General features: G+C 44.5%; 1 protein-coding gene, 1 long non-coding RNA gene and 1 pseudogene across 4 annotated transcripts; all 3 read left to right on the top strand.

The window, feature by feature from the left end:
- The first annotated feature begins 31,019 nt into the window (after window positions 1-31,019).
- Window positions 31,020-33,358, top strand: LOC123056649 (deoxyhypusine synthase-like; annotated as a pseudogene).
- A 1,374-nt stretch (window positions 33,359-34,732) lies between these two features.
- LOC123059922 (deoxyhypusine synthase) lies at window positions 34,733-44,909 on the top strand. Its single transcript, XM_044482476.1, has 8 exons — window positions 34,733-35,043; window positions 35,144-35,404; window positions 35,816-35,983; window positions 36,129-36,347; window positions 37,050-37,133; window positions 43,535-43,640; window positions 43,706-43,941; window positions 44,455-44,909. Exons 1-8 carry the CDS (start codon window positions 35,008-35,010, stop codon window positions 44,539-44,541), a joined length of 1,197 nt encoding a protein of 398 aa, XP_044338411.1. The 5' UTR covers window positions 34,733-35,007; the 3' UTR covers window positions 44,542-44,909.
- Window positions 44,910-55,551: 10,642 nt separating this feature from the next.
- Window positions 55,552-60,362, top strand: LOC123059921 (uncharacterized). 3 transcript variants are annotated; one of them, XR_006427651.1, is made up of 4 exons: window positions 55,552-55,837; window positions 57,203-57,428; window positions 57,507-57,739; window positions 58,054-60,360. It is a non-coding gene; the product is annotated as an uncharacterized lncRNA (long non-coding RNA). The 3 variants fall into 3 exon arrangements; XR_006427650.1 differs by having other exon boundaries at window positions 55,558-56,520; XR_006427649.1 differs by having other exon boundaries at window positions 55,559-57,428; window positions 58,054-60,362.
- The last annotated feature ends 11,727 nt before the right edge of the window (window positions 60,363-72,089 follow it).

Below are 72,089 nucleotides of genomic sequence, written 5' to 3'. Positions count from 1 at the left end.
TTTTGGTGAGGAATAAGGCACGGCTTGTAGCTCAAGGCTACACACAGGTTGAAGGAATTGATTTTGATGAAACTTTTGCACCTGTTGCTAGGCTTGAGGCTATTCGCATATTACTTGCTTATGCTAACCATCATGATATCACTTTATATCAAATGGATGTGAAAAGTGCATTCCTCAATGTTAAGCTTGAGGAAGAAGTATATGTTGCTCAACCCCCAGGTTTTGAAGATCCAAAGAATCCCGACAAAGTCTTCAGACTCAACAAGGCCCTTTATGGCCTCAAGCAGGCCCCACGGGCGTGGTATGATACTTTGAAGAAATTCCTGATGATGAAAGGCTTCAAACCCGGTTTACTCGACCCTACTCTTTTCACTAAATCTTATGATGGTGAATTGTTTATGTGCCAAATATATGTTGATGATATTATCTTTGGCTGTACTGACCAACGTTATAGTGATGAATTTGCCTATATGATGAGTGAAGAATATCAAATGTCTATGATGGGAGAGTTGAAATTCTTCTTAGGTCTTCAAATTCGTCAACAACGCAATGGCATATTCATATCTTAGGAGAAATACCTCAAGGATGTACTGAGGAAATTCGGCATGCAAGATTGCAAAGGCGTCAAAATTCCTATGCCCACAAATGGCCATCTGTGCACTGATGAAAATGGTATTGACTTCGATCAAAAGGTATACCGCTCCATGATTGGTTCTTTATTGTACTTATGTGCATCTAGGCCAGATATAATGCTTAGTGTTTGCATGTGTGCCTGATTTCAAGCTGCACTGAAGGAATCACACCATAAGGTTGTGAAACATATTCTTCGATATCTAGCTCACACACCCACACTTGGATTATGGTACCCCAAGGGCTCGGCTCTTGATCTTATTGGATATTCTAACTTTGACTATGTTGGTGATCGTGTGGACCGCAAGTCAACATCTGGTACATGTCATTTCCTCGGACGATCTTTGGTCTATTGGTCCTCAAAGAAACAAAAATGCGTATCACTATCTACTGCTGAAGCTGAGTACATTGCCGCTGGTTCTTGCTGTGCTCAATTGCTATGGATGAAGCAAACTCTTAAGGACTACGACGTCAACATGAAGAATGTGCCTCTCTTCTGTGACAATGAGAGTGCTATCAAGATTGCTCACAACCCAGTTCAGCACTCGAAGACAAAGCACATTCAGATTCGTCATCGTTTTCTTCATGATCATGTGTTGAAGGGCGACATTTCTATTGAGCATGTGAAGACTGAAGAACAGCTAGCCGATATCTTCACAAAGCCCTTGGATGAGAAGAGATTTAGCGAATGTTCTATGAAAAAGGACACTCATCCTAACACTTATGCAAAATTGATGACTTAGATGTGCAACACATGAAGAAACATTTTTCTTCAATCAATGACGAATAACACTCTTAGTGTGAAGAAATTAATGAAGAATTTGATTCTCAGAACCCTACGATAATTGTACGTGGTGTCTGAAATCATCATTCTTATACGGTGGGTCACGCCACCACCAAAGGTTGAAATTCCTCAATTATTCATATTCTTCAACTTTACATTGTCTTCACTGTTTTCCTCGTTTTTCTTCATTGGCTATATATATATATATATATATATATATATATATATATATATATATATATATATATATATATATATATATAAGTTTATGTCCTCTACAACATTCACTTATTGCTAATTCTTCAAGTTGGTTCTTCTGCTAAGTGAATGTGATCGGACCCTTCCCCCTCTATGCTATACTCAATCTAATCTATTCACAAATTCTTCATGTGTGTTCTATTTGAAACTCGTTTAAAATCTTCACGGTGTCCTTGTCAGCTGAAGAAATTGCGAAAGGAACTTTAAAATCTATCTTATTGAAATTTTCGGATTTGCCGCTCAAACCGTTCCGCATCCCACGTTACACTTATCCACTCACCCACGATCGCACACGATCTCCACCTCTCAGTATGTGGGTGGCACATGTCAAGCGAATGAGAAGAGTCAGGGGCACGTTCGTCCAATTTCTTCGGGCGAGCAGTTTTTCACCGTGGCTATAAATACCCCTCCTTCCCTTCCTCACTTCTTTTACTCCGCTCGATCTCTCTCTCAAGCTCGAGCTTCTCAAACCCTAGCGCCGCCGCTACTTCATCGCCACCGGTGAGGAAGAGCTTCACTGCCTCGACCTCGTCGCCGACATACTCACGCCGACCGCAGAAATCTTCACACCGCCGTCGTCGTAGCCGTCTTCCTCCGCCAAGTTAGGGCGTGGAAGATCTGCGCAGACGAACTTCACATCTCCTTACTCCAGTTCGTCGTGTTCTTCGTCCAGGGTAATTAAAAGTTACTTTTACTACCCTCGTTGATTCGAATGATTATCTTCAAAATCTTCAAAGGTGTTTTTCTTCATAGTTTCACACACTAAATACCTCACAAGTCATCTGTTCTTGATTCGTTTCTCTAAGCATCATTTTTCTTCAAGATTCCTCAATTGTGTGGATCTTCGATCTATACAACTCTGGAACCTAAGACAAAGAACGCTTAGTGAAATTCTTCAAGACTCATCTGGTCAAATTCCTCAAACTTGTTCTTTTGAAAAACCCTCTGAGAACGCATATGACCTCTCCAAATTCCTCGCAACTATACTCTGTTCACAGGTACACATGTCAACTGCTGAATCACTAGGTTCTCATCAACTTAACTCATTTGCAGCGTTCCTCGAAGAAAAGTTGCATACTTCTTTAGAGAATTCAATTGTTCAAATTCCTCAACTGAAGAAAATGGCTGACGGTAAGAAGCCACAGAAGGGAGGAAAGATGCCTGAGGTAAATACAGCATTTGAGATCCCTGATGAAATATATGCTGGGTACTGCACACCTACTGAGGAAATCAAGAATGAGCGCAAAGTGCGCATTCAGAAGATAGAGAGGAGATGGGCAAGAGAATGGAGGGAGTACAGATATGTCACTCCTAAGTATATGAAGAAATTCGCACTCAATCCTCCATGCCCAAGAGCTCCATTGGCACCTGGCCAAATCACTGATCCCACCAGGCTCAAGCGCGATGAGGACTATCCTGATGAATGGGCCAAGCGCCAAGCCAAGTTGGCTAAGCAAGCCAAAGAAGAAGTGATGAAATTCAATGAAGACTCTGCTGCTGCTGCTGCCTCTGCTGAGGCCTTTGCTGTCAAGCCAAAGAAGGCTATGTCAAAGAGGCCTGCGGGCAAGCCAAGTGCTTCACCAACGATGCCCTCAAGGCCAAGTTCCTCAGCAATGCCCTCACGGCCAGAATCCTCAAAGCCCTCACGACCAATTCCTCATGCTGCTCCTGTTCCTCCAAAGTCCTCAGCTCCTCCGCCTAAGCCCTCAGTTGTTCCAACTAAATTCTCAGCACCTGTGCATCTCGCCTCATGCCAAAGGACTGCAGGCATCTCCATTGCCTCAGGTGTCTCATCTAGTTCCTCAGCTGCACCAAGTTCCTCAGCTGGCCCCTCACTGCTGAAGACAAAGGCCACTGCTGGACGAGGTCCTCGCCCAAGTCCTCAAAAGAAACAAGTCGCTTTCCAAGTACGGTCTGAAGAAGACAAAGCTGATGATGATGAACTTGCAGAAATCATCAGATACAGGCAAGTCAGGGCCGCTAGAGCCAAAGGATCAGAGGTGCCACTGCTTTTGGATCCCAAGTTGATCCTTGACTACATTGATGTCTGGCACAAGGACCCCAACACTCCCATGCCTGACTTCAAGCTGACTCCTGGCCAATTTCCAATGCTGACCCACTTCATTCAAGAAGAAAAGTGGAAATTTGAGAAGGCCAGGCAGATCAAGAAATCGCAGTACAAGAAAGAGCGCTATCTGAAGAAAAACATTGTCTCTATGACAACTGAAGAACTTGTCACTATCCAGACTGAGATCAAGAAACTCAGTGATGACTTTGACGCATATCGCGCTGATTGGCTTGGAGCCAAGGTTCGTTTTGTGAAACTTGCGGATAACTTCACTTCCAATGTTGCAGCCCCAACGCAACAGGAAATTCCTCAGGCTGAAGCATCTGCTCAGCCTACTGAAAAAAATGCCAGCACCACTGACGACAATCAGGCTGCTGAAGAAAATGTGAGTTCCAGGGCTGATGACTGCATTCCAGCCGCTGAAGAAATTGCTAGGGCACTCACTAGTGGTGCGCCTGAAGAAAATGAAGAACTCAGGGCAACTGCATCAGTTGTGCCTGAAGAAAATCAACCAGATTCCTCAGCTGCTCCTGCACCAACTTCAACTCAAATCCTTCCATCTGCATCAGATGTGAAGAAGACCAAGGCTGCAGAGCGTGCTGCAGTGAAGAAAAGGAAAGCATCAGTTGCTTCAGATTCTTCAGCTCCGAAGAAAATGAAGCCTATGACAAGTTCATTTGCAAATCCGATTGATGTTGTTCCCATCTCAACCAGGCCATCAAAGGACCTTGTTCCTTTTGATGAAGAATATGTGATCCCCAGCGGATCTGATGAAGAAACTCCTTCTGCTGCTTCGTCTGAACCGTTGGATGAAGAAATTGAAGTGGATGCGATCCCTTCAACACCTATCATCTCCTCGCCTATGCCTCAGTTCACAGCTGAAGAGGCTGGCGTTGAAGAAATGGAAGATGAAGATGTGGACGTTGGCTGCTCCACACCCGTAATCAGTGATGAATTCTGGGAAAGTCAGCATCCAAACTCTCCAATGTTCACCCCTCTACAGCAAATTCCTCAGTCCCCCACACAAACTGTACAAATGGGCTCTGAAGAAACTCATCCCACTGCATCTGTCCATGAGGAAATTCCAGCCACTAGCGCTGAAGAAACTGCTGCTGCTGAACAACCAACGACGCAGACTGCCACTGAGGAGGAACCAGAAATTCCTCAGCCTGAAGAACCTGCGATTGAGATTCCTGAGGTCGTGATGCAACTCACTGACACTCCTCTGCCGAAGCCAAAGGATCCATTCTCACGCAAGCAAAAGTTCAAGGCTGATGATTTCTTCGGCGAGCACGTATTCTTCGAAGATTACAACCCATATAACTCTGCTCGCATTAGGAAGAGGCGTTTCTGGACTGCTAGTCAAGCCAATTTCTATTCCTCAGTGTGTTCAACAAGGAGAAGATCTTCTACCATGAGCATATTCCTCACGTGGATATGGAATCTCTGTCGTGCTTCGCACCAGTCCTCAGTGTTCTTCACGACGCTGGACTGCTAAACTTTTGCTCTGACATCTGCGATTGGAATGAAGAACTGATTCTTCAATTCTATGCAACGCTGCACATCACCGGAGATGCTGAAGATGTGAATTCATGGGTGCTGGACTGGATGTCTGAAAACACTCACTACACTGCACCAGCCTCTGAATTGCTTCGTGCTCTACCACTCAGTCCTCCCCTTGAAGAAGCTCGCTGCATCTACAGTGAACCTGAGCTCACACATCATTACATGCAGGTGCTGATGAAACCTTTGAAGCCAGGTCAAGCACCAAGAACCAAATTCCTCGTGAAGGAATTGCTGTACGTGCCCAGAACTGTCTATCGTATTCTTACGAGGACAATCAGTCCTATCAAAGGCCACGACTCATCTGATGAGGAAATTGTTGGCATCATGAAGAATCTGGTATTCAACATCGTTCATGGCATTCCTGTCAATTATCACGATTTCTTCATGAGGACTATGGCAAATGTTGCACTGTCTCCGTTTGAGCTGAAGCCTTATGCACCTTGGATTATGAGATTCCTCAGGACAAGGTCTTCACTCAACTACAAAGCTGATTTCCAGAATCACCTCAGCTACTTGCCCCCAATTGAAGTCCTCAAGCAGACATATTCCTCAGTTGATGGAAAGGGCAAGGCACCAGCTGTAATAGATGAAGGCATTCGTCCATTGGATGGTCAGTTTCGCAAAGCTGCATCTTATTCCACCAATGATGACTCTGCCACACATGACTCTGCCAATGCACCCAAGTCCACTCCTCAAGCCACTGCTCCGCGCGTGATGACTGACCGTGAACTTCTGCTTAGTCTTCACCAGAAGGTGGATCGAAATCACAAATGGGTTAAGCGTCAGTTTGGTTCACTTCTTCACAACATGACTGCCACACACAATGCAGTGAAGAAAAACCACTACTACCTCCATCAAGTCTTCGGTCGCACCTGGGCAATCCTGTCACATCTGTATGGTGAAGAAGATCTGAAGAAAATGGGTCTCAAAGAAGATTTTGACTGGTCTGCACCTCCACCGAAGAAATTCAAGAAGGTCAAGGTTCCTTCTCTGGTGGCCAGCTCATATTCTTCATCGCGCGACACTGATGAAATGAAGACTTGGACGACACTGCGGCAGGCCCTACTACAACAAACGACCCCAACAACACTGGCGCTCCTTCATCAACTTGATATTCTTCAGGGGCGTTAGTCCTCATATTCGATCCTTTTGGTCATTTGATGACAAAGGGGGAGAATTTTGAGTTAGTCTTCAAGCGGGTCTTTCTATATGGGCGTTTTTTTGTTAAGTTACAACTCTCGTTCTTCTGAGACTTTATTGGATCGAGTTGTAAACTTAAACCCGATGGTGCTCTGATACTTTTGATATGTTTTTCTGCATGCTTATTCCTCATATATGCTAATGCACGCATGCTGAATTACATCAGTCACCATATTTCATCATGCATTTCAAATTCTTCATTGTTATATGTCAAATGCGTGTATGAATTACAAGATATAGGGGGAGATCTCCATGATTCAACTCTTCAAGTGTGCATTGCTTCAAAAGCAAATTCCTCACTATGCACATCTTCAGGGGGAGTTCTTCTATATCTTGCAATCAAATTCCTCAATATCAGTATTTACACTTCATATGTTTATCCCCGTTGAAAACTTAACCTATATTGTCATCAATCACCAAAAAGGGGGAGATTGTAAGTGCATCTAGTGCCCCTTAGTGATTTTGGTGTATTGAAGACTTATAGGTTAAGGGACTAATGCGTTTGTGAGTGTACACAGGTCTATAAGTCTATGAGGAGTTTGATATTTACAGAGAAAGTCGACCCCTAAAAATGAAGTTCTTCGACTGAAGACTTTGGATCCTGAAGACTTTCTGAAGACTTTGAAAGTGAAGAAATTGGTGTGACCTTGAAGACTTGGTATTCATTCGAGGAACATGAAGCGTGAAGACTTTTGTTTTCGTAGTTTCATTTTCTCTTTCTTGAGTCATAGGAAACACCGTACTGTTAAAGGGGGTCGAGGAAATACTAAGGAAAATTTCCATGTGATGCTCAACTCAAAATCCTACACCTACCAATCCCTTCGAGTGAAGCCATTGGAAATCTCATACAGTTCAGTCAATTTCTTCAGTGACAGAGACGAAGTTCTTCTGGTCTCTGAGGAATTTGTTCTGACTGAGGAGTTAGGAATTCGCCAGTGCAGATTTCCTATAGAGTGAGGAACATGATAGCCCCGAGGATTTTGCTACTCAAAATTCCGACCGTTGCTGTGCTATGCGCCAGCTGTCCCAAAATATCTATCCACCTAACGGTCATATCATTGAAGGGCATTTATGTCTTATCATGTCGGGCTGCTCCCTAGGCTATAAATAGCCGCCCCCTACAACCACTAGCTGGTTGGCTGCTCCGAGAGAAACTGACACTTGTCATTTGAGAGCAACCCATCCTCCGAGGACTTTGAGCGAAAATCATCGAGTGAGGAAAAACCCAAAACCCAAACACCTACAAACCCCAAGTGATTGAGCATCACTGAAGATATTGATCCTTCATGGATCCGATGCTTGTTACCTTTGAAGACTGTGCTTCTTCCAGACGGTTAGGCGTCATGGTCTAGAGCATCCAAGAGGAATTGTGGATCACCGAGTGACCAAGTATATGAAGGTTTGGAACTCGCCTGAAGACTTGCCACGAGTGATTGGACGAGGTCTGTGTGACCTTAGTTCAAGGAGAATACGGTGAGGACTGGGTGTCCTGAGCTGCGTGTTCAGGACTGGGTGTCCGGGACTGTGTGTCCTGAGTTTAAATACTCAGCCGCTCCAACCAGACGTACAACTGAGACAGCAGTTGGAACTGGTCTACCAAATCATTGTCTTCACCAAGCTTACTGGTTCTATTTCCTCAACTCTTCCATTTCCTCATAACTGTGTTGTGTGCTTGTTCATATCTGTGCTTGAAGACTTTGACTGAAGACTTTCTCAATTTCCTCAGTTCAATTTCTTCAGTCTGTTTGTCTTCATCCTGTGTTATCCTGTGCTTACGCTTCTGTACTGTGTGCCTGTCTTCATTTCATCATGATGACTATGCTTGTATTCTATTATGTTTACTTTTGAGTACTCATTCCGCTACTAGTAGTTCTTCGCTAAGGAATTTCCTCACCGGCAAATTCTTCGGTGAAGAATTTCATAAAAATCGCCTATTCACCCCCCCCCCCTCTAGTCGATATAACGCACTTTCAGAAAGCGCAATACAAAAAGAAGCGCTATCTGAAGAAAAACGTTGTGTCTATGACAACTGAAGAACTTGTCACTACTCAATCTGAAATCAAGAAACTCAGTGATGAATTTGACGCATACCATGCTGACTGGCTTGGAGCCAAGGTTCGTTTTGTGAAACTTGCGGATAACTTCACTTCCAATGTTGCTCCCCCAACGCAACAGGAAGTTCCTCAGGCTGAAGCATCCGCTCAGCCGACTGAAGAACATGCCAGCACCGCTGATGAAAATCAGGCTGCTGAAGAAAATGTGAGTTCCAGGGCTGATAACTGCATTCCAGCCGCTGAAGAAATTGCCAGGGCATCCACTAATGGTGCACCTGAAGAAACTGAAGAAATCAGGGCAACTGCATCAGTTGTGCCTGAAGAAAATCAACCAAATTCCTCTGCTCCTCCTGCGCCAACACCAACTCCGATTCTTCCATCTGCATCAGATGTGAAGAAGACCAAGGCTGCAGAGCGTGTAGCAGTGAAGAAAAGGAAAGCATCATCTACTTCAGATTCTTCAGCTCCGAAGAAGATGAAGCCTTTGACCAGTTCATTTGCTAATCCCATTGATGTTGTTCCAATCTCAACCATGCCATCAAAGGACATTGTTCCTTTTGGTGAAGAATATGAGATCCCTAGCGGATCTGATGAAGAAAATCATTCTGCTGCTTCGTCAGAGCAGATTGATGAAGAAATTGAAGTGGATACGATCCCTTCAACACCTCTCATCTCCTCGCCCATGCCTCAATTCACAGCTGAAGAGGCTGGCGTTGAAGAAATGGAAGATGAAGATGTGGACGTTGGCTGCTCCACACCCGTAATAAGTGATGAATTCTGGTGAAGTCAGCATCCAAACTCTCCAATGTTCACACCGTTGCAGCAAATACCTCAGTTCCCCGCACAAACTGTTCAAATGGGCTCTGAAGAAACTCACCCCACTTCATATGTACATGAGGAAATTCCAGCCACTAGTGCTGAAGAAACTGTTGCTGCTGAACATCTGAAGACGCAGACTGCCACTGAGGAGGAACCAAAAATTCCTCAGCCTGAAGAACCTGAGATTGCGATTCCTGAGGTCGTGATGCAACTCACTGACATTCCTCTGCCCAAGCCAAAGGATCCATTCTCACGCAAGCAAAAGTTCAAGGCTGATGATTTCTTCGGCGAGCATGTATTCTTCGAAGACTACAAGCCTTATAACTCTGCTCGCATTAGGAAGAGGCGTTTCTGGACTGCTAGTCAAGCCAATTTCTATTTCTCAGTGTTGTTCAACAAAGAGAAAATCTTCTACCATGAGCATATTCCTCACGTGGATATGGAATCTCTGTCGTGCTTTGCACCAGTCCTCAGTGTTCTTCACGATGCTGGACTGTTAAACTTTTGCTCTGACATCTGCGATTGGAATGAAGAACTGATTCTTCAATTTTATGCAACGCTACACATCATAGGAGATTCTGAAGATGTGAATTCATGGGTGCTGGACTGGATGTCTGAAAACACTCACTACACTGCACCAGCTTCTGAATTGCTTCGTGCCTTACCACTCAGTCCTCCCCTTGAAGAAGCTCGTTGCATCTACAGTGAACCTGAGCTTACAAATCACTACACGCAGGTTCTGATGAAACCTTTGAAGCCAGGACAGGCCCCACGAACCAAATTCCTCGTGAAGGAATTACTTTATGTGCCTAGAACTGTCTATTGTATTCTTACGAGGACAATAAGTCCTATCAAAGGCCATGACTCATCTGATGAGGAAATTATTGACATCATGAAGAATCTGGTATTCAACATCGTTCATGGCATTCCTGTCAATTATCACGATTTCTTCATGAGGACTCTGGCAAATGTTGCACTATCTCTGTTTGAGCTGAAGCCTTATGCACCTTGGATTATGAGATTACTCAGGACAAGGTCTTCACTCAACTACAAAGCTGATTTTCAGAATCACCTCAGCTACTTGCCCCCGATTGAAGTTCTCAAGCAGACCTATTCCTTAGTTGATGAAAAGGGCAAGGCACCAGCTGTTATAGATGAAGGCATTCGTCCATTGGATGGACAGTTTCGCAAAGCTACCTCTTATTCCACCAATGATGACTCTGCCACACATGACTCTGCCAATGCACCCAAGTCTACTCCTCAAGCCACAGATCCTTGTGTGATGACTGATCGTGAGCTTCTACTTAGTCTTCACCAGAAGGTGGATCGAAATCATAAATGGGTTAAGAGTCAGTTTGGTTCATTTCTTCACAACATGACTGCTCCACACAATGCAGTGAAGAAAAACCATTACTACCTCCATGAAGTGTTCGGTCGCACCTGGGCCATTCTGTCACATCTGTATGGTGAAGACGATCTGAAGAAAATGGATCTCAAGGAAGATTTTGACTGGTCTGCACCTCCACTGAAGAAATTCAAGAAGGTCAAGGTTCCTTCCTTAATGGCCAGCTCATATTCTTCATCGTGCGACACTGATGAAAATGAAGACTTGGACGACACTGCGGCAGGCCCTACTACGACAAACGACCCCAACAACGCTGGCGCTCCTTCATCCACTTGATATTCTTCAGGGGCGTTAGTCCTCATATTCGATCCTTTTGATCATTTGATGACAAAGGGGGAGAATTTTTGAGTTAGTCTTCAAGCGGGTCTTTCTATATGGGCAATTTTTTTCAAGTTACAACTCTCGTTCTTCTGAGACTTTATTGGATCGAGTTATAAACTTAAACCCGATGGTGCACTGATACTTTTAATATGTTTAACTGCATGCTTATTCCTCATATATGCTAATGCACGCATGCTGAATTATATCAGTCACCATATTTCATCATGCATTTCAAATTCTTCATTGTTATATGTAAAATGCGTGTATAAATTACAAGATATAGGGGGAGATCTTCATGACTTAACTCTTCAAGTGTGCATTGCTTCAAAAGCATACTCCTCACTATGCACATCTTCAGGGGGAGTTCTTCTATATCTTGCACTCAAATTCCTCAATATCAGTATTTACACTTCATATGTTTATCCCCGTTGAAAAATTAACCTATATTGTCATCAATCACCAAAAAGGGGGGGATTGTAAGTGCATCTAGTGCCCTTTAGTGATTTTGGTGCATTGAAGACTTATAGGTTAAGGGACTAATGCGTTTGTGAGTGTACACAGGTCTATAAGTCTATGAGGAGTTTGATATTTACAGAGAAAGTCGACCCCTAAAACTGAAGTTCTTCGACTGAAGATTTTAAGTCTCTGAAGACTTTCTGAAGACTTTGAAAGTGAAGAAATTGGTGTGACCTTGAAGACTTGGTATTAATTCGAGGAACATGAAGCGTGAAGACTTTTATTTTCGTAGTTTCATTTTCTATTACTTGAGTCATAGGAAACACCGTACTGTTAAAGGGGATCGAGGAAATACTAAGGAAATATTTCCATGTGATGCTCAACTCAAAATCCTACACCTACTAATCCCTTCGAGTGAAGCCATTGGAAATCTCATACAGTCCAGTCATATTCTTCAGCGACAGAGACGAAGTTCTTCTGGTCTCTGATGAATTTGTTCTGACTGAGGAGTTAGGAATTCGCCAGTGCGGATTGCCTACACAGTGAGGAACATGATAGCCCTGAGGACTTTGCTCCTCAAAATTCCGACCGTTGTTGTGCTATGCGCCAGCTATCCCAAAATATATATCCATCTAACGGTCATATCATTGAAGGGTATTTATGTCTTATCATGTCGGACTGCTTCATAGGCTATAAATAGCCGTCCCCTACAACCACTAGCTGGTTGGCTGCTCCGAGAGAAACTGACACTTGTCATTTGAGAGCAACCCATCCTCCGAGGACTTTGAGCAAAAATCATCAAGTGAGGAAAAACCCAAAACCCAAACACCTACAAACCCCAAGTGATTGAGCATCACTGAAGAGATTGATCCTGCGTGGATCCGACGCTTGTTACCTTTGAAGACTGTGCTTCTTCCAGACGGTTAGGCGTCATGGTCTAGGGCATCCAAGAGGAATTGTGGATCGCCGAGTGACCAAGTTTGTGAAGGTTCGGAAGTCACCTGAAGACTCACCACGAGTGATTGGACGAGGTCTGCGTGACCTTAGTTCAAGGAGAATACGGTGAGGGCTGGGTGTCCTGAGCTGCATGTTCAGGACTGGGTGTCCGGGACTGTGTGTCCTCGAGTTTAAATACTCAACCGCTCCAACCAGACGTATAACTGAGACAGCAGTTGGAACTGGTCTACCAAATCATTGTCTTCACCAAGCTTACTGGTTCTATTCCCTCAATTCGTTCATTTCCTCATAAATGTGTTATGTGTTTGTTCATATTTGTGTTTGAAGACTTTGACTGAAGACTTTCTTAGTTTAATTTCTTCATGTGTTATCCTGAGCTTACGCTTCCTGTACTCTGTGCCTGTCATCATTTCATCATGATGACTATGCTTGTATTCTGTTGTGTTTACTTTTGAGTACTTATTCCGCTGCTAGTAGTTCTTCGCTAAGGAATTTCCTCACCGGCAAATTCCTCAGTGAAGAATTTCATAAAAATCGCCTATTCATCCCCCTCTAGTCAATATAACGCACTTTCAATGTCGAGCTCTGGTAGCCACTTGGGCTCCAACCTCAACGCCGAGGAGGAGCTGGCCTTCCGTAGTGTGCTGGAGCGGTCCAAGGTAGACATCGGGGCAGCTTCGGATCTGCACTGTCGCGGCTCCTGCGCTGACGTAGGGTGTCGCTGGTTGCCAGCGGAGCCCGACTAGGACGAGCGGCTCCTCACTTGAGTCTATCGCCGGTCGCTGATGACGACAGAGAGGAAGCTCACCAGCTACAGGAGAAGAACGCCAAGGCGCTCCGGCTTGTCATTGAGCAGCCGGAGCACGAGGCGGCGGAGGCAGTGGCGGAGGCGAATTGAGTGGCCAAGCTCAAGTGGGAACAGGACATGGCCGTCCAGCAGATGAAGGGGCTCATCGTCCTCTTCGAATGCTTGTCCGACGACGGTGGCGACCACGGCTCCACCTCCAACGACTCCGATGATCCACCCCCTGTTGCACACGCCTACAGTTGCACCGGCGACTGGAAAGGCAAAGGCCCAGGAAGGAAGCTAGCGACGAAGACCCGCCGTGTCCACCTTTAATTTCAATTTTTTTTAGTAAAGAAGTTTAAACTTGTCGTCGTTTATTTGGATTATCTGAACTTTGGTGATCTTTTTGGTGATCGAAATGTGCATTTCTATGTCTGATTCTATGTCTCTTTAATGATCCTCATAGTTTTATTCATGTTGCATGCTTTAATATAAATATAGGTATTGGATATAAGATACACGGATGTCGACGACGCTTTTTGAGAACTGGCCGGTCAATGCCCCAAACACACCGAACATGTATGCGGACGTTTGAATGGTCGAATTTACGAATCCGGCTGTAGATACCCGAAATGGCAAAAGGGCTACATCCGGCACCTTTGGGCCAAAATACACGCGTCAACTTCTCCTCAAAAGGCTATATTTATGCGACACGTTTGATGATCCGCCATGAAGGAAGGATATCAAATATGGAAGCTCATAGTCATAGCCTAGTTCGTTTTTCCTCTTGGTTCATGCGACTTGATGATTTTTATATGCCTGTAAACATTGCTACGTAAATAAATACAAACCAGCGAGTTCTCAACAATAATAATCTATTCGACCACTTCACTTGCTCTACCGAAATTCTAAGAAAACAAAACTTGCTGTACCAGGAGCGGCACACGGCGGGGGGGCGAGTGTGGGCGAGGTAGGACGGCACGCGGGAGAGCATGAGCCCCAGCAGCTCCGGCGGGAGGTCCGATTTTCGCAATCGTCGCCTTTGGATCTACTATCTCTAAGCCTAGTACAATGCTAATTGTTTAGAAAGACGCTTAAAAAAATAAATCAGTTTTTTCTAAAAAAGAGATGCCTAATTAAATGTCTGTTATGTACGAATAAGCACGAATACTTAAGATTTCATTGTAATTCTTAGTTGTAGAGGTTACTTTGTATTTTTTGGATCTTAGATTCAAATTAGTGTACATGTAACTGTTATGGGTATGAAATGAAATATGTCCCGCTTCGGTACAACCCCCTAGAAAACATATAAAGGGCATTATAGTCTTTTCACAAGGTATGTATGATGCCCACTTGAATATACGCCCTACGTACCCCCTGACTGGGCCGGCCCATGAAGGTTTCCGCAGTATGCAATAGTATGACAGCGATCTAATATCAGACAGGAATGAAAAGAGACCTCACAAAGATTCGAACTCCGCACCTCTAGCCCACAAAGGAAAGTTGCAGACCAATTAACCTGAGAAGCTTTGGTGACAAAATCTGAGCGCGCCCATTAAAGAGCTACTACGCAGAATATGAAAACACGAGCATTTCTGAAACAAAAAATAAAAAATCAAACATTTTTAGAAGTCGTGAATATTTACTTTTTAAAAAATAAAAGGAATTCTGAAATTTCTGAGTTTTGTAAAAACGTGAATGTTTTTAGAGTTCTGAGAAAAATCCAACATGGCATCGTTTTTTAACAATCATAACAAGTTTTAGAGAACAGGGTATTTTTGGAAAACCCTGTACATTTTTAAAATACTAAAGAACTTTTTAAAATGTGAATATTGTTTTGAAATTTCCGAAAAAAGTCACAAACATTTTTAAACGGAAAAAATAAATATGACAATAACAATTAAAAAAAGAAAAAACTAAAACAATGATAAAGAAACACAAAGCAAACTAAAAGGAAAAAAAATAAAACTGGAAACACAGTAAAATAAAAGTAAAAAACTAGAAGGTTCCCAAGTTGGGGTGGGGGTAGTTCGTACGCTATCTGCAGAAATGGCTGACCCAAACTCGTCTCTCGGCCGCTTGCCTTATGCGAAACAGTGGCAATCTGAAGTATTTTGCTGCTTTTCTCAAAGAAAAAACTTTTTTCTTCTCTTCTTTTTTCTACTTTTTTGTTTTCATTCTATTTCTTCATCAATTCTTTTCTATTTTTTACTTTATTATTATTTTTGAAATCTTTATTTTTAAAAAATTGTTTGCAATACCAAAATAGTCATACAACGATGAAATGCATTCAAACCTTGCATGCATGTTTTCCATGGGCATTCCCACCTTGTTGAAAAAGTTGGGTCATTTTAAGATGTTCAAAAACAGACGATATTCAACGGAGGGTGTTCGGGTAAGGCTAGAAGGGTCCATTTGAAAGCACGTTTTTTTTTCGACGTCCCTCAAATGGTCCAAATGCTTTCCACCAGCTTCTGTGACCAGCAATGCATCATGCCAAGTTGTTTGGATTTTTGACAAGTTTTGCATCTTCTGGAGTTTTCTTGGTGACAAGAGCCGATAAAAAGCGTCGCAATGTGTAAACACGTCATAACTTATTAATACCTGACATGAATGTCTCATATGTCTGTAGTATGCCGCTTCAAGAAGTTGGGGTCATTTATCCATAATCCTAAAAAACACCATTTGAAAAGTGTGTGTCACACAAGGCCTCACTGAGCATGTTGCTTTTCCTAATTGATTGCTTTTGTTAATTGCGATTTTGCCATTATCAATCAATATGAACATTTTCCTATGTCCTAACAATTTATTGAAATTGCTCGACAATTTTGAAATTTCAAATTGTGTATGAAAAATTTACAAACTTGATTTTTTTTTCCCAAAAGTGTAACAAAATCTCAACAATTGACGAAAATTGTAAGGCATGCACTTTTTAACAATTCATCATTTTTTTATTAAACGCAAACATTTCTAAATTTGTGAACTAAAAATTCAAAATGCGATATGTTATGAAATTCCAGAGCATTTTTAATTGTAAACCATATATAAAAAAGATCTAGTATTCTAAACAAAATTTCGAATTATTGAACAAGTTCCTAAAAGAAGAATAAAGTTCAAGAAAGAGCAAAATGAATTAACGAAAAAGAGAAGAAAACCCCAAAAAATATAGAACAAAAAATTGCTTATGCCCTACAAAATGAAAACATGTATTCAAAAAATATTCTTAATTTTGGAAAAAAGTTTGTGTTTTCAATGCTCGAAAATTTGAAATAATGTCTGTGTTTGTCAGTACGCGACACATCTTCCATGGACTTGCTGGGATTGAGTCCTTGCGGTCCGAATATCCAATTCTAAGTCTAGGCTCATCTGCACCCTATCAAGAAATAATTCAAAAAAAATCAAATTTTTTTGCACATGGTAGATAATTTGGTTCGTGAGGTGCGCTTCAAATTTTAGAGCATTTGGACATTTGAGTCGCTCTCAGCAAAAAAGACAAATTGGGTCAGAACAGTATACGGACAATACACTATTTAACAGACCCCAAATTTGTCTTTTTTGCCGAGAGCTACTCAGATGTCCAAATGATTTGAAATTCGGACCGGACATCACGCACCAAATTATCTACCATGCCAAAAAAATTGGATTTTTTGAATTTTTTAGTATTTGTTTTGATTTTTTTTATTCAGCGCAGGTGCAGATGCTTCTAGAAGCCAAAACGCCTCACTCCTTGCCGTCCCCTATTTCAACGCGAATAGCCCACCGGACAAAATAAATCACTAAAAAGGAAAGTGGGAGCTCCATCCCTATCACTCCCGGCCTTTACCGGCACAAACAACCAGTACGCCAAATCATCTGACCAACAATAATTTGCATCTGCGCTGTCTCTAGCCGCTGGTCGACCACCGAGGATGATGGAGAGCGCGGGATCGCAGCGTAGGAAGGGAAGAGAGACGGCGGAAGAACTGCTGGCAAGGCTCACTTTGTAGGAAGAGGAGGAGGAGGATTTCGTCTGGGAGGAAGAGCTGCCTGACAGTTTGGAACCTGCGAAGTGGTTGGCGATTGCCCGCGTCCACACGCTGAAATCATTCAGTCCTAATGCCCTCTACGGGGATATGCGGGCGGCCTGGAACCCGGCTAGACCGGTGGTGTGGAGAAAGATCAAGGAAAATCTCTTCACAGCGCAATTTGGATGCCTTGGTGACTGGAATAAGGCCATGCTTGAGGGGCCTTGGTTGTTTAGGGATCAGGCGGTGATCATGGAGGAATATGACGGATTTAGAAACCCTGATTCTTTTAAACTCGACAGGCTGGTTGTTTGGGCTCAGATCCACCGGCTTCCTAATAATTTTCTGATCGAACCAGCAGTGAAAGGGCTAGCCTCCAGAATCGGCGAAGTGGAAGAAGTACAATTGAAGCTGCCTGCAGGTTACTTTGGGGAATTTGTCGGGGTGAAGATAAATATAGATATTAATGCCAAGATCAAGCGTTTCGTCACTGGAAAAAAGGGAGATGAGAGGATCAAATATCAAATTAAGTATGAAAAGTTGCCTATCTTCTGCTACAATTGTGGGGAGTTTGGTCATTGGCATGAGGAGTGCGGAGATGGAGTGCATGATGAGATGTCTTTCGAGTGGGGCGATTTTCTCTTTGCTGATAATGTTCGCTTCAGGCCCTCTGGCCGGGGGAACCCTGCTCCTCAGCGTGGCAGAGGTGGCCCGGGGATGGGCGGTCATGGGAGAGGCCGTGAACAGTATAACCCAGAGCGAAGCTGGCGTTTTAATGCTCAACAGCAGCAGAACCGGGGGACGGCAGGGAACACAGAGGAGGAGAAAGTTGGGACTGAGGATGGAGCGACCCAGGGGTTGATGAGTACGGGGCAGGAGCAGTGTCAGAACTCAAATAAACGCATCTCTGTGGACAACATGGCTAGTATATCAACGAGCGACAGTGTGGAGGGGTCCCAGGATGACACTTTAGCGCTGATTCCTGTTCAGCCTAAAGTTCCCCCTCTCCCACCAGTTTATGTGTCACCAAGGAAGGAAAGGAAAAGGCCAAAGAAAGGGATGGATGAGTCAGGATTGACGGTGGAGACAGGCGAAGCCACCAATATCAATGAAGCACAATCGGTGGGCTCCTTCAAGGGGTACCGCCGGGCGCAATGAGTATCCTGAGTTGGAACTATCGTGGCGCGGGCAACGCTGCGACGATTCGAGAACTTCGCGATTTCGTGAAGGATTTTGCCCCTACCCTGTTATGCATTGTTGAGACACAGATTGAGAGATCTAGGGTAGAAAACTTAGTTGGTGCGATCGGTTATGATAATGGCTATGCTGTAAGTAGTCAAGGTAGAAGTGGTGGACTTGGTATTTTCTGAAATAATCCAATAAAGATTGAGATTCTTGGTTACTCTGTTTACCACATTGATTGCTCTGTGGAAGAACCAGGGAGTGATCGATGGAGAATGATGTTGTTCTATGGGGAAGCTCAAACATCTCTAAGGTTCCAAACGTGGGATATATTAAAAGGGATCAGTTCTTTGAGTGATCTGCCCTGGGTGTGTTTAGGCGATTTTAACGAGGTGCTTCGTCCGGACGAACATGAAGGAGTTGGGGAACGAAGCAATGCACAAATACAAGGCTTCCGTGAGACGGTTGATGTTTGCATGTTAATGGATGTTGGCTATCAGGGGCACTTCTGGACTTATGAGAAGAAAGTGGTGGGAGGAAGTTATACCCGGGTGCGGCTGGATCACGCCTTAGCCTCGGCGGAGTGGAATGAAAGGTTTACAGATGCTCACGTACGGCACCTCACAGCAGCAAATTCAGACCATTGCCCTATTCTGTTGAACTTGCATGCGACGGGACCACGAAGGAGGAAGAGAGAGTTCAAGTATGAATTAATGTGGGAGACACATGAGACATGGGAAAATACGATTACGTCGTGCTGGACTATGGGAGATCCAACGGAGCACATGGAGGAGCTGCGAGCAAAGCTAAGTCGAATCTCTGGTGAGATAGACTCGTGGAACAAGAACACTTTTGGTTCTGTGAGGAAGGAGATAAAAAACTTAAAGACCGAATTAGAACGCCTTCGCAGCGATCCAGCGAGAACGGCTCCGTCTCACATTGAACTGAAAATCAATGAGAAACTTGTGGAGATGTATCACAGGGAGGAGTTGATGTGGAGATAACGCTCCCAGTTGGAGTGGCTTTCGGCTGGGGATAGAAACACACGTTTCTTTCACCTTTGGGCTAGCCAGCGTCGCAAGAGAAACATGATCAAAGCTCTTGCTAACTCATTGGGTGTTCTAACGGAGGATCAAGGTGATTTGAAGGCACTAGTTAATGAGTTTTATCAGAATTTATATACATCGGAAGGTGTTGCAGGTGTAGAGGAGGTACTAGCAAACGTGCCTGTCAAAGTTACTGACCAAATGAATTCTATTCTTCTTGAGCCCTACACCAAAGAGGAAGTTAAAAAGGCGTTATTCCAAATGGGCCCAACTAAGGCACCGGGTGCGGATGGTTTTCCTGCTCATTTCTATCAGCGACACTGGGACATCTGTGGAGATGAAGTAACAAAAGCGGTCCTGAGAATTGTCAGAGGAGAGGAGGATGCTCAGTGTGTGAATGATACAGTCTTGGTGCTTATTCCAAAGGTCCTTAATCCAACTCAACTCTCTCAGTTCCACCCTATAAGCTTATGTAATGTTATCTATAAAATTGCATCCAAGGTTGTTGCTAATAGGCTGAAGATGATTCTACCGGACATTATATCTGAGGAGCAGTCAGCTTTCGTCCCAGGTAGATTAATCACAGATAACATAATATGTGCATATGAGTGCATGCATTTTATGAAGAGGAACAGAGCAAAGAGGAATAATTTTTGTGCGTTGAAGTTGGATATGATGAAAGCCTATGATAGGCTAGAGTGGCCTTATCTTCGAGCTATAATGGAAAAATTGGGTTTTGCACACTCTTGGGTCCAAACAGTTATGGATATGGTGCAATCTGTATCGTTCTCGGTATTATTCAATGGTGAGAAGCTGGAGCAATTTACACCGACTAGAGGTATCCGATAGGGAGATCCAATCTATCCTTATCTTTTCTTAATTGCAGCAGAGGGCCTTTCGTGCCTCTTGAAAACTAGTTCTCAGTCGTCTGTTCTGGAAGGAATCAAGGTGGCCTCGACGGCTCCGTCTGTTAACCACCTCCTTTTTGCTGACGATAGCCTGTTGCTTTTTAAGTCAAGTGTTGAGGGGGCTATGATGGTTTCAAACCTATTGGACAAATATTGCAGTGCTTCGGGTCAGAAGATCAATAATGCTAAATCTTCTATTTTCTTTAGTAGAGGGTGCCCTCAAGGGGTCAGAGAAAGCATCAAACAATGTCTTAATGTGCACAATGAATCCTTGTCTGATAGATATTTGGGTATGCCCAAGATGTTGGACAATCCAAGATGGGTACGTTTAAGTACTTGAGAGACAGGGTGTGGAAAAAAATCAGAGGATGGATGGAGAAGCTTCTGTCAGCATCTGGAAAAGAGGTTCTCATCAAGTTAGTTGCTCAGGCTATACCAGTATATTCAATGGCTTGTTTCAGATTGCCTCGGGGTCTGTGTGAGAACATTACCTCCATAATCAGGCAATTTTGGTGGGGCAGTAAACAAGGTCGAAGGAAACCAGCTTGGGTCTCTTGGGATGTAATGACGAAGCCAAAGTACCTTGGTGGGATGGGTTTCAGAGGCATTGAGATTTTTAACCTATCTCTGCTTGCCCGTCAAGCAGGGAGGCTCCTCGAGTCACCACAATCGTTGAGTGCAAGAATTCTAAAAGCGGTGTACTTTCCAAATGCTGATTTTTTGGAGGCAGAATTGGGTACCCAACCTTCGCAGATATGGCGAGCTATATTGGATGGTAGGGACATACTGAAACAGGGCATCATTAGGAGGATTGGGAATGGTCAAGGAACGAATATATGGGAGACAAACTGGCTCCCCAGGATAGGCCCTCTGCGACCGATTGTCTCACTTTCAGCGAACCCTCCCACGCTGGTAGCTGAACTAATTGATCATACATCAGCAACTTAGCGGGAGGAGGTGATTCGTGCCACTTTCTTACCCATCGATGCGGAGGTAATCATGGGCCTGCCGCTCTGCACAAGGACGGTGGAAGATTTCTGGGCTTGGTCAGGTGAGCGGAACGGCATTTTCTCGGTCAGATCGGCCTATAGAATGATCGTAAACAAGAAAGAGCACCGAGAGAATTGGCTTTATGAGCATGCAGGAGCGTCGGATTTGTAAGAAAGTTCTAAGGCATGGACGTCGTTGTGGCATACTAGGGTTCCATCAAAAGTTAAAGTCTTTTTATGGCGGCTTGCAAGGCATTCGATGCCGACGACGGATCTTCTCCAACACCGTAATATGTCCACTACTCATTTATGCGCCCTGTGTGGGTGTGAGGATTCATGGAGGCATGCCCTGCTGAATTGCACTATGTCAAGATGCATATGGACCTTAGCTGAAAATTCCTTGACGAAAGCAATGAGCCAGAACGAGGATCCTAATGCAAAAAACTGGATATTTGCAATGAATGATATACTATCCCAGAAAGATTTCGTGCTGCTGGTAGTAACGTTATGGGCTGTATGGAAAGCAAGACGAAAGGCAATATATGAAGGAGTTTTTCAGAGTCCACAAGCAACATACCAGTTTATCCAGTCCTACTTAGCGGACTTGAAAACTACCGAGGAACCAGCTGCAGGTAGCGCAAGGACTCACCGGGCCAGCCGATCGCAATGGATCCCCCCTCCAGAGAACTTTTACAAAATAAACGTTGATGCTGCAGTTGCAAACAATCGAGGACGAGGAGTTGCTGCTGCTATTTGCAGAGATCAAGATGGCACTTTCCAGGGGGCATCGGCTATAGTTTTTAAGGGAGTTTGTGATCCTCAAACTCTAGAAGCTCTGGCTGTACGGGAAGCTTTAGCTATTGCTGACGATCTTAATCTTCGACGAGTATTTGTGGCGTCAGACTACATGGTGGTTTTGGATGATCTCAAGCAAGGAAACAAAGCAAGATATGGTGCTGTTTTACATGAAATCATAGACCATAGCTCTTCTTTCTTAGCGTGTAATTTTGTTCATGAGTTTAGGAGCTCGAATTTTGAGGCTCACAATTTAGCGAAGTATGTTTTGAGATTATGGGTGGGCCGCCATGTTTGGTTAGGACACCCCGGCGATCTCTCTTTTGTACCTACAAACATTGGGTCCGGTTAAATAAAACTTCGCGAGATTGTCTTAAAAAAAAACAATAATTTGCATAGCCGCATAGGTATCGTATATGATCATTTGCACAGATCAAATCCAAATATTTCAAAATAAAAATGATCGGTAGCATATTTTCTCGGGGGTAACGGAAAATCCCGTTTTGACTCGTTTCCGAAAAATTCGTCCGAGAAAAAAACCTAGTTACAGTACATCAATTCTATTTGATGGTATATGGCGGTGCATATGCGCCACCAAAGTTTGTTTGTCACGCTGGCTGGCAACACGTTCACTATCCATTGAGGTTCTGTGTTCGATCCTTATTAGTAGCCTCTATTATTTTTTGATTTCCGGTAACTCGCTACAGGACACACTCACTAATGGGCCGGCCCATGGCAGACTTTCTCTGGATTGTCTTTAATTTTAAGCACGACCAACGTACTTTTAAGAAAGATTATCCTACCCTTTATTATGAAGGGGTATCAACAGATCTCATCTGTTGATGTGTTTAGAGGGTGTACATGATACACTCACTAATGGGCCAGCCCATGGCGGACTTTCTCTGGGTTGTCTTTAATTTTAAGCGCGACCGACGTACTTCTAAGAAATACTATCCTACCCTTTATTATGAAGGGATATCGACAAATCTCATCCGTTGATGTGTTTAGAGAGTATTGTATGGAAGCGGAAGTGAAATAACAAATATTTCTTTCAAAAAGCTAAAAAAGGCAATCGCTTTTTTGTAGAAAAAAACTCACTGAAAAGAACAGGAAAATGGAAGTATCTCAAAGCTATCAGAGTCAGGCCGGGTGAGCACTGACTGGAACAAGACTTTCTGTATAGGGTATCACGTCGAAGAAGAGCATACTGTTCCAAGCAGGCTCAAGTTCACCTGAGCCATGACTCCGGTATCTTAGCCAGCTGATGAAGTCACAAACATTTGTCAGCTTACGTGACCGCAGGTCGTAGCTGCAGAGCTTGCCATAGAACCATAGCAACAATGTGCCCGGAAGAAAAGCGATTGGGTGGCACGGGTCCATGCCATTCAATGTTATGGCCCCGCTAACACTTCACTCGAATTCACCAAGAGATACAAGATTTGACTAGCAGAAGTAGGGTTCTAGGGAAGGAAATGGGGATAAGGGGAAGTGCCGCCGCCGTCCAGTGTCTAGTTTCTCCCCCCCCCCCCCCCCCCGGCACCCAGGCCGAGGGCACAGTACTTAACCCTTCCTGTCGGTGTTCCATTCTGGGCCTGTATAGCGCTTGTTGGGCTGGGCCTGGCGACGCGGTCGTTCCAGCCCAGTCGCCTTGGTCGTGGCGGTGTCATCCTGGTCTTCTGCTGTTGGGGCCTGAGGGCCATGGGCCGTAACATCCCTCCCTCCTTCAGACACAGCTTGTCCCCAAGCTGGAGCATTCGGGAAATGTTGCTGTAGCTCGATGTGGTCCTCCCAGGTTGCAAATTCCGCCGATTGGTCCGTCCAGCGAACAAGGACCTGTGGAACTCCGGAAGTGCCTCGCTGCACCATTCTGCTGTCCAGAACCTCCTCGGGAACGGGACTTGTCGCTGCTGCTGCTGGAAGTTGCTGGTGGACTTGCTCCGTTGGTGGAAGGGCTTGCCGCAGCTGCGAGACGTGGAAGACCGGGTGCACAGTGCTGGTAGGTGGAAGCTGGAGCTTGTATGCAACCGCACCAATGCGCTGCAACACCTTGGACTCCGGCAGCCCATGCAATTTGTAGATGTTAGCCACGAAAGCTTGAGCAACTTGGAAGGCTGTGAAAGGATGTGACATGGCGATGAAATGGGCGTACTGTGAAAATTTGTCGACGACCACGAGAATGGAGTTGTATCCTGATGACCGAGGCAACCCATCGACAAAATCCAATGACACCATCTGCCAAGCTTGAGTGGGAACCGATAGTGGCTCGAGGAGACCTGGGTACCGAACTCGCTCAGGCTTCACTTGTTTGCAGGTCTGGCATGCGTCCACAAAGAGCTTGATGTGGTGCTTGAGTCCCGGCCATGTAAACAGTCGCCGCACTCTGCGGTACGTGGCGTTGAAACCCGAGTGACCACCGATCGCTCCGGTGTGGAGGGCCTCGAGAATCTGCTTCTGTAATGCCACATTGTCACCCAACCAAACCCGACCGTGCTGCTTGATAACCCCCTGGCTGAGTTGAAAACCATCCTGCTTTCCTGGCGCTGTGGCCAGCCGAGCGAGCAAAAGTTGCGCTGCCGGGTCTTCAGCATAGCCTTTTTGCACCTCCTCCAGCCAGGTCGGTACTGCTGATGTAATGGTGGCGAGGTCCCCCTGCGGGACAGGCGGCCGGCGCGATAAGGCATCAGCGGCACGGTTATCCACTCATTTTTTGTAGATGATGCGATAGCGGAGCCCGAGCAGCTTGGCCATGATCTTCTGCTGCCATGGTGTCGCTAGTCGCTGGTCCTCCAAGTGAATGAGACTGCACTGGTCTGTGTGTACTATGAATTCGTCATTCTGGAGATACGCACGCCAGTGGTCTACCGCCAAGAGAATGGCCAGGCCTTCCTTTTCATAGGTGGAGAGCATGTGATTGCATGGTCCCAATGCGCGACTGAGGAAGCCAATCGGGTGCTTCTCTTGTGAGAGAACTGCGCCAATTCCTTGGTCACAAGCATCAGTTTCCAGCTCGAATGTTTTAGTGAAATCCGGTAGGGCGAGCACCGGGGCTGTGACCAGAGCCTGTTGGAGTTCTCTGAATGATGCCTCTTCGAGTTGAGTCCACCTGAACACCACATTCTTCTTCAAGAGATCTGTGAGGGGGCGACTGATGATTGCAAATCCTCGGACGAACCTCCGATAATGGCCCGCAAGGCCCAAGAAACCACGCACCTCTTTCACACAAGTGGGTGCTGGCCAAGTCTGAACCGCGCTGATGTTTCTGTTATCCGTCCGCACCCCTTCCCCGCTGATTTCATGTCCCAGATATAAGAGCCTGGGGCGAGCAAAGAAGCATTTGCTTCGCTTGAGCTTGAACTGATGCTCCTCGAGGCGCTGGAACACTTGGCGCAGCAGGGTCACATGTGTCTTCTTGTCTTTGTTGTGCACTAAGATATCATCGATGAACACGAGGACTCCATGGCGCAGTAAGGGTGACAGTACTGTGTGCATCCCACCCTGAAAAGTAGCTGGTCCTCCCGTCAAGCCGTATGACAGCACCTTGAACTCGAAATGCCCATGATGTGTTTTGAAAGCTGTTTTGTGGGCATCTTCCGGTTTCATGCAAATCTGATGATAGCCAGAGCGCAAGTCGAGAGTGGTGAACCAGCATGACCCTGCCAGCTCGTTGAGAAGTTCTTCAATCATTGGTAAGGGAAACCTATTCTTGATTGTGATTGCGTTGAGGTGCCGGTAATCAATGCAGAATCGCCAAGTCAAGTCTTTCTTCTGCACCAATAGGACCGGTGACGCAAACGGACTGGAGCTTGGCTGAATTATCCCTTGAGCTAACATCTCAGTGACTTGCCGTTCCACCTCATCTTTTTGGGCCGGGCTATGCCGATAGGGTCGTATGTTGACTGGTCGAGCTCCCGGCACCAAGGGAATGGAATGATCAAACGAGCGTTGTGGTGGCAGCCCTTTGGGTTCCTCGAACAGTGCGCCATACTGTTCCAAGAGTTCAGTCACTTCCGGAGGAATTGGAGGATCGTTCGTGTCTTCTGCCACTGTACACAGTTTGACCACTCTGGCCACCGCTGTCTGTTGCAGTAATTCGTGTAGTTCCACTCCCGAGATCATCTGACACCGAGTGATATCTGCTCGAGCCCCACAGAGTTGCACTTATCGTCCATCATGCTGAAACGCCATGGTCTTCTCCAGCCAGTGTACCTTCATTGGGCTATGGTGAGCCAGCCAGTCAATCCCAAGAATTACATCATAACTGCCCAGTGGAAGAACTCTGAGATTGGTGGTGAACTCGACCCCCTGCGAATTCCACTTGCACGCTGGGATCTCTTGGTCAGACTACAGAATACCGCCATTTGCCACCCACACAGATAGAGCACGATGAGCAGGCTTAACTCCTTGGAAGTGAGTGGCCAGGGCAGCGCTCATGAAGCTGTGGGATGAACTGGAATCCACCAGCATGAGGACCTCCTTGCCTTGCACCCAGCCATGTAAGCGCATGGTTGTTGGCGCTTCCGCACCATCTACTGCTGCCTGCGAGAGCACGCAACAGTCAGCTTCACTTGGTGTGGACTCTGTGGATGGTGTTGGTTGTGCCGGCCCTTGCAACATCTCGATCAGCTCTTCCACTATATGAAGTTGCACCGTTGGCGCGCAACGATGTTCACGGCTCCAGCGCTCGCTGCAAGTGAAACAGAGCCCTTTGGCGCGACGGTAGGCCCGAAGGGTGGCCAGATTGTCGTCGTTCGGTGGAGTACGAGTCGTCTCCGGTGGGCGTGACTCTGATGCAGTACCCCCTTGCCGAGCGATTGCTGATGGTGGTGGGGGTAAGGGCAGGGCCATACGAGGGATTGCCCGGCCCCCTTGAGAGCTTGGCGGCAGCGCGGGGTGGCGCCTCTCGTCCTGCCGAAGAGCCTCCACGACTTCTTCCTGCAAACACGCGAGATCCACAGCAGTATCCAATGTTTGGGGTAGATGTAAAACAACTGCAGCACGTATATCACGTTGCAATCCATCCATGAATTGGGTGACAAAAAATGTAGGATCCCAAGAGCTATGATGAGCTAATAGGTTATGCATCAACTGAGTGAATTGCTCTGCGTATTCTGTGACAGTGCCTGTTTGTCGCAAGCGATTGAACTGGCGCAACAAATTCTGAAACTCTCCCCTACCAAACTGTGCACAAATAATAGATGCAAACTCCCCCCACTCCTGGTAATGCAAATGGGCTTGCAACGACTGCAGCCATGACAGTGCGCTGTCGGTGAAATACATTGCCGCACAACTAACCCATGTGTCCGCACTCAAGGTGCACACCCAAAAATATGCCTCACATTTGAGACGCCAGGCACGCGGATTGGATCCATCGAACAATGGAAAATCAAACCGCGGCGGTGGTGGCAATCTGAAGTACCCACGATCCCCAGCAAATGACTGCTCGCCATGGTGATAGAAATCGGACGTACCAGTGGCCGGAGGTACTCGCGGGGTGCGGATCTCCCCTGACGATTTCCCTCGAAGATCAGTGAAAACGCCATGGCCATCGGGCCCGTGACTGGTGTCACCACGAGCTGAGATGTCGACGGTGCGCAGATGAGGTGCGTCGGCCGTCGGTGGTGGCAATCGGGGCCGCGATCCATCCGCGATGTGAGGTAGGAGCGGCGGAAGCTCGCTGAGCCGCGGAGGAGGAGGTGGTGGAGCAGTCGCCGTGGCCCTGTCCACCGGCGGTGGGAGCGTGGCCTTGTCGATCTGAGTCCGCAAGTGACCCACCTCCGATCGGATCTGCTCCACGGACTGCTCGATCTGGGGCCGCCATCCTTGCAGCTCGTGGACGACGGGGTGGATGTCCACGATCTTGGTTGTGAGGGCCGCGATTGCCGCGGTCAGATCCGCGATCGCCTTGGTGTGCTCCTCCATCGTCGCGGCCTTGCCCTTTCTTGTCTGGATGATGGATGGAAATCTCCCCGCCAGATTGGGGAGGGTGAAGAAAAAAATTGGTTGGATCTGGTGGCTCTGATACCAATTGTTATGGCCCCGCTAACACTTCACTCGAATTCACCAAGAGATACAAGATTTGACTAGCAGAAGTAGGGTTCTAGGGGAAGGAAATGGGGATAAGGGGAAGTGCCGCCGCCGTCCAGTGTCTAGTTTCTCCCCCCCCCCCTCCGCACCCAGGGCGAGGGCGCAGTACTTAACCCTTCCTGACGGTGTTCCATTCTGGGCCTGTATAGCGCTTGTTGGGCTGGGCCTGGCGACGCGGTCGTTCCAGCCCAGTCGCCTTGGTCGTGGCGGTGTCATCCTGGTCTTCTGCTGTTGGGGCCTGAGGGCCATGGGCCGTAACATTCAACGTGTGACGCCGTTCCCACACGAAGCTTGCCTCATCTTCCACGAGCGCCCAGACCACCACCAGCAGTGGCGGAGCCACCTCCCGGCTACCCGGGGCAGCTGCCTGGGCTCAGCCATGCACTCTAGTTTGAATAATAGCAGTAAATGGAGAGCTAATCATCATATTATAGAGGCAAACAACTGATAGACAGCAGCCATGTGTACTTTGCCCCGGCTCGCCGGCCGAGCTGGCTCCGCCACTGACCACCAGTCGATGCCCGTATCTAGGCTCTCTATCGCGATAAGCGGTTAGACACAACTCTCCCTGCAACACACTCAACTTGAAGCGTTTATCAACGTTGTTGTCATCGTCTTCGGGGTCCGACGGATCAGAAGGCAAATGGATGTGGCTCAACGCCTCATCGTCCAAGCCGAAGCGGAGGAGGCAACGCGGGTGCGGCTCCAGGCTGGTATAGTTGTCGACGTGGACGATCCAGTACACACCCCCATTGACAGATTGCGCGGTCACCCATGGATCGGCTGTGTACCGTCGATCCGCCATGATTTCCCTCCATTGAGGAGGAGCAGGGTCGCCCACGGTGCACACCTCCACCCTGTTGTAGAGCTCATCATCTCTCAAACGAAGGAAGAACTGGACTACCTTGTACATGCCACTGCGAAGATCACGGCCAAACCCAATGGGGCGGAGGGAAGGGGGCACAATGCCGTGGCTGCTCTCCGGCAGCGTGACGACGTCCCTGGTGGCGGGGTTGAAGAGGTACGCCGTGGTGTCTGTGGGGACAAGCACCAAGCCGTCACAATGGGGGAACAAGAGAACCAAGTTGAAGTAGTCAGTACAGTCCCTGCTGTGCACGAGCCAAGCCTCGGAGGTGCCTTGCTGCCACTGGAAGAACCCGATGTCTCCTTTGCCGTCGTCATCCAGGCTGTGCCGGGTGATGAGGAAGGGTGGGTTCTGCTCCCATCTGCAGGCGGCGGACATCTTGAGGTGCTGTCGGACGAAGGAGGGGTCGGATATGGTTGCGCGCCAGGCCTTGCTGATGCACTTAAAACGGAGGAGAGACTTGACCGGCAGTCGGGTCAGGATCTCTGAAACGAGCTCGTCCGGCAGCTCGGGAGTCGGCGCCTCATTGCTTTTTTTCTGCTCATTGGAAGTCGTCATGGCGTAAGTGGAGAAGGAAGCAAAAACACTGCGATGTACGTACGTACTAGAGCTCGGGATTGCTAGTAGTTGTGGGTATACGTGTGTGTATATATACACAAACAACATACCTGAGGTTTCCCACTTGAAGACGGTGTCCCTGGCAGCCTCCGATTAGACTTACACCCTTTTTTGAAACACAAACCAAGGTTACACGGTGTTGGATTTGGATCGGATTTACGTGTGCGTAGCGCAGGATAAGTCTGTCAGTGCGGCGGTGACCGTGTGTGCCTGTGCATGACTTTTTCTCTACCACATGTGTGGAAACATAAACTAGCAAGGGAAACTCTCCACCTCAGGTGACTGATCCTATTAATCCACCGGACCAGCTCTGAGCCATTGATTTGTTCTCCATCCCACGATCCGCGTGACTCTTCTTTCTCTTTTTCCATGGCCCCGTTAATGACAACCATGAATCAGCACACCCATCTGCCCGTTCCATAAACATTATGTACCTCCTTCCGAGTTCCTTCCCTAAACCTAATTCTCCATGGTTGCCGCCGCCGCTGGAGCCGAGACCTGTTGCCCGTGGTGTGCGAGTCATGTGGTATTGGTGTGGGCATACACCAGTTTCGTCCTGGAAAAGGACGAAGACACCGGTGACATGTAGACATCGCCCTTGGGAGTTGGGAACAAGAACTCCAGAATCTTAAGCGGCGGGAGTCGGTTTGGCTGGCAGCGTCGTACTTCAACTATTTTGCGGAGGACCATAGGTCTCTGTCGTAGTGCTAAATCCGATAGTAAGATAGGTATGAGAATTAGTAGTTAATAATTTTGATAGGGTTCTCTTCTAGTCTTTGAAAAATTCCTTAATTGAGGGGTACACAATTACTTTTCTGGAACAGCAAATAAGCAGGAAAGGAAAATAAAATAAAAAATGAAGAGAATTTAAATCTGGCTCGAAGTACTTACAACAGTATTTGTTGCACATGCTATAGTAATAAGGATGCTTAAAACAACTGAAATTGTACATAACATGAAATCACGAACTTTATTGTAACCCGGCTCCATGAGTTTCCTTTCTTTCAGATGTATGTATCTAGCTATATATGCACGAATAAACATCCAGACTATAGGATCTTATCAAACCTAATGTGTGAAGTACACTTTATAAGTTTCTGCACAAATTTCTGAAGTCTACGTAGATATTGTTGCACCTCGGTCGATATTTGATCTTTTAATTAAACATAATCAAACATTTCCTACAATGTGAATTCTTTGTACAAGCTTCACTGCTCATACTTATGTTTCTTTTAATTTCTGTTACCTACAGAAATGTCTGGACACCATCAAAAGTGATTGCTCGTCTTGGCAAAGAAATAAATGATGAAAGCTCCTACCTTTATTGGGCAGACAAGGTAGGACGCTTTTGACAGTTCTTCGTTATTTTTCAAATTATCAGAAAGTCTAAAGGCATGTGTTTGTGTAAATGCTGATCATATTTAAGAAGTTTGTAAATAACTATGTTTGGTAAACAGGGAGATAAACTAGGGTTTCTTGTTAAGAATTTTGTTGAGTTTGATTCTCATATTGGTATTGTTTTACCAGAAAAAAATCTTTATCGTATTGAGTCTTATGATTTTACCCAGAAATAGGAATCATTCCTGAACCAAACTTTTCTTTTGTCGGAAGTGCTGGGTCACAGTTGATATGACCGCGACTAATGTTAGTGTTGTTGATGATCGCAAAATAGTACCGCATGTCAGTGGGTTAAAGGAACTATTTTCTGTTACAAGAAAACAAGACGTTGGTTTATTTGATCTTTATGCCAACGAGGAGAAAAAGAAGTCCCTGGACGTGCATGTATTGAAGGGGGGAAATTGCATGCGAGGTAAATTACTAACTCAAGACAGGAGATATACATGCAATATTGACCAGGCTCAGTTTGGCAAGGAAATACCAACGTGCATTAATTCCTTAGAAGTAAAGGCAACCTATGCTAATGGAAGGAATCATGTAAGATCTGATTTGTTTGCATCGGTCAACAAGATAAAAAGAAGAGATATCTTTCTGTTTATTCCGCTCCCACGCAAGTTAAAGTATATCAATTACATGAGGTGTACAAGCAGAATTAGACATGCTAAGCTTGAGAGGATGCGGGTGGGGTCCACCTTCCCGAGGAGAAGTTGTACGAACCAAAATATGGAGTCCTAGTTTGTTATACGGTACTAGGTGATCAAGGCTGCCGGATACAGTTAAATCTTTGATTAGTTTAAATAGGAGAGAGAGTCGTTTCAATCTAGAGTTGTTAGGCCAGTTTTGTTATTTGTGTGTTGGTTATAAAAAGGGTCGGACACCCGTATCAAGATTTGAAGGGATCTTTAGAAAACATCTGTGTTGCAATTTCTCTTCGTGAAAATTATTTTGCGTGTGAGTACCTTCGTCGAGATTGGTTTCTCGTGCTGGGCCGCAAGGTTCAAACCCTCTACTTCGTGTACATCGCGTGTGCGGGCGAGAGGTTGCTACTACTAAAGGTGGAGTGTCATGAAAGATCGGGCCGCAACAACAGACCGGATCTCACCACGAGGTTCTGTCCATAACAACAGTTTAGTAGATGTAAGCATGGTACAGTTGTTGGCTGGCTGTTACACTTGTTGGGTTGTCCTTCACTTTATTCCATCGAGAATATGTTTCACACTGGGTTGGTTTTTCTGGGTTGAAATTCATAACTTTCAAGAACTATTTGTGCAAAGACTGAAGTTGCAAAGTGTTGACTCGTTAAAATCGACCAGAACAATATTCCTGTGTAGTGCCCAACATTGACAGATGGAACGCTCGGAGACATGCTGTTTTGTCATGCAGCTCACAATCCTGGTCTTATTATCGACATTGTACAAGGTAAGTTCCAGTTTATTTGATATTCTTAATTTGTGTTCATTTTCAAATGCTTGAATGGTTTTGCAGATATAAGGCTGATAAATGGTGAAGCCATTCATGCAAGCCCAAGGAAGACAGGGGTCATAATTCTTGGTGGAGCCGTTCCAAAGCATCACATATGCAATGCAAATATGTTTCGCAATGGTGCAAATTATGCAGTCTATATCAACAGAGCTCAAGAGTTTGATGGAAGCGACCCAGGAGCACGGCCAGATGAAGCAGTTTCATGGGGAAAGATCAAAGGTTCAGCAAAGCTTGTAAAGGTATATATAGATGTTCACAAGTTTGAGATAATTTTGTTTTGTGTTGTTTTGTGTTTTGCATACTAGTACTAGGTAAAATGTTCCTTAGGTATATGGTATAATGATCATGATGCACCTGCTCATGTGTTTTGCAATTTGTTTATAGAAAATTGCATGCATCATCCTGAGCTGGCTTATAATATTTAGACCATCTTGATTTATCATTTTCCCATGTACACTGTAGAATAATATTGCAGCCTATGAGTTTATGGTACAGGTGATTTTAAGGGACATAATTGTGCTGTATAATGGTGTCATACATCATATTTGATGATCATCATTATTGTAATCTAACATTCCAGCTTTTAGAAATCCAGGTCCACTGTGATGCGACTATTGCGTTCCCATTACTCGTAGCCGCAACATTTGCACGTGGATCTCATAGTGGAAATTCAACCAGCTGAATTTCTGGCAGCCAACCAAGAGCCTCAAAATGATTTTTTTTCTTATTGATCTCAAATCATGTGTCTGGACTCTTTGGAGGATAACATGGAAGGTTTTTGTCAGATGCTGACCACAGTTACTGATTCCTTTTGTATGTTTTGTAATGAGATTATATATGGATTGCCAACATATAAGGAAATATTTGGAAATGGACGACTGAGTCTGGAAAAACTGCGAATTTATAAGGAAAGTATCTGGTGAGGATCCTTTGATCTTTCAAGACTGGGGACTTGAAAAAGTGGGCAGGCTTACAGCATTGGGTCAACAAAATAAAGTTGTTTGGTTGAATCAGTTTGTTGGTTGATCCCTCGTACAAACGGGTGGGAAGTTTGTAAATAGAGATCGCGATACAGTATTATGAAAATACTTGCAAATGCTATAGTCCCTATTACATCGCAGTTCGTTAACCTGCGTCTGGGTTGCCGCAGCTGAAGCAGAATGACCAACCACGCCTCACCAACTCAACATTGTTGTAGCCTTCAGTTCCGCTGAAGGCTATTCTGCATTTTCAACACAAAATAGCATCGCCATACAGCTTTCCTATGTACAACATTTCTTGCTTCAATAAAGTTACACCATTTCTCGAAGAGAATGAATAAAACTAGACGAAGAGGGGTCAACAAGATCCTCAATGAGAAAAATGGAAGTTACATCAAGTCATGTTCCTCTTTTTCATTTATATCGTGATCATCTCTTAAACATCCGGTGAAGAGACATAAGCAACCCCCCGAGGACTTATTCGGTTTGCAGTTTTCCTAGAGGATTCTTACAAGATTTTGATCCTCAAGATTTTTTCATCTGTGTAGAATTTGTTTCAGAGGAACAGAGGTACATGATTCCAGATCTATATTGACCTCAATCCCGAGGGGGAGCATTACTAAGAGCTCGTGGAATTTTCTAAAGATTTGAGTGGGCATCTCATTCTAACCATTTACTTTTCCTACTCGTGTGATTTGGAAATCCTATAAACTGAACGAGCCCTCAAAGAATAATGGCTAGAGGCATGCTCCCCACAAGATAGGTTATCAAATCGTTGTTTCACCGTCGAACAACCAGAAAGGAAAACAAGAGCATGAAAGGAAACCGAACAAGTTTGGGAATTTCATAAAATGTTTGTGTTTTAAAAAATTGTTCATAAATTAAAAAAATGCCTGCCTTTTAAAAAATATTCAGAAATTACAAAAACTGTTCACATTTTCCAAAAAAACTCTATCTTTTATTAAAAAAATCGTATTTTCCAGAAAAATCGAAATTGAAAAGTACCATCTAAAAAGTCGTGGCCTCCCCTTTGGGCCTTGATGTTTTTGCTGTGGGAGACGGGAAGCTTAAGCTTGAGGCCAAGCCCAGCAAACAGGACAGCCACCGCCTGCGGAAGCCGCCGCCACGCCACGCCGTGAAACTGTACAGGCCAGCCGGAATCCGACGGCGCCTCTCCCTCTCCCTCCACCGCGCCGAGCTCCCCACAAAACACCGTCCCGGACGCACGCCTCTCCAAGTCCGCCGGCCCCCGACGCCCTCTCCGACGAGTAGGCCAGGCCTCTCTCCACCACGCCGCGCCGGATCCCCGCCGCCGCCGACCTCCTTCGCCTCTCCCCTCCCCTCCGCCGCCATGCTTCTGGGCGCTAAGGTGGTACCCCGCGACAAGGTGAGTTCCCTTGCATCCCCTGCCTTCCACTTCTTAGCCTGCGCACCGCACGGGATTTGATTTCATTTGATTTTGATTTTACTCCCCTTTACTTTTCTAGAAGCAGCAAGGAGGCGGCGAGGAGGCGGAGATGGGAGGTGACGGGATGAGGGCAAGTGAGGTTGTTAGCAAGGAGATGGAGGGCGTCCGTGCCATCGTGCTCAAGCCGTCCGAGTCCCTCGACGAGTCGCGGTTCACCAAAATCGCCGGCGCCGACTTCAACGACGCCGGCCTCGGCCTCGACGGCCTTCTTGGCTCGCTCGCCTCCACGGGCTTCCAGGCGTCCAACCTCGGCGACGCCATCGACGTCGTCAATCAGATGGTATGCCCGCCTTTTCCCTTTCTCCCTCAGCCGCGAGCTTTGCCCTTTTCAGCATGGGATTAGTTCGCAGATACTCCAGCACCGGAGTAATTTATTTCGCCATTTGGAGCACTTAGATAGCTGGATATATATCGTTTCGATGCCAGGGTGAAGCTGGTAAGTGTTTTTTCTTCCCCAAAGTAAATCTTTTAGATGTATCTGAACAGTCTAGCTGAATGTGTGTGCGTCTCCTATTTAATCCAAGTGCTTTGCATTAAATTAGCTGGAGATTATCTATATGAAGGAATGCCTGTCATATCACTATGCATGCTTCCGAAAATTAAGTACTCGTTTCCAGAATTTCTGCCGATTTTCGCTACTCCTTACATTCTACTGACACTTCCTCCACTGTAATAATTTTCTACAATGAAGTTAGATTGGAGCTTGTCGCATGAGAAGCCAAGCGAGGACTGTGATGAAGCTGAACTTGACCCGAAATACAGAGAATCTGTCAGGTGCAAGATATTTCTTGGTTTTACTTCAAACCTTGTTTCTTCCGGTATACGGGATGTTATACGGTTTCTGGCTCAGCATCACATGGTAAGTGCTCCAACTTGTGTCACGTTTGCAAATCTGAAAGGAAAACAACTTTAAATATCATTTTAAGAACCTGTGTTTGTTCCAGTCAATTACTAACTTCACTAACTGCATTGCCATTATTGATATTTTCCACAAAATTCTTCAGGTGGATGTTATTGTTACGACAGCTGGGGGTATAGAGGAAGACCTCATAAAATGCCTCGCACCAACTTACCGAGGTGAATTTTCTTTACCTGGGGCACTTCTACGGTCAAAAGGACTTAACCGGATAGGAAATCTGTTGGTGCCCAATGATAACTATTGCAAGTTTGAAAACTGGATCATGCCACTCTTTGACCAGATGCTACAAGAACAATCTGCTGAGGTAATCATTCCTCTTGGCTTAAACACAGCTGGTAATAATCTGTTTTAGTTTTCCTTCGGTATGTCCCTAGTTACCGAAATCCCCTGATACTGTGGATTATGGCTACCCTTCCTTGTACGTGTCATGGGCCCATTATAGTGCACATGGAAGCTTCTGATGCATAAATTAGCTGCAAAGTTGGTAATTTGCAGGGGATGCATGAATAGGAGAGTACATTAATTATATCTTGTATTTAGCGAAACTAGTAGTGATATAATTTTGATAGGGTTGTCTTCTAATCTTTGAAAATTTCCTTAATTGAAGGGTACACAATTACTTTTCTGGAACAGCAAATAAGCAGACACTATTTGTTTCACATGCTATAGTAAGGATGCTTAAAACAACTGAAATTCTACATAACATGAAGTCACGAACTTTATTGTAACCCGGCCCCATGAGTTTCCTTTCTTTCAGATGTATGCATCTAGCAGTATATGCAGGAATAAAACATCCAGACTACAGAATCTTGTCAAACCTAATGTGTGAAGTACACTTTATAGGTTTCTGCACAAGTTGCTGAAGTCTACGCAGATATTGTTGCAGCTCGGTTGATATTTGATTGTTTAATTAAAGATAATCCAGCATTTCCTACAATGTGAGTTCTTTCTACAAGCTTCACTGCTGACCATACTTATGTTTCTTTTAACTTCTTGTTACCTATAGAATGTCTGGACACCATCAAAAGTGATTGCTCGTCTTGGCAAAGAAATAAATGATGAAAGCTCCTACCTTTACTGGGCATACAAGGTAGTATGCTTTTGAAAGTTCTTCGTTATTTTTCAAATTATCAAAAAGTCTGCAAGCATGTGTTTGTGTAAATGCTGATCATATTTAGGAAGCCTGTAAATAACTATGTTTGCTAAACAGGGAGATAAACTAGGGTTTCTTAAGAATTTTGTTGAGTTTGATTCTCATATTGGTTTTACTAGTACAAATGCCCGTGCGTTGCACCGGGCGGTAAAATGGACATAACATGCTTCATGTGTCACTGTGCATCATTTTTTTATATCCATATTAATACATGTTGATAATATGGTTAAACGTGGGAATTTCCTTATTTTTAATAAAAGTTGACGCTTTAGAGAAAAGCCCGTGTGTTGCAACGGGTATGAAATAAATTCCGGGGTTTGCTTGATATTCAAGAGTTTATCTATCATGGTGAAATACCTCTATCTCTCAATCTTTTAAATTCTTTCTCGTCTTATCATGAATTCATATTTTATACTTGACCACTTCAATGATAAGACGACCCATTAGATAGTAAAGAGCCTGCTTCATGTCTCATTGTGCATCATTTATTATAATCATTTTAAATACATGTTGATAATATGGTTAAACGCCTTATTTTTAATAAAAGTTAATGGTTTAGCAAAAGAGCCCGTGCGTTGCAACGAGTATGAAATAAATTCCGGGGTTTATCTATCATGGTGAAATACTGAGCTCTATCTCTCAATCTGTTATATTCTTCCTTGTCTTATCATGAATTCATACATGGCCACTTCAAAGATAAGACGATCCATAAGATAGTAAAGAGTTTACAATGCTTTGGTGCTCACATTGACTACACCAACACGGCTACTTCCCTTACACCATCATCAGGGCTCGAATAAGATCAAGATTAGGACATGCAGAGTTGCGGGTGAGATGATATGACGGAGGACATGGTCGGTGTAGCCATGACCACATGCTTCTCTCTCTCCCCCCTCCCCCTCTCCCTGTCTCCCTGTCTTCCTCCCTCTCCCCCTCTCTGGATGCACCATTGTTGTACTCGCTCAACTCTTCGTCGCTCCCTCCTCTCTATCTATCCATGTCTCCCTCCCTCTCCCCCTCTCTCTGGATGCACCATTGTTGTACTCGCTCAACTCTTCGTCGCTCCCTCCTCTCTATCTTATCAACGGCATGAGGAACATCGAGACTCTAGGGATATATTGATGATCAAATAGTCCATAGGTGAGCCCCAAATATGTTTTCCCTTAAGAAATAGTATTTCTTTTCAATATTTTTTTGAACAAATCTTCCCAATATTTCAGTCACACATCTTTAAGTACTGAAACTACTAATGTATTCATAATTAAGATTAAGATATGGTAGGCTTAAACAGCAGCCAAGTAAATTGTATGCTAGCAGAGATCGACATCTAGCTCTACGCAAAAAAAATCAACATCTAGCAGCACTGACATCGCATCGTTTAAGAAAAGCAGTAGCAACAGGCACTCAATCCCACCAAGAATTCCCTTTCCACCACTCAGTTCTTATCTTCTCCATACATCCACCCAGCGATCTGCCTCCATCTTCCTTCTCATGCGCCCAACAGCCACCACCCAACACCACCGGCAGTCGACCAGCACCAACGTTGCAACAGGAGAAAAAACTTCAACCCAGTAAGCATGACGTAAGACCACCTTGCACACACAGTCTCCATTCTCTATTTCAACATGGCATCCCACCCGTGTCGCGACTTATATTCTCTGTCCCCCCATGCGTGTGTTATGTAGTTGCAATGAATGACAACACATTAAGAGCTAAAGTGATGAAGATTACAAATCTTATTTGCTCATACATTTTTTGTTTTGAAAGCTCCTAGTGCATATTAGATCTGTTCAAATGAGCGTCCCAGTATAATCATTAGAGAATAAGAGAGTAATATAAATTTGCACCAAAGCTTACTAACATAGCCATGGAAAACAACCATATATCAGCCGTTGCATCAAGAAAGAAGTATTGAACTGGCCATGAGACATGATAAAAATATGGAGGTTGTTAATAATATATTCAAATTATATTCCTCTATATATTCATTTTCCATCTCGTTTGAATATCACAGATTGAAGAGGCAACCCTACCTCAACTTAGAAAAGAACCTGACCACCTGATATTATCAAGCACACTTCTCAAGGAATCAGTCTCAGTCTGGTGCTTGAAGAATTCTTCATGTTTTTTTCTGGAAGTTAGTCTTTTCGCCCTTTTTTTGCCGAGTAGGATACTGAAGAATGTGGTTTTGATCCTTTTGTTGCTGCTTCAGAGGTGCTAGTGGTACTCCTTGAACCTTTTTTTGTGGGAAGCTACTCATTGACCTGATATGATTTCAGATTAAAGCAAGATGAGCTAGGAGCCTAAGACCTGACAGACACCTTCTTTCTACCACTCAACTAAGAATTCGGCATTTCTCTATAAATAATCAAAAGATATACATTAATCAACATCAATTGAACATAAACATCAACTGTGCTCAATTCGGAAGATGTATGAAAATAACTAAATTTACCTTGGCAAAGTACCATACATCAGATGGAGACTTGATCAGAGCAGGCCGTGGTTCCAAGCTTTCGGCTGTGGCCGGCGAGAGCAACGGTATGGGGGCAGGAACTTGAGGGACATGCAGAAACCTTGCGCACCCTCACCAAAGTCGCGCACTTGCTGCGTATTGGAAACAACGTCGCTGCTGATGTTGTCCACAGTGACGAACCTCTTCCACCATGTAGATGGCGATGCCTCAGGGTGGACGTACTGAGCGGAATTTACAAATAAAGTTAAACCTCCATTTCAAAACACCCGATTCAGAACATTTTGCTTTCTTTATGAAGGTCGGGTTTCAAAATCCTCAACAATGATTGATTAAGTGTTATCATCCATTTTCTGCAATAAAAAAGTTAAACCTCACACTGTTAGTTTGTTGAAACTACATTGCAAATTGTGTGAAGGTGTAATTAGTAAAGCTTCAATCAAACAGTGAATCAAACAACATGTATTAATCTTGACATAAACTATCTATTGATTTGGAAAAGCTAATTATAAATGCACACGAGTGAGGCACTCTTGCTCAATTGATCTACCAGCTTCAGCCTCCTCCTCTGCTGCCATCTTCCATCCTTTAATCTCCTCTTTAACAGCTTTTACGTCGTCCATCATTAGTTCTCAACCTGAAGAATGCATCAAAAAAAGTTATGAGTTTCGCACATTACAGAACTATAAGGATGGCTTGACTGAATTAATCAAAAAAAAGTTATGTCTAGTGTTTTGACAAAGTTATGAGTTTCGTACACAAAGAATTAAGAAGTGCATGATTTATTAACAAAGTAGCAACAACATGATTTATTAATCATAAATAGGAATTTTCAGGTTTCAATTTGATAGGGCACAATTAACAAATTAGCATTGTGCAGCACACTTTTAGAACTACAATGAAAGCTATTCAACGCCATTTCAACTGCTGTCTTCTAAGGATATTTCCCTTTTATGGATGTAGGAAATAACGGGCACACACTATTGGCTTTACTACGTTTCATTCACTCTGCTGAATTTTGGCTGTTGTGTCGTAGCATGGTTCAGTTTAGACTGAATTTTGGCTACTGTGCAGTAGCATGGTTTAGTTTAGACGCTTGACCAAAACAACTCCAAATCAATATTGAGTAGTTTGAACCACATACCTTGGCTACACAGGCGGACGTAATTCCGGCGAAGTCGGCAGTACGCAGAAATTCAGAATCGGCATGCCCACAACAACATAATACAAAATATATGATGCAGGCAAGATGCTGCTGCAGCTGAAGCTGGCAAGAGAAAATAACTCTTATGAATTAGTGAAGTAAACACATATCACTCAGCCATGCTAAACCATTCACAGAGAACAAACTCTTAGCTAGACTGATAAACTGAAGCAATCAGCCAATTACGACTGAACCAGTTTCAGTCACCAGCAACATATGGCTCTATTACATAGTGTTATCTGGTACTACAAGAGAAGTAATTGTAAGTTTAGCAAGTTTCTTTTGCGAGGATTGACGGGTCAAAAAAGTCGCTGAATATAACTGGCCAGACATCCACTAAGTTGGTTCAACACAAATCGATACACTTTGGTGGCTCAAAATCATGCTTATCTGCAGACAAAAACCAGCATGTGTAGCATACTTTCGACCTGCACTCCAGAACCGAATATTCATGCTCACCCAATCAGATTCAATCCAGATCAAGATGCATATGGTTCTACTCCATACTATTATCTCGTACAAGAGCGAGGTAATTATGAGTTTAGCTTAGCAAGGTTCTTTGCGAGGATTGAAAAGTCAACAAGGCTCCTGAATATAATTCGCTAGACATTCCTTCACTTAACCAAGTAAGTTTGTTTAACACAAATCGATCTAGTAGACGTGCTCATGGCGGTTAAAAATTATGCTTATTCTGCAGACAAAAGCAAGCTTGTGTGGCATATTTTTTACCTGGATTGTAGAACCGAATAATTCATGCTCATCCAATCAGATTCAATTGAGAATTCGAGATCAAGATGCACAGGGCCTATCTATACGATCCACGGCAACTAAAATCGTCTCATCCTTGGCGACGAATAATTAGGAAGGATCAGGGACCGTACGGGAGCACGAGCAACCACAGTAGCCACTCACGGGCTCGCCAACAAGGCAGGGGACAGAAAAATAACTGAAACAGGGGTTAAGGGGATAGCTAAAAAATAAGGCCTGAACAATGTCGGCTTATTGATATTGATATAATATAATTCGTTGAGCAAACAGCAAAGTACATATATACCACAGTACAAAATTAAGTATTGTCACTTATTTCAGGCAGGCTAAACTAAAGTCGCCATTAATTCTTGCAAATCTGCTTGGACTGAAAATCCTGGAACAGCAGAACTGTTATTTGACGATATCTTCATAATCATTATGCTGACTTGCACAAACTTAATACCTTTGGAAAGCTATCAACAGCCTCTAAAACTTTCACCACATAAAACTACAAAGCTATTTCATAACTGAAGAAAGAACAGAGTCGCATACAGAGCCAGGGGACAGAATTATATGTAAAACATGGTATTCCATCCAGTGAATATCAAGGAGATACATACCTCTGGTCTAGCCGAGGCAGGCTACAATGGACAGCTGGACGGATGTTCTTGTTCCTCCGGCGAACTCGGCGGCGACATTGGACGTTTCGTTGAAAATTACAATTTGGACGGGCTTTGATGGAGCTTATGGTACAACAACGCAACCTGAAGGAGATTCTGGCCGAGGACCCCTCCTTCTTATAGCAGGCGACTGAAATCCGGGTCGGGCACTCCATTGCTTGGTGTTGGACAAGGACACGACCTCCAATTGTCCATCCAAATCACGGGAGAAAAACGTCGGAGATTGAGAAGGATACGACGGAGGAGGCCGGAGAGGACTGGCGGCGGCGGACAGCCACCAGCGCCAGTGCCTCCGCCTCCCCGTACCCAGCTGCACCACCTCCTCGGTCTCCATCTCCGCCGCCGGCCCCGCCAGCCGCTACGACTTCGAGCCACTGCTCGCCTACCTCTCCGGCCCCTCCTCCGTCTCCACGCTCACCTCGCCGTCTCCTCCGCCCTCTGTGCCAGCCCCCGAGCGCCGCCTCGCCGCATCCTACTCCGCCGTACCGTCGCACCTCGTACGAGTGGCACACTCTGCTCCGAGGCCTCGCCGCCAGTGACGCATCCCTGCCGCTCACCTTCGCGCTGCTCCCTTTCCTCCAGCGCCACCGCCTCTGCTTCCCGCTCGACCTGCTCCTCTCCTCGCTCTCCGTCTCCGGGCGCCTGCTCCCGTACTCGCTGATGCTCTCCTTCCCGCCCTCCCCGCTCCTGCTCCACCCCTCAACTTCTCCTGCTCCGCCGCGGCTGGAAAGGAAAGGGAGTGTGTGGATAAGATGAAATAGAGGAGGAATCACGGCTTGAATTCTTACAAATACAGGGTGTCTTTTGTAAAATAACGAAACGTTTTCCACATCCACTTAAAGACGGACTGCGGGTTCAATTACTAAAACATACAGGGACCTTTTTGCAAAAAGGCCGATGACGGACGACCAGAAGCGATCGCTGGTTTATTAGTAGGGAAAGATTACCATAAAAAATTCTTTACCGTATTGAGTATCATGATTTTACCCAGAAATAGTAATCATTCCTGAACCAAACTTTTATTTTGTGTGAAGTGGTTGGTCACAGTTTAGGAGATGTAGCATGGTAGAGTTGCTGGCTGGCTGTTACACTTGTTGGGTTGTCCTTCACTTTATTCCATGGAGAATATGCTTAACACTGGGTTGTTTTTTCTGTGTTGAAATTCTTACTTTCAAGAACTATTTGTGCAAAGGCTGAAGTTGCAAAGTGCTGACTCGTTAAAATCGACCAGAACAATATTCCTGTATACTGCCCAGCATTGACTGATGGATCACTTGGAGACATGCTGTTTTGTCATGCAGTTCGCAATCCTGGTCTTATTATCGACATTGTACAAGGTAAGTTCCACTTTATTTGATATCCTTACTTTGTGTTTGTTTTCAAATGCTTGAATGGTTTGCAGATATAAGGCTGATAAATGGTGAAGCCATTCATGCAAGCCCAAGGAAGACGGGGGCCATAATTCTTGGTGGAGGCCTTCCAAAGCATCACATATGCAATGCAAATATGTTTCGCAATGGTGCAGATTATGCAGTCTATATCAACACAGCTCAAGAGTTTGATGGAAGCGACTCAGGAGCACACCCAGATGAAGCAGTTTCATGGGGAAAGATCAAAGGTTCAGCAAAGCCTGTAAAGGTATATATAGATGTTCACAAGTTTGAGATATTTTTGTTTTGTGTTTTGCATACCAGTACTAGGTAATATTTTCCTTAGGTATTAGGGTATAATGATCATGATGCACCTGCTTATGTGTCCTGCAATTGGTTTATACTCCCTACCTTCCTAAATATAAGTCTTTTTAGCCATTTCAAATGGACTACAACATACGAATGTATGTAGACATATTTTAGAGTATAGATTCACTTGTTTTGCTTCGTATGTAGTCACTTGTTGGAATCTGTAGAAAGACTTATATTTGGGAACGGAGGGAGTAGAAAATTGCATGCATGATCCTGAGCTTGCTTATAATATCTAGACCATCTTGATTTATCATTTTCCCATGTACACTGTAGAATTATATTGCAGCCTATGAGTTTATGGCAGTACGAGTGATTTCAAGAGACGTACTTTTGCTATGCAATGGTGTCATACATCATATTTGATGATCATCATTATTGTAATCTAACATTCCAGCTTTTGGAAATCCAGGTTCACTGTGATGCTACTATCGCTTTCCCATTACTTGTAGCCGCAACATTTGCACGGAGGTCTCGTAGTGCAAATTCAACCAACTGAATTTCTGGCTGTGAACCAAGGGCCTGAAATTTATTTTTTATTGATCTCCAACCATTTGTCCGGGCTCTTTGGAGGATAACATAGAAGGTTTTTTGTCAGATGCCGGCCACGATTACTGGTTCCTTTTGCTCGATGTACACCTGAGATTGTAATACCAAATGTATGCTTTGTAATGAGATTGTGTAAGAGGAAATGGGCTATTGAGTCGTTCCTCTCTTTATCTGACTCTGGAAAAAACTGCGACTTTACAAGCAAAGTACCTGGTGAGGATCATTTGGTTTTGTAAGACGGGGGACTTGAAAAAGTGGAAAGGCTTACAGCATTGGGCCAACAAAATAAAGTTGTTTGGTTGAATCAGTTTGTTGCTTGATCCCTCGTACAAACCGGGTGAGAAATTCTTGCTAAAATTGTAAATAGAGATCGTGATACGGTATTATGAAAATTCTTGCAAATGCTATGGTCCCTATTACATCACGGTTCGTTGACCAGCGTCTGCGTTGCCACAGCTGAAGCAGAATGACCGACCACCCCTCACCAAGTCAACATTGTTGTACCCTTCAGTTCTGCTGAAGGTTATTTTGCATTTTCAACACAAAATAGCATTGCCATATAGCTTTCCTATGTCCAGCATTTTCTGCGCCATCTCATCCGCAACCATCTTGCACGAGCATGACATCTGCAAGTAGACACAACAGCGAATGCCAAGCAGACGAGATGCTCCCCCCCCCCCCCCCCCCCCCCCCCCTCCTACATTATGTCGAGCGCCCAATGTGCATTCTCTCGAAGAGGGGTCAAGAAGGTCCTCAATGAGAAAATTGGAAGTTACATCAAGTCGTATTCCTCTTTTTCATTTATATCATGATCATCTCTTAAACATCCGGTGAAGAGACATAATTAACCAGCTGAGTGCTTGTTCGGTTTGTGGTTTTCCTAGAGGATTCTTACAAGATTTTGATCCTCGGGAATTTTTCATCTGTGTAGAATTTGTTTCACAGAACATAGGTACAAGATTTCAGAGGATTGTGTCTATATTGACCTCATTCCTTGCAGGATTATTTTGTTCATTCCCGAGGAGCATTCTTAGCATTATTACGTGAGACCTCATGGAAATTTTCTAAGGATTTGAATTGGAATCTCATTCTAACCATTTGCTTTTCCTACCGAAATCCTGTAAACCGAATGAGCCGTCAAATAATAATGGCTAGAGACACGTACAGTCCTCACAATGACAGGTTATCAAATCGTTCTTGCATCGTCGAACAAACGGAAAGAAGAACAAGAGCACGAAAGGAAACCAAACAAGTTTGGGAATTTCATAAAATGTTTGTGTTTTCAAAATTTGTTCATAAATTAAAAAATGCTCGCCTTTAAAAAATGTTCAGAAATTACAAAAACTGTTCGCATTTTCCAAAAAACACTATCTTTTATAAAAAAATCGTATTTTCTAGAAAAATCGAAATTTAAAAGTACCATCTAAAAAAGACTGCTACACGACACAGTGCATCGGTCGTGACCGTGAGCGTTAAATGGGCGGCCCAGTCGTGGCCTCCCCTTTGGGCCTTGATGTTTTTGCTCAGGAAGGGTGACGGGAAGCTTAAGCTTGAGGCCCAGCCCAGCAAACAGGACAGCGGAAGCCGCCACGCCACGCCGTGAAACTGTACAGGCCAGCCGGAATCCGAGGCGGGCGACGGGCAAGGAAGGAGGACGTACGTGTTGTGCCTGTGTTTAAGTTAGGGAAAAGTCTAAAAAAAACCTGAATTCGTATTCGAAGTCTGAATCAAACCTTAAACTCCCAATCCCTGAAATTGCCACCCTGTACTTTATAATCCCGGCTTATCCCGGCTGATTTGTGCGAGTACTCGTTTGTGTTGAGCGGGTTTGCGTATGTGGCAGATTTGGGACGGGAAATACTCACCAGCTGGACTGACCACGGGCCCTACCATCGCAGCTCTTAAACCTCCTCACCAAACTGCTGCCTCCCTTGACGGTTCCCCTTCCTGTCCCTTCTCCTTCCCCTTCCTGTGCGGCGGCAATGGTGATCGGGGACTGATATCGAGGATAGCAAGACGATCGCAACGGCTGGTGGAAACATCGGTAATCCTCATCCATGTCTTGCATTCTTTTGGTAGTTGCATCTGCCGCCAATCACAGGCTCTAGTTAGGGTTGTGAGCTCTGAAATTTTTAGGTTTGTAGGTCTTTCTGTTTGTGCGAAAAAGTTGGATTTGATCTTCAATTTAGTTTGGATTAGTTGTATTCCTCGTTGATTGTTGGAAAAAATTTGTGGCAATGCAGGCTAGGGTTTGTGTTGTGACCATGGATCCAAGTGAGAAATTGACTGTGCGGTTTCATTTTGGTGGGCAATTTGTTCGAATTGGGCCAAATTTGGATTATGTTGGTGGGGATGAGGCAATGTCAGAGTTAGAGAGGGACAAAGTATCCCTACCTGAGGTCAAAGGCTTTCTTGGTGATCACGTAACTTGTAAAGGAAGTATGAAAATTTACTTTCTATTGCCTGGTAAAGAACTAGTGAATGGCTTGTTATTTCTCTCTGATGATGTTGGTTGTATGAAGATGTCAGAATACACTATTGATGGTGGAGTAGCTGAGGTTTATGTGGAATATTTTGGGGAGCAGGATAATCAAAGTGGCAGTGAAGACAGTGTTAGTGACTTTGAGGATGAGATAGGTATTGATGCTGATGAAGAAAGTGATACTGCACCTGACTGTATTATAACTGCAGAAGATGATCATGTGCTTGTACCAAATTAGAGAGGAGTGATAACTGAAATACTTAGTAGCCCTACAAAACATAAGTTTCTAAAGAAACAGAGGGATGATATAGGGCAATGCTCTCAAGTGAATGTGTGCGCAGATCTCATATCCGGCAGCTCTCAGGTACTAGATCCTGCATCACAAGGTGGTACTGCTGCTGCAATCACTATAGCAGGAACTCAACAGCCAACAATCCAACAAGTATAAGAAGAGGCAGTACATGATGACAGTGGTTCTGAAGATTCAGATAGCGATGCTGATGATACTGACTATGTGGCAGGTAGTGATGACAGTGGATTGGATGAAGAATATGTGGAACTAAGGGAACAAGCAAATGCCTTTAAGAAGAAAATCAGAGCCTCTAAGAGGTGGGTTGAAAGTAATCCTTCAGGTGCTGTTCCAATTGATCTAGTGGCAAATGTGGAAGAAGTGATAGGAGAAGATTACTTCGACTCAGATGATGAGGACTACTCATATGATGATCAAACAAATGATGATGGCCATATTGTTAGGAGGAAGAGCCAATTCATCAGGTATAACCCAAAGACAGAGATTCCTACTTTCTGTTTAGGGATGGTGTTCAGGAGCAAGAATCAGATGAAAAAAGCACTAATAAAATATGGACTGCTCACAAAAAGAAGTATTATTTTCATGAAGTCAGAGGATGAAAGGATTAGGGCCAAGTGTGGTTGGCCAGGATGTCCATGGCTCATTTATGGAGCAAAGACAAGCAGGTGTTCCAGATTTCAGGTTTTGACATATGAGAGTGAACATATGTGTGCTCCAAACAGGGACAATCACCTTGTAACTGCTAAAGTGATTGCTAGAAGATATGAGGATATCTTAAGGGCCAACCCCACTTGGAAGATTGACAACATTAAGGCCACTGTTTTGAAGGATTTCTTTGCTGATGTATCAACATCAAAGTGCAAGGCTGCAAAGAAGATAGTGTCACAGAAGCTATTAGAAGGGATGAAAGAGGAGTACACTAAGGTCTTTGACTACCAGCTAGAATTGCTGAGAAGCAATCCTGGCAGTACCATACTTGTTGGATTGGATCCTGAATATATGGACCAAAATATATTCCAGAGATTCTATGTGTGTTTCAATGCTATGAAAAAGGGTTTTAAAGCATGTAGAAGGGTGATTGGCCTTGATGGTTGCTTCTTTAAAGGAGCATGTCAAGGTGAGCTCCTTTGTGCTGTTGGTAGGGATGCTAACAACCAAATGTACCCAATTGCTTGGGCAATAGTAGAGCAAGAAACAACAAAAAGTTGGGAATGGTTTATTGGACTTCTTATCAAAGACTTGGACATAAACAATCAAGGTGAAGGCTGGGTGTTCATTTCTGATCAACAAAAGGTAATTTATGATCTTTATGACCATGTTGTTAATTATTGTTGTTTGGTCGCCTCGACGGAGCACGACCTAGTCTACTTATTTTATAGCATACTTTAGTCATGATGTCTGGTCGCCTCGACGGAGCACGACCTAGTCTACTTATTTTATAGCATTTTTTAGTCATGATGTTTGGTCGCCTCGACAGAGCACGACCTGGTGTACTTATTTTATAGCACATTTCTTTATCAATTTATGAGTGGTAGTATGGTTTAATTTGCATACAATTATCATGTAGGGTTTAAGCAGCAGCATGCAAGATTATCTGCCAAAGGCACAACACATGATGTGTGCTAGACACATATATGCTAACTGGAGAAAAAACATAGAGAGCATGCTCTACAGAAGAAGTTTTGGGCTATAGCAAAGGCTGCAAACAGAGAAGATTTCATGTATAGAAAAGCAAAGTTAGCTCAAGACACACCTGAAGGGGCAATGGACATAATGAAAACAGAGCCTAAGCATTGGGCAAGAGCTTTTTTCCTTGTTGGTTCACTATGTGACTCAGTGGACAATAACCTCTGTGAGTCATTCAACAATGCAATCATTGAGGCCAGATTCTATTCTTGCATATCTATGTTGGAAAAGGTTAGACAGAAAATGACAAAGAGGGTACAAGAAAACAGAGAAAAATCTGAGAAGTGGACTAACAATCCAATTTGCCCAAATATCTTTAAAAAGCTTAAGGTGAGCATCAAATTGACTCAATTTTGTGACGTGCTCTGGAATGGGAAAGAGGGATTTGAGGTTAAGCATGTCAGTGGAAGAGGAAGGACCTATACAGTAAATTTAAAGAAGAGGACATGCTCTTGTGGGTACTTACAGCTTGCAGGCCTACCTTGCTGCCATGCTATAAGTGCTATATATAAGTCTAGTAGAAGAATTGAAGATTTTATTGAAAAGTGTTACTTAGTTGAGCAGTTCAAGAAAATATATGAGCATTGTTTGCAACCAGTTGAAGGTGAGGAAAGGTGGCCTATTTCTCAGAATCCCAGACCACAAGCTCCAGGATATGTTAGCATGCCTGGTAGGCCTAGGAAGAATGACAGGAGGAGGGAAGAAGGAGAAGCACCAAAAGGAAATAAGATGTCAAAACATGGGATTAAGATAACTTGCAGTATGTGTGGCAGCAAAGGCCACAATAAGACAGGTTGCCACAAAAATGCAGAAAAAGGGAAGAAAAAGAATGCCTTTTTGAAGAAAACAGGGAGGAAAATGAAGGAAACTGAGGTATATAATTCTGCAGATTTATCATTAATTATGCATTTCTTGTAATGATTATGCATTTCCTTTCTTATGCATTTTTCATATATTAAGGCATTGTTTTTTCCAACAGCAAGCACACACTGATGCTCAGATCAGAGCAAGACAACAGGATAACTGCAAAGGAAAAGCAACTGGCCAAGCAAGTGGAGAGAAGAGGGAGATTCCTAAAAAACATAATTTGCAAGCCAAGAAAAAAGCAAAGAAGTGATCCTGCTAGACTTGTGATTTCTGGTCATGTTAGTATGTCAGTATTGTTAAACTGGTCATCTGTCCTGTTTGGTTGAACTTATGGTTTAGTCCTTTTGGTTGAACTACTGGTGTATGCACTATTATTTGTGTTGAACTTGACCTGGATGCACTGATCGTGTACGAACTTATCTTGGTAATGTGATGTTTGGTACTCTGCCACTTCTCTTTAAATCTGTGCCATGACCTGCTATTGTTTGCTACTCTAAATCTGTCAAATTCTAAAGAAGAAAAGGCTGGCACATAGCTACTGTGAGCTATTTGAATTCTGCCAAAAAAATTACAGAGCAGCTCAAATTTCAAAGAAGAAAAGGCTGGCACATAGCTACTGTGAGCTATCTGAATTCTGCCAAAAAAAATTAAACAATCCAATCAAAAGGACACAAAATTTAAAGTGCCCAAGCAACTGGAGAGAAGAGGAAAATTTGCACTCATAATCATCACAAATATTTGAAAGTGCACAAAAGGAATTAATATCACTGGCAGATGACACAAATGTACTCTACAAAACATGGATCCTGCCATTACATCATCCAACCATTACATTGATCCTCTACCTAGCAGAAATCTTGCAAATAGACCAACAACTACACTGTTACACTGTTATACATTGCACTTCTCTCCATCCTTTTAGACCTAGCCAATATTCCTTTAATTTCTTCATTCTTCTCATGAATTTGTTGTGCCAGTACAGCCTCTGCTCCACTTCTCCTTCCCTGTTCTAGCCATGCCATCGGTCTGAATCAAAATAGACAACAGTTCCAAACAATAAAAAATGGGAAATCTCAAAAAGGAATGAAGAAATTCAGTTTAAAGGAGGAAGATGAGGATCTTACAATCCTGAGCATGCAGCAATAGTATCTTCTTCCAGGATTTTTGTTGCTCCAGGAAATCCAACGGGCTGCCTTTTTCGGCGGCTTGCAGTAGCATGGCCTCGACGACTGGTATGCCATCGGGTCCTCTCGATAGGGCACCGGCGACCTGGATGGTGCCCTACGACGGCGCCCTCCGTCTGAGTACGATGAACCAGAGGACGACGCCATTGGCGATTGCTCTGTCGTCGCCCGCCTCCCCTCCCCTCCTCGAACACTAATTTCTTTCCCCACCGAGCGGCCCAGGCATTCTTTTTCTTCACGGCCCAGACAACGGCCCAGATTGGCGATTGCAGCGATCCAGCAGGGCCCGACGTCAGTCCTACGTGGGGTCTTATTCCAAGTTTCCAACCCAATCCGTCACATGCCAGCAGTCCCGAAGCGCAAATGAAGTTTTAGCACAAATCAGCCGGGATAAGCCGGGATTATAAAGTACAGGGTGACAATTTCAGGGATTGGGAGTTTAAGGTTTGATTCAGACTTGGAATACGAATTCAGGGTTTTTTAGACTTTTTCCTTTAAGTTAGGTGGGGATTCCATCCAATAATGCTAAGGTAAATGTTTGGATGCGGTGCGCCGGTCCAACTTTCGGCCGGTTTGCACGCCACGCTGGCAAAACGCGCCCCGCCTTTTTTCAGCGTCTTCATCCCCTACCTTCAGCCTTACGCGCCCGCATCCTTCTCTCTCCCTCCCCTCCCCCCTCCCCCATCGGACAGCGACTGGGCCACCATGAGCTACATCGCCGGCGGGCAGGCGCTCCCTCGCCGGCCACCATGGCCAGATCCATCCCTTATCTATAGCCTGCACACGCGCGTATCCCCTCCCCCCTCCTCCCTCCTCCCGGGTTGCGTTTGGGCCACCACAAGCTCCATCGCCGGTGGCTAGACGCTCCCTCGTCGGCCGCCATGGCTGCCTGCCACCATGCCCTGCAACCGTCACCTAGAAAAGCTTCAACAACCGTTGAAAAAAGCTTCAACCATGGACATAGAAAGCTTCAACGGCACTGCACAACAAGGGGAAGTTGCAACCGTAGTTGAATTTTGCTACTACCGGCAAAGCTTTTTGCTACATCCATCAGGCAGAGATGCGACCTCGTGAGGACGACAATGATGTTTTTGCTGCAACCATAGCAGGATTTTGCTACTACCGTTGGAGTTTTTTGCTACATCTATTCAAATGGCGTTGATTGACTCGCGTCGGCCGCCATGGCTGCCTGCCGCCATGCCCGGATCCTCCCGCGTATACAAGTGTTGCAACAGTGACTTAGAAAAGCTTCAACAGCCGTTGAAAAGAGCTTCAACCATGGACATAGCTTCAATGGCACTGCACAACAAGGGGAAGCTGCAACCGTAGTTGGATTTTGCTACTACCGGCAAAGCTTTTTGCTACATCCATCAGGCAGAGCTGCGACCTCGTGAGGACGACAATGATGTTTTTGCTGCAACCGTAGCAGGATTTTGCTACTACCGTTGGAGTTTTTTGCTACATCCATTCAAATGGCGTTGATTGACTCGCGGTCGGCCGCCATGGCTGCCTGCCGCCATGCCCAGATCCTCCCGCGTATACAAGTGTTGCAACCGTCACCTAGAAAAGCTTCAACGGTCGTTGAAAAAAGCTTCAACCATGGACATAGAAAGCTTCAATGGCACTTCACAACAAGGGGAAGCTGCAACCGTAGTTGAATTTTGCTACTACCGGCAAAGCTTTTTGCTACATCCATCAGGTAGAGCTGCGACCTCGTGAGGACGACAATGATATTTTTGCTGCAACCGTAGCAGGATTTTGCTACTACCATTGGAGTTTTTTGCTACAGCCATTCAAATGGCGTTGATTGACTCGCGGCTGGCGGCGACGTATTTTCCTGCAGCAAGCATCAATGGCGAGGGCAGCGGAGCTACAACCGTCGTCGTCAAGAGCTGCAACAGCAGGTGGAGCAGTTGCATGGTTCGAGGCGACAACAAGACTGGGAGGGTGGGGGACCGGTGACAAGGATGGCCGACAAGGGCGGGATCCAACGGGCGACGAGGAAGACCGGCGAGGGTGTGGACTGACGACGGGGACGACCACCGGAGGGGACAGGAGGCGCGGTGCCATGCTCCCCGAGCGGGAGACGCGGATCCAGGCCGACTGCCCGAGGAAGAAGAAGTTGGGGGTGATCTGTTTTTTTTTGCCTGGATCCAACGGCTGCGTGGCTCAAATCCGATGGCCTGGGCTGGACCGGCCGAAACGCTCGGCCGGTGCGCCGACGCCTATAAGCGCCCTAATGCTAAACATACACTCTTCCCCTGATTTTCATGGGAGTGGGCCCCTCCTCCCCCTTAGGGCATCTCCAAAAGTTGTGAGATAGGTGTTGGTAAATTTGCCACCTAGGACATAGTGATGATGTGGCATGTATTAAATATGGAGAGAGAGCAAAGTTGTATGTAGATTAACCAACAACCTTTGCACATGCTCCAAGGTGAAATAGAGAGCAATCACATTTATTGTCTCACCATCTATTGGATAGTTTACATACAACCTATTGGAGTAGTTGTATGATAGCTTGTTGGTTGATGACCTGGATATTGTACTAACAAAACTAACATACAACCTGTTGGAGATGCCCTTAACCTCCAATCATAACCCATCTGTTTGTAAAACTCATGTAAACCGATGTATGTGTAGCATTCCATCGAGTGAGAGACGAGCCACCCGTCCGTGTAAACTACTAGCTAGTCTTGGCTGCCACGAGGTGGGTGTACGTGTTGATTCGTGGTTGTTGCGATTAACCGGACCGTGCATGGAAAAAGAATAAAGAGTTATACGGATCGTGGGATGAAGAACAAATCAACGGTTCAAAGCTGGTTCGATGGATTGATACAATCAGGCACAACCACATCCGCCCCCTCCTTGGTCCGACCGGCACCTTAAGATATCCGCCTGTAGATGGAAGCAGAACCCATCCTTTTTCATCACCCGACACTGCCTGGATCGCGACATCAAATGATACATTGAGTTATAGCAGTGGCAGCAAGGCGCCTCTGAGGCTTGGCTCGTGCACAGTAGGGACGAGTTTCACTTCGCTTGCTTCTTCCCCCCATTGTGAAGGCCTGGTGCTTGTCCCCACAGACACCAAGGCGAACCTTTTCCCCCCTTCCCAACGCATCATTGGGTTAGGCCGTGATCTTCGTTGTGGCATGTACAAGGTGGTCTAGTTCTTCATTCGTTTGAGAGACAATAAATTCTACAACGGGGTGGAGGTGTGCACCGTGGGTGACCATGTTCCTCCTTGATGGAGAGAAATCACGGCGGATCGGTGGCACCACGCCTATCCATGGGTGACCGCGCAATCTGTGAATGGGGGTGTGTACTGGATCGCCGACATCGATACCAGCCTGGAGCCGCACCCACGCCGCCTCCTCCGCTTCGACTTGGATGATGAGGCGTTGAGCGTCATCCATTTGCCTTCTGATCTGTCGGACCTCGGGATCGATGGCGGCAACAAAGATGTTGAACACTTGAACTTGAGTGTGTTGCATGAGGAGTTGTGTCTAACCAGTTACAGCGTCAATGAGACTAGTGACGTGCATCGGCTAGTGATGGTCTGGTCGCTGGTGGAAGACGGGGCCAGCTCTGTGTGGGAACCGCGGTACACGTAGCATGGGATGGGCCCGTGCCAGCCAATCGCTCTTCTTCCGGGCATGCTAATGCTACGGTCCAATGTCATGCACTGCCTGTACGATCTGCAGACACGTGAGCTGACAAATGCTTGTGAATTGAATAGGCTGAGATACCAACGTCATGGGTTAGTTGAACTTGAGCCTGCTTGGAAGGATGTGTACTTCTTCAACCTTATACCTTACACGGAAAGTCTTTTTCCAGTCGGCACTCACCGGGCCTCAACTTCTCCTCGTGCGGAGGAAATTAAATATGGAAGCTCATAGCATAGGTTAGTTCATTTTTCTCTTTGGTTCATGCGACCAGATGATTTTTGTAAATACAGACCAACGAGTTCTGAAAAATAATAATCTATCAAGCACTTTACTTGCTCCGACAGAAATTTTGAAAATCTAAAAATCAGAATAAAGCGATCATCGCTTGCGTCGAACCAGTTTGTGTGTTTTGTTTATTTTTATCATCTGTGCTTTGATCGCCACTCGACGAGGCAGAGTCATGCGGATGGCCACCGTCTCTCTAAACTACTACGAACTATATTTTTATTAAACACATTCAACTGCGCATCCGGGGCGTGCTCTCGTGCAGTCCACATCAGATTAGCTAGAGACAAAAAAAATCGGCGGTTTGACCTTTGCTGCCCCAACGCGTTGTTTGCTTTGTCCAGAAGAAAACGAGAGAGGAGGAAATCGCACCCACCCGTTCTCCCTCGGCGCACGCTAGGGTTGCTGCCGCCACTGCCTCGCCCCATCGGCCCATGCCCAGGTCCTCCGACGCCAACCACCGAAGAAGGAAGCAAACTCGACATCCAATCGTCCAGACCTTCTCTCGACCCAGGCAAGTCGCCTCCTTTCTTCCCCTTCCCTCAGCCCCGACCCCTCTCTGCCGCCTCGTTTCCTACCCCTTTCTCTTCTCAATCTGAATCCATGGAGATAGCCAGTAGGGAGGACGAGTATGTGTTGGAGGGCGCTGCCGGCGGCGCCAAAAGTAGCTCAACAAGAACCACCGTCATGCGGAGGCATGACACTATCGACACGGATCCGCTTCGTCTGCGCCGGCAAGGGCCAACCGTTCCAGATCCGACCAGGTACGATGCATCCTACCTTTTCCAACTGCCGAATACTTCTCTAAATCATGGTGGGCACTGCCCATGGAGGTTCATATGAATCAATTTACTTTGAGCAGTGCAGTGTCACAATAGCAGCTCTCCCTTTTTTCCTTGCATGTTTTATAATCTGCATATTTTGTTGTAATGGCTGCAGTAAGGAGTAAGGCAGTAACAGAGTTGAATCACTCAATATATGCTGCCATAGGGCATGTATTAGACTGTTAGTTGATGCAGGGGAGTTGCAGCAATAACAGGTGTTCACTTAGATTCGAAACTCTGAATTTTACTGATTCCTGTCTTAGCCCTCTAATCCCTTGATAGATTTGTGCCTAGCCACCTGAACTTTTTCTGGCGAGTTTACTGATTTGGACATCAATTTCGAGCTTTCTTGGGAATGTTTAGAAGTCTCAAAATCAGCCTGGGTCACATGCAGCAGTAAAAACGCAACAAATATAACATTATGCAGTGAGTTGTTGCTTTTTGAGCAGAATATCAAACTATCAGCTTAAGTTAGCGAGAGCAATATATCAGGCGTTCAAGAGCCTCATTCACAAGGTATAGCCGAATACCAATCGGTGACAAGCAGATGTCAAGACGCAAGATTAAATGGTGGATATAAAAGTAGTTTCAACAGACTGTGCAGAGAGTTCACTTTGCAGATGGTAAACTGTAGATTTCCTGCTTCATCCCCCCTCCGTAAATTAGAGGGAAGGTTTTTAACAAAGTAGCTCTAGCTTTGATCTACAAGACCAGGATCGATGCCACGCCAAACGCACAAGGCTGAATTGATTACACCACAACTATGCAAAGCTGTCTTATATTCGACCTGGTATGACAATGCATGATGTATTTTGATCAGAAACTCATAGACCATGTAGCATGCTTGGCTCTAGGTATGGATTATCCTTTATTTGAAACTCATGATGCCAGAAATCCACAAAAAATAATCAGTTTTTGGATGGAAAGCGATACTACAGGAAGACATCGTTCTAATTAACTTAATTGTATATGAAGCTTTGAGAAATTTACAATGAACAGAAGGCCTTTGCGACGCTGTAGAATCATTATAAGAATTCTACAATGGTATAAGACAGTTTAGCAGCTGAAGCAGAGGTTCAAGTAGACCTAGATTCTGACGAATGCAATGTCACAAACAGAACCTAAATTACTAATCATATGCCATGCCATGTTTCAACCAAATTGAACGTAATCATATTACCATAATAGAGTTTTGGGCTCACAGAAGAAATAAAAGAAATCATGATGACACATGGTAGGAATCTGCACACCTTCCTTTGGATCTCCTCTTTCTTGTCATTGATGGATAGTGGCTTTTGCTCGCAGGGCAAGTTGCTGCTTGTTATAAACCAGAGCATTGATGTCCGCTTCCAGCTGCTGGGCCATGGGCTCCTCCATCTGCTCCGCAAGCTCATGATCCGCGATTTCCTTCTGAAGCTGCGTGAGAGAAACAGAAATGCAACATTCACAATGCAGTGATTGTTCCTGGTTCTAGAAAATATTGCAAGGAATTTTTGCTACGTATGAACCAAGAAATGCGGCATTTAGATATGTGAGCAACCATCTATAAAGTACTGTGTGTACCGAACTATTAATGAAATTATCATCTTCTAACCTCCCTATTTTGCAGATTTTGTATGCTCCCCACCCGGGTTGAACAGCTGCATCCACCTGTTGTTATGGTAGTGGAATCCCTCCAATTATATCAAGAAATATAGTTCTTCGTTTATCTGATAGGGATCCTAATTGTAGCACCCTAGCCTGGACTTCTCAAGGGTGAACATACTGATGGATGGAAACCAACCTAATGATTGATGGTGTTATCATCAGGAGGCAGTGGACTAGCGGTGGCGTGATTCAAAAGTAAGTTCAGATAGCCTCTGATACTGGATTCTTCTTTTGAATCTAAAATATCAGTCTGTGTTGTATACAATCTATTGGATTAGAAATAGTTAACTATCACATGATTTTGATTGCACACTGTCTCATGGACGTAACAATATTGGGTACTTAGGTTGGTCAATATAACTCATTCTGGCATTTTATTGACTATAACCATTAATTATGATTCATTTCGATCCTATTTATACGAAACTTATGTTGTACTTAGATTAGGTAGTCATCTGTTGTTCTCATGTCATGTAGCATACTGACTGTGCTTCTTTTCTTTTGCATAGCTATTGCTGATTCTGCATTTGAGGATTTCATGAAGCCAAGCGATCCTCTTGTGCTCTGAGGAGCTCTGATGTATACAGGCATCTGGTATGATCGCATGCCTAATTCATACATAGGAGTTAGTATTGTAACTATTAAGTAGCTCAATAATCTGTTTGCAATAAAATAAGTTGTTATATACGATGGAGAAGTACTGAATCTCTTAAAGCATAAAGCCATAAAAATCAGCATGCACTGAGGCCCAAGCACAAAGTAAAAATGTTCTAATTTCAAAAGATTAATTTAGTTTTGGTAGGGGTGCGTAGGTATAAACAATGAACCATCTTTTCCAAAAAAATAAACCCTGGACCATTCTGCATCCAGTATATTGACATATTAGTTGCTCTCTTGTTTCTGAACATTTTTGAACGAGCTGAGAAGTACTCAAAACCTTAAGGCATAAAGTCATGAACATCCTAGGCACAGAATAATCATGCAGTGAAGATACTTTATTACAAACCATGTATGATATGACACCAACACCAAATCCTTGAAGCAGTCGTCCCATGTAGAGAAGTGATGAGTCATGTGGATTAAACATCGATTAGCAAGCATGAAGCTCGTATCGTCGCGAGAAGAGAAATGGCAGAAAATAAGCTTGGGAAACATGTGGGTGCATCATGCCATACATTCGTGAAGGAGATGGCGAGCCAACCGATGATGTTCTGAATCGCCACCATCGTTAATGACTGAAAATTCAGTAGGCATGTCCATAGTATAAAAGATTAAAACTTTAGTGTAGTCAAGAATTAATTTGTTGCAGCTTGCAAGCATATGACATGAACAAAATAATGAACCTTTTCAGAAAAAGTCTTCACCTACACATTGTCTGCAACACCAATTTCTCTTCTCTGATTATCGTATCAAATGCCACACGCAACTAATTAAATAACTCATGAGATTTGAGACTAATACAAGCTCAACTCTTAATTTTCATTCGGAGGGAGGGAGGGGTCAAGATTTTCTCACCCCTTTCTGTCCAATGTGCTCGGCCATCCGGCCGCTGGCGATGGCCCCGACCATGGCGCTAACTTGGACAGCGAGCCGAACACCAAGAACTGACGTGCAGGCACGAAGTTACTCAACATCTTTAGTCCAAGAAGAAGTCGAAACAGAGCAAGCATAGAGGCTCCAGGCACTACCTTCTCATAGTTTTCAATTTTTTTACTTATGTTTTCAATTTTTTTTATAAATTACTTTCAGTTCAATCTGCTTCTCATGATTTCTGCAATCTTCAAATTCAACTTGTGTTAGAGGCTTTAGTTCTTACAACATATGATACTCGCTTGATCATCATGTACATTGTATAAACATAAAGTGATGCACTGAATGCACTATGCTCTTGTCCATTGTTATTGTGTTTATTTCCTATCGGTTAAGATCAATATATAACTCTCAAAGTTTTAACCATGGGTGTTGGAGGAGATAGATCAGGCAGAACTACAACCTGAGGTTGTGCAGGTTTACGGATACGTCTTGCCAAGGTTATATTATTTTAGGCTTTGGCGAATAAAAAAATATAGTAGGTAAATAAAGCTCAGTTCGCCACTCAAATAATTATGAATACCAATGCAGTAAAGGTATGATGTATGCTTTCAAATAACATTATATAATTCTTTGGTAACATCACTGAAAACTATTGAATTGTGTTCTCTAATTTATTATAGTTAGCTTTGTTTCAGATTGGGTGTTAATAGAAAACATATCCATGCATTGATGGATTCACATTTGAAGGGAAACTGCTGAAAATGAAAGGCGACATATTCGATAGTTTTTTCTCTCATTATTCACAATCTGAACTAGGTTCGGAAGACAAAATCTGGAGCCTTACTTTGAATGTCCAAGGAGGTGGAAGCACCAACAATGCCCTCAACAGAGCTGCTCGATCAATTGGATCTGAATCCAAGGATGACATCCAACAAAAGGTACCCAACTTCCTTTATTGCTTTAACCATACTAGAGTAGCTGTATATGGTGCACTTGGCAGGGATATTATCAAGGAATTCCAAGATGATGGCTGCATTTTGCATTGAAATTGGGAGGTGGGGCTCAAAAGATACAGCGGTTACTGGCGGCGGCGGCGGCGAAGACTAGCCCGGGATCTGGGACAATGGATGCATTGAGCACGAGGTGAAGATAAGCCACTCCATCCACGGTCACTATTTTGTTCATTCTTTTTTTGGGGATGATTTCAGTACTCTATCAATGTGATGTTAGAGCCAAGATGCATGTGTCACTTGTTTCATCAAGTAACTTTAAATTTTGTTCATGATGATCTCAAATCCCTGGTTTCTCCTGGCTACTTGCTGCTTAATATGCCTATTATGCAATAACATTGCATACTATAATAAGTAAAGGACTTTTATAACTACAAAACGTTTGTATTTTAGCAATAGGCAAGAACGATCCTTACTTCACTTTAATTATATACATGCATGCATTAAAATGACTAATTTTCTTTTCATGTGCACTCCTACCTCTAATTACATGCATATATGCACTAAAAGACGAAAAGCTGATGTCATGCTAGATTTCCCCCTATTTCAAACTTTAAAATGTTTTGTAGCTCAGACCGTCGGTCCGATTGAAAAACCATTTTCACATAAAAGATTTGTCGCAATGAGACCTTCAAAAGTAGATCCCATGTTGATATGTTCCGACGACTTTTTTTTGGGTCAAAAGTTATCACGCCCATGCTAAATAAGTTACCACGTCTGTGGTATATAAGTTACCATCTTGTTTATATAGAAATTGCCAGGCCATAAAAATGGGGTATATCAGGACCGAGTTATCAGGATCGAGACACATAAGTTATCAGGTCTTCGATGATGAGTTACTAAGTGATTCACACAAAAAAGTTAACGGGGGATATTTCATCAACCCCCCCCCTCCATGCCAAAGTTATCAGGACCGAGGTACATAAGTTATCAAGTCAGCGATGTGTGAGTTACCGTGCTATTCACATAAACGTTACCAGGAGAATATTTCATCAACCACCCCTGCCCTTCCCCTACTGGAGGAAAAGTTACGAGGACCTGGGTACATAAGTTATCAGGTCTGCGATTAGTGAGTTGCCATGCCATTAACATTAAAGTTACCATGGGTACATTTTATCACTCGCTCGCCAAAGTTATCAGGACCGAGGCACAAATGTTATCAGAACTACCATGCTATTCACGCAAAAGTTACCTGGGGGTATTTCATCAACCCCTCCCCCCCCCCCAATGTCCAAGTTATCAAGACCGAGGTACATAAGTTATCAGGTCTCAATATGTGAGTTACCATGCTATTCACATAAAAGTTACCAGGGGATATTTCATCAACCCCCCTCCCCCCGGCCAAAGTAATTAGGACCAGTGTACAAAAGTTGCCAGGTCTATGACGTGTAAGCTACCATGCTATTCACAAGAAAGTTACCAGGAGTATATTTCATCAACCTCCCCCCCCCCCCCCCCCCCCCCCCCCCCGCCTCCTCCGAGGTAGTGGTGTTGGGGAACGTAGTAATTTCAAAAAAATTCCTACGCACACGCAAGATCATGGTGATGCATAGCAACGAGGGGAGAGTGTGATCTACGTACCTTGTAGATCGACAACGGAAGCGTTGACGCAATGTAGAGGAAGTAGTCGTACGTCTTCCTGATCCGACCGATCCAAGCACGGTTACTCCGGCACCTCCGAGTTCTTGGCACACGTTCAGCTCGATGACGATCCCCGGGCTTCGATCCAGCAAAGCGTCGGGGAGGAGTTCCGTCAGCATGACGGCGTGGTGACGATCTTGATGTTCTACCGTCGTAGGGCTTCGCCTAAGCACTGCAACAATATGACCGAGGTGGAATATGGTGGAGGGGCACCGCACACGGCTAAGGAACGATCATGAAGATCAACTTGTGTGTCCATGGGGTGCCCCTTGCCTCAGTATATAAAGGATGGAGGAGGAGGAGGCCAGCCAAGGCTTGGTGCGGCCAGGATGTGGAGTCCTACTAGGACTCCAAGTCCTAGTAGGAGTCCACCAAGAGGGGAGGAAGGGAGAAGGAAGTGGAGGAGAAGGAAAGGTGGCCGACCCCCTTTTCCCTAGTCCAATTCGGACTAGAGGGGGGGGGCGCAGCAGCCCCTTGGCCCTTTCTCCTCTTCCCACTAAAGCCCATCAAGGCCCATTGCTTCTCCCGTAACTACCCGGTACTCCAAAAAATACCCAAATCACTCGGAACCTTTCCGATGTCCGAATATAGTCGTCCAATATATCGATCTTTACGTCTCGACCATTTCGAGACTCCTCGTCATGTCCCCGATCTCATCTGGGACTCCGAACTCCTTCGGTACATCAAAACTCATAAACTCATAATATAACTGTCATCGAAACCTTAAGCGTGCGGACCCTACGGTTCGAGAACAATGTAGACATGACCGAGACACGTCTCCGGTCAATAACCAATAGCGGGACCTGGATGCCCATATTGGCTCCTACATATTCTACGAAGATCTTTATCGGTCAGACCGCATAGCAACATACGTTGTTCCCTTTGTCATCTGTATGTTACTTGCCCGAGATTCGATCGTCGGTATCCAATACCTAGTTCAATCTCGTTACCGGCAAGTCTCTTTACTCGTTCCGTAATACATCATCCCGCAACTAACTCATTAGTTGCAATGCTTGCAAGGCTTAAGTGATGTGCATTACCGAGAGGGCCCAGAGATACCTCTCCGACATTCGGAGTGACAAATCCTAATTTCGAAATATGCCAACCCAACATGTACCTTTGGAGACACCTGTAGAGCTCCTTTATAATCACCCAGTTACGTTGTGACGTTTGGTAGCACACAAAGTGTTCCTCCGGAAAACGGGAGTTGCATAATCTCATAGTCATAGGAACATGTATAAGTCATGAAGAAAGCAATAGCAACATACTAAACGATCGGGTGCTAAGCTAATGAAATGGGTCATGTCAATCAGATCATTCAACTAATGATGTGATCCCATTAATCAAATAACAACTCTTTGTCCATGGTTAGGAAACATAACCATCTTTGATTAACGAGCTAGTCAAGTAGAGGCATACTAGTGACACTCTGTTTGTCTATGTATTCACACATGTATTATGTTTCCGGTTAATACAATTCTAGCATGAATAATAAACATTTATCATGATATAAGGAAATAAATAATAACTTTATTATTGCCTCTAGGGCATATTTCCTTTAGTCTCCCACTTGCACTAGAGTCAGTAATCTAGATCACATCGCCATGTGATTTAACATCAATAGTTCACATCTTTATGTGATTGGTTCACATCTCCATGTGACTAACACCCAAAGGGTTTACTAGATTCAATAATCTAGTTCACATCGCTATGTGATTAAGACCCAAAAAGTGATCATGTTTTGCTTGTGAGAGAAGTTTAGTCAACGGGTCTGCCACATTCAGATCCGCATGTATTTTGCAAATTTCTATGTCAACAAAGTTCTGCATGGAGCTACTCTAGCTAATTGCTCCCACTTTCAATATGTATCCAGATTGAGACTTAGAGTCATCTGGATCAGTGTCAAAACTTGCATCGACGTAACCCTTTACGACGAACCTTTTGTCACCTCCATAATCGAGAAACATATCCTTATTCTAGTAAGGATAATTTTGACCGCTGTCCAGTGATCTACTCCTAGATCACTATTGTACTCCCATGCCAATCAGTGTAGGGTATACAATAGATCTGGTACACAGCATGGCATACTTTATAGAACCTATGACTGAGGCATAGGGAATGACTTTCATTCTCTTTCTATCTTCTGCCGTGGTCGGGCTTTGAGTCTTACTCAATTTCACACCTTATGACACAGGCAAGAACTCTTTATTTGACTGTTCCATTTTGAACTACTTCAAAATCTTGTCAAGGTATGTACTCATTGAAAAAACTTATCAAGCGTCTTGATCTATCTCTATAGATCTTGATGCTTAATATGTAAGCAGCTTCTTCGAGGTCTTTGTTTGAAAAAACTCCTTTCAAACACTCCTTTATGCTTTGCAGAATAATTCTACATTATTTCCGATCAACAATATGTCATTCACATATACTTATCAGAAATGTTGTAGTGCTCCCACTCACTTTCTTGTAAATATAGGCTTCACCGCAAGTCTGTATAAAACTATATCCTTTGATCAACTTATCAAAGCGTATATTCCGACTCCGAGATGCTTGCACCAGTCCATAGATGGATCGCTAGAGCTTGCATATTTTGTTAGCACCTTTAGGATTGACAAAACCTTCTGGTTGCATCATATACAACTCTTCTTTAATAAATCCATTAAGGAATGCAATTTTGTTTATCCATTTGCCAGATTTCATAAAATGCGACAATAGCTAACATGATTCGGACAGACTTAAGCATAGATACGAGTGAGAAACTCTCATCGTAGTCAACACCTTGAACTTGTCGAAAACCTTTTGCGACAATTCTAGCTTTGTAGATAGTAACACTAGTATCAGCGTCCGTCTTCCTCTTGAAGATCCATTTATTTTCTATGGCTTGCCGATCATCGGGCAAGTCAACCAAAGTCCACACTTTGTTCTCATACATGGATCCCATCTCATATTTCATGGCCTCAAGCCATTTCTCGGAATTTGGGCTCATCATCGCTTCCTCATAGTTCGTAGGTTCGTCATGGTCAAGTAACATGACCTCCAGAACAGGATTACCGTACCACTTTGGTGCGGATCTCAATCTGGTTTACCTATGAGGTTCGGTAGTAACTTGATCTGAAGTTACATGATCATCATCATTAGCTTCCTCACTAATTGGTGTAGGAGTCATAGGAACAGATTTCTGTGATGAACTACTTTCCAATAAGGGAGCAGGTACAGTTACCTCATCAAGTTCTACTTTCCACCCACTCACTTCTTTCGAGAGAAACTCCTTCTCTAGAAAAACTCCGAATTTAGCAACAAAAGTCTTGCCTTCGGATTTGTGATAGAAGGTGTACCCAACAGTCTCCTTTGGGTATCCTATGAAGACATATTTCTCCGATTTGGGTTTGAGCTTATTAGGATGAAACTTTTTCATATAAGCATCACAACCCCAAACTTTAAGAAATGACAACTTTGGTTTCTTGCCAAACCACAGTTCAGATTGTGTCGTCTCAACGGACTTAGATGGTGCCCTATTTAACGTGAATGCAGCTGTCTCTAATGCATAACCCCAAAACGATAGTGGTAGATCGGTAAGAGACATCATAGATCGCACCATATCTAATAAAGTACGGTTATGACATTCGGACACACCATTATGTTGTGGTGTTCCAGGTGGCATGAGTTTGTGAAACTATTCCACATTGTTTTAATTGAAGACCAAACTCGTAACTCAAATATTTTACTTCTGCGATCATATCGTAGAAACTTTCATTTTTGTTACGATGATTCTCCACTTCACTCTGAATTTCTTTGAACTTTTCAAATGTTTCATACCTTTGTTTCATCAAGTAGATATACTCATATCTTCTAAAATCATCTGTGAAGATCAGAAAATAATGATACCTATCGCGAGCCTCAATATTCATCGGACCACATACATCAGTATGTATGATTTCCAACAAATCTGTTGCTCGCTCCATTGTTCCGAAGAACAGAGTCTTAGTCATCTTGCCCATGAGGCATGGTTCGCAAGCATCAATTGATTCATAATCAAGTGATTCCAAAAGCCCATCAGCATGGAGTTTCTTCATGCGCTTTACACCAATATGACCTTAACGGCAGTGCTACAAATAAGTTGCACTATCATTATTAACTTTGCATCTTTTGGTTTCAATATTATGATTATGTGTATCACTACGATCGAGATCCAACGAACTATTTTCATTGGGTGTGTAACCATATAAGGTTTTATTCATGTAAATAGAACAACAATTCATTCTCTTACTTAAATGAATAACCATATTACAATAAACATGATCAAATCATATTCATGCTCAACGTAAACACCAAATAACACTTATTTAGGTTCAACACTAATCCCCTATTTATAGGGAGTGTGCGATGATGATCATATCAGTCTTGGAACCACTTCCAACACACATCGTCACTTCACCCTTAACTAGTCTCTGTTTATTCTGCAACTCCCGTTTCGAGTTACTAATCTTAGCAACTGAACTAGAATCAAATACTGAGGGGTTGCTATAAACACTAGTAAAGTACACATCAATAACATGTATATCAAATATACTTATGTTCACTTTGCCATCCTTCTTATCTACCAATCACTTGGGGTAGTTCCGCTTCCAGTGACCAGTCCCTTTGCAGTAGAAGCACTTAGTCTCAGGCTTAGGATCAGACTTAGGCTTCTTCACTTGAGCAGCAACTTGCTTGCTGTTCTTTTTGAAGTTCCCCTTCTTCCCTCTGCCCTTTTCTTGAAACTAGTGGTCTTGTCTACCATCAACACTTGATGTTTTTCTCGATTTCTACCTTCATCAATTTCCGCATTACGAAGAGCTTGGGAATCGTTTCCGTTATCCCTTGCATATCATAGTTCATCACGAAGTTCTACTAACTTGGTGATGGTGACTAGAGAATTCTGTCAATCACTATCTTATCTGGAAGATTAACTCCCACTTGATTCAAGTGATTGTAGTACTCAGACAATCTAGGCACATGCTCACTAGTTGAGCGATTCTCCTCCATCTTTTAGCTATAGAACTTGTTGGAGACTTCATATTTCTCAACTCGGGTATTTGCTTGAAATATTAACTTCAACTCCTGGAACATCTCATATGGTCCATGACGTTCAAAATGTCTTTAAAGTCCCGATTCTAAGCCATTAAGCATGGTGCACTAAACTATCAAGTAGTCATCATATTGAGCTAGCCAAACGTTCATAATGTCTGCATCTGCTCCTGCAATAGGTCTGTCACCTAGCGGTGCATCAAGGACATAATTCTTCTGTGCAGCAATGAGGATAAACCTCAGATCACGGATCCAATCCGCATCATTGCTACTAACATCTTTCAACACAATTTTCTCTAGGAACATATCAAAATAAACACAGGGAAGCAACAACGCGAGCTATTGATCTACAACATAATTTGCAAAATACTACCAGGACTAAGTTCATGATAAATTTAAGTTCAATTAATCATATTACTTAAGAACTCCCACTTAGATAGACATCCCTCTAATCCTCTAAGTGATCACGTGATCCAAATCAACTAAACCATGTCCGATCATCACGTGAGATGGAGTAGTTTCATTGGTGAACATCACTATGTTGATCATATCTACTATATGATTCACGCTCGACCTTTCGGTCTCCGTGTTCCGAGGCCATATCTGTATATTCTTGGCTCGTCAAGTATAACCTGAGTATTCCGCGTGTGCAACTGTTTTGCACCTGTTGTATTTGAACGTAGAGCCTATCACACCCGATCATCACGTGGTGTCTCAGCACGAAGAACTTTCGCAACGGTGCATACTCAGGGAGAACACTTCTTGATAATTAGTGAGAGATCATCTTAAAATGCTACCGTCAAACTAAGCAAAATAAGATGTATAAAAGATAAACATCATATGCAATCAAAATATGTGACATGATATGGCCATCATCATCTTGTGCCTTTGATCTCCATCTCCAAAGTACTGTCATGATCTCTATCGTCACCAGCATGACACCATGATCTCCATCATCTTGATCTATATCAATGTGTCGTCACACGGTCGTCTAGCCAACTATTGCTCTTGCAACTATTGCTATCATATAGCGATAAAGTAAAGCAATTATTTAGCGCTTGCATCTTATGCAATAGAGAGACATCCATAAGGCTTTTGCCAGTTGCCGATAACTTCAACAAAACATGATCATCTCATACAACAACTTATATCTCATCACGTTTTGACCATATCACATCACAACATGCCCTGCAAAAACAAGTTAGACGTCCTCTACTTTGTTGTTGCAAGTTTTACGTGGCTACTACGGGCTTAAGCAAGAACCAATCTTACCTACGCATCAAAACCACAACGATAGTTTGTCAAGTTGGTGCTGTTTTAACCTTCGCAAGGACCGGGCGTAGCCACACTCGGTTCAACTAAAGTTGCAGAAACTGTCACCCGCAAGCCACCTATGTGCAAAGCACGTCGGGAGAACTGGTCTCGCGTAAGCGTACGCGTATGTCGGTCCAGGCCGCTTCATCCAACAATACCGCCGAACCAAAGTATGACATGCTGGTAAGCAGTATGACTTATATCGCCCACAACTCACTTGTGTTCTACTCATGCATATAATATCAACACATAAAACCTAGGCTCGGATGCCACTGTTGGGGAACGTAGTAATTTCAAAAAAAAATCCTACGCACACGCAAGATCATGGTGATGCATAGCAACGAGGGGAGAGTGTGATCTACGTACCTTGTAGATCGACAATGGAAGCATTGACGCAACATAGAGGAAGTAGTCGTACGTCTTCCCGATCCGACCGATCCAAGGACCGTTACTCCGGCACTTCCGAGTTCTTGGCACACGTTCAGCTCGATGACGATCCCCGGGCTTCGATCCAGCAAAGCGTCGGGGAGGAGTTCTGTCAGCACGACGGCGTGGTGACGATCTTGATGTTCTACCGTCGTAGGGCTTCGCCTAAGCACTGCAACAATATGACTGAGGTGGAATATGGTGGAGGGGGCACCGCACACGGCTAAGGAACGATCATGAAGATCAACTTGTGTGTCCATGGGGTGCCCCTTGCCTCAGTATATAAAGGATGGAGGAGGAGGAGGCCGGCCAAGGCTTGGTGCGGCCAGGATGTGGAGTCCTACTAGGACTCCAAGTCCTAGTAGGAGTCCACAAAGAGGGGAGGAAGGGAGAAGGAAGTGGAGGAGAAGGAAAGGTGGCCAGCCCCCTTTTCCCTAGTCCAATTCGGACTAGAGGGGGGGGGGGCAGCAGCCCCTTGGCCCTTTCTCCTCTTCCCACTAAAGCCCATCAAGACCCATTGCTTCTCCCGTAACTACCCGGTACTCCGAAAAATACCCGAATCACTCGGAACCTTTTCGATGTCCGAATATAGTCGTCCAATATATTGATATTTACATCTCGACCATTTCGAGACTCCTCGTCATGTCCCCGATCTCATCCGGGACTCCGAACTCCTTCGGTACATCAAAACTCATAAACTCATAATATAACTGTCATCGAAACCTTAAGCGTGCGGACCCTACGGTTCGAGAACAATGTAGACACGACCGAGACACGTCTCCGGTCAATAACCAATAGCGGGACCTGGATGCCCATATTGGCTCCTACATATTCTACGAAGATCTTTATCGGTCAGACCGCATAACAACATACATTGTTCCCTTTGTCATCGGTATGTTACTTGCCCGAGATTCGATCGTCGGTATCCAATACCTAGTTCAATCTCATTACCGGCAAGTCTCTTTACTCGTTCCGTAATACATCATCCCGCAACTAACTCATTAGTTGCAATGCTTGCAAGGCTTAAGTGATGTGCATTACCGAGAGGGCCCAGAGATACCTCTCCGATATTCGGAGTGAAAATCCTAATCTCGAAATACGCCAACCCAACATGTACCTTTGGAGACACCTATAGAGCTCCTTTATAATCACCCAGTTACGTTGTGACGTTTACTAGCACACAAAGTGTTCCTCCGACAAACAGGAGTTGCATAATCTCATAGTCATAGGAACATGTGTAAGTCATGAAGAAAGCAATAGCAACATACTAAACGATCGGGTGCTAAGCTAATGAAATGGGTCATGTCAATCAGATCATTCAACTAATGATGTGATCCCGTTAATCAAATAACAACTCTTTGTCCATGGTTAGGAAACATAACCATCTTTGATTAACGAGCTAGTCAAGTAGAGGCATACTAGTGACACTCTGTTTGTCTATGTATTCACACATGTATTATGTTTCGGTTAATACAATTCTAGCATGAATAATAAACATTTATCATGATATAAGGAAATAAACAATAACTTTATTATTAATTCTAGGGCATATTTCCTTTAAGTGGAGGGAGCGGCCTCGCACCTTCTTGATCGCGGGCGGAAACTCCTCTTTGACGGCGAGACGGTGGCGGTGGCGTGTGCATGCGGCCGTACCGGCTGCGTGGCGGGGACGCCAACTCCTCCTTGACTCGGCATCCAATCTAGATGTCGCGGTGGTGCCGGGGTGAGGCTGGCTCCTCCTTCACGTGGCGTCTGACCTGGACGCCATGATTGTGCCGGGGCGAGGCCGACTCCTCCTTCACAGGTCGGAGCAGGGACGTCGGCTCGTACTTCACGCGGTGGCGTGCGTGGGGACAATAGCTCCTCCTTCACACGCGTCAGCGATGGCTGCGACGGGCCCATGTAATGGAGCGACTGCTCCGTCATTATCTCAACCGAGAGAGCAGCCAATGGAATTAAATAGCAACTCAAATCAAGATGTTCAACAAAGCTCCCAAAATCAATATATTCACCAAATAACTTCTAAAATTCAAAGGGGTGAATGGACGAGCGTTGTTGGTTCATCGATTCACTAGGTTCGGGTAAAAAATAGTACGTAAGTGCGAAAAAATGGGAAACGGAAATAAGTTGTTTGTGTGCAAACGTAGAAGAGTAAACCAGTTAAATAGCATATTTGGTTTCATTATTTCAAGAGAAAGAATGTAGGTCAGGTGGCTCACATGCTGAGTAATCTACCTAAGAGGTACACGATTCGATTCCTGCTCGTCACAATAGTTTTTGCACTTCAATCAAAGTACGCGAGAAAAACAGAGAAAAGAATATCAAATCAGATCAGAGCTAAGCACATAACAGCATTAGGTCGGATGGTTAGCTTGAGGATAGCACGCTCAAGAGGTGGAAGGTTCGAATCCAACGGCAGGATCACTTTTTTGAGAAAAAAAATAAAAGCGAGCGACAAGGAGGTGAAGCCCTGGAGCATCGTTCGGATCTATTGCCAAGGTCCGAACGTTCGCTCGTTACTTTTGTCGATAAGTAAAATGGAAGGGGTGCCTCCCACCTGGCACCGCCCAGCTTCCTCTCAGGCGGCGCCACCGGATGGCGCCCCAACCACTAGTTTAGCTTCAATCTTCTGAAACTAGTGGCTTTCACCTCGCCTGGCTCCCTGCCACCGCCAGCTCGAAACCTCAAATCATCGGTGGGAAAATCCAAGTGGGAGACCATGGACCGTCCACCGACTCTGTCGTCGCCATGTCCAACGGTGGCAACGGCGCTACCGTCGTCCCATCTCTCATGTTGTACATCCCCGATTCGAGCTCCGTCATGGTAGCGTCCCTGGCCCTTGGGCCGAGCCTTGGACGCTCGCTCATAAAGTAGATGCAATCTTCTCTAGCGCCGATGCCGCTGGCCGGGAGTGACTCGGAGCATCCCTCGCTGGCGAAGAGGGTGCGTCCCATGAGCGTGTCAACCTCCCTCCACCGTCCACGACCATCGCCCAGGTCCAGGTCGAAAGCCTCGAAGACCTCAAACTGTGATGGCAAACACGTCTGTCGACGACGACAGGTCATGTGGTTGATCGCGTGTTCGACCATGAGCAGGCGGTCACCGGAGGAGACCAGGTAGACTTCACGTACGCGCTTGTAGCCCTCGTCGACTCTTGTTGGCGGCGTGCTGCTACGTATGCATTGGACTGATTCTCCGGTGGCCATGTCGAGGGCATGGAGCTCGTAGCTGCGGCACTGCACTTCCGACGCACGCACGTAAAGCTTCCCTTTGAAGTGTGCCATGTCGACGGCGCGTCCGGGGAATTCAGGAGGGGGCGCCCACGCCATGCGCATTGGTCCGCCATGAGTGTAGATGCTGACGTTATTGCTCTTGTGCAAACGCCTGATAAGAACGGCGACGAGGTCATCGGACACGACCACCTTGCGGATGCTATCGGCGACAAGGCGGGTGATCTGTCGAGGGGCAGTCGTGTCCCCGGAGGAGCGAGGCTGCACTAGTAAGAAGTCGCTGAACTGGAGGTGGGCATAGAGGTACTCGGGCTCGATGTGCTG

Source organism: Triticum aestivum, chromosome 3A (assembly GCF_018294505.1).
Source record: "Triticum aestivum cultivar Chinese Spring chromosome 3A, IWGSC CS RefSeq v2.1, whole genome shotgun sequence".
NCBI classification, from domain to species: domain Eukaryota; kingdom Viridiplantae; phylum Streptophyta; class Magnoliopsida; order Poales; family Poaceae; genus Triticum; species Triticum aestivum.
The sequence above is the reverse complement of the archived record's forward strand: the minus strand, read 5'-3'. Positions and strand labels throughout refer to the sequence as shown.

Coding starts and splice junctions, on each gene's coding strand:
- LOC123059922 (XM_044482476.1), top strand. CDS start 35,008: ATGCTTCTGGGCGCTAAGGTGGTACCCCGCGACAAG. Junction 36,348..37,049: donor TACAAGAACAATCTGCTGAG/GTAATCATTCCT, acceptor TGTTACCTATAG/AATGTCTGGACACCATCAAA. Junction 43,641..43,705: donor TATTATCGACATTGTACAAG/GTAAGTTCCACT, acceptor AATGGTTTGCAG/ATATAAGGCTGATAAATGGT.